The 72,089-nt window shown below is 43.9% G+C and overlaps 1 long non-coding RNA gene across 1 annotated transcript; it reads right to left on the reverse strand.

Annotated features, from left to right (window-relative positions):
* Nucleotides 1-8,338: 8,338 nt before the first annotated feature.
* On the reverse strand, nt 8,339-18,310 carry LOC138511004 (uncharacterized). Its single transcript, XR_011280529.1, has 3 exons — nt 18,267-18,310; nt 13,845-13,962; nt 8,339-9,901 (listed from the first exon to the last, which is right to left on the reverse strand). It is a non-coding gene; the product is annotated as an uncharacterized lncRNA (long non-coding RNA).
* Nucleotides 18,311-72,089: the final 53,779 nt, after the last annotated feature.

Consider the following 72,089-nt stretch of genomic DNA (forward strand, 5'->3'; position numbering starts at 1 on the left):
TGGCTAACCTTTGCCTACTTTGCCTAGGTAATGCTCTGGACACAACCATTGTTCATGCTTTCCCTTCTGCCCTGCAAGAAAAAAGAAAACGCTAAACCCATATATATATATATGTATGTATATATATATATATATATATATATATATATATATATATATATATATATATATATATGTATACATGTATGCAACACTTTATAGCCACATTCCATACCATGGTTTGTCTGACTTTGCCTCCTTGTGCTGCATCTTATAAACAAACACCTGCAAGACTCAATTTAATGTAAACTCAACAGGCATGAAATATTAATTAAAACAGGAACAAAACTGCAAAGCTATTACAAAGGTACGCAAAGTTCAAATATAATGGGCCTCATTACGAGCATGGAGGAAGCCATGCCGCTTTTAGCGGCATGGCTAACCCCATACTGGGTACCAGGTCTGGGTTGCTGTAATGGGGAAATACCAGGCCATTCCGACATTGGAGTGCCCGGTATTTCCCCATTCCAGGAAACCGGTCCTGGTACATCCGCATTCCCATTTGAGCCCCCATGGGGAGGATGCTAACAAAGGGCCCGTTAATTATGGGCCCGTTGTTAGCATCCTGGTCTTCTAGCGGGTCCCGCTAAGGACGCCTGGTTTTACCAGACGTCATTATCGGGACCCGCAAGCAGACCTCGTAATGTGGCGGTAGAGGGTTAAAGGCGCCGCAGCTCTACTGGCGCCGTTAACCCTCTACCGCCTTCCTCGTAATGAGGCCCAATGTCTTTCATCAAACATACATTTTGAAGATGCATGGAAATAAATCATATCACTATGAAGTCTAGGAACAGCAATACATTTTTAGAGTGGGGTCATATTTAAGGATATAACAATATGGGCCTGATTTACACTGTTTCTTTCAACAGGATTGTGCCATTGTAAAACGCTTTTGTAAATCAGGCCTTACGCGAGACCTGCATTTAATTAACACAATGTGAATGTGAAGTATTGCACAACATTATTTTGTGACGTACATAAAAGAGTGCCCAGGTCTTTTCTGACATTTGTATAAGTCACCTGATTGTCAAATAAAGTACATGTGAGCAACTGGATCCAGAAGAAGCAAACTAAAATATCCATATGTTTCTTTAATTAGCCTCTGCAGTCGCAACCGTTTCATCTGAAGTTATGGGACTCTTGTTTAAATTCCAATTGACTAGTTACAAATGGTTTCTATTACATCCATTTGCTCTTAAATGGGTGTCTGTGCATTTATAGAATTTCTATAAAGAAAGTTCCAATGTTTTCTTTTTTTATTTTCCTCACAGGAATTCAGTAAAACCTACATGTCACAAATGGATCAAGTAGAAATCATTTCTTAGATATCAAGTGGAAATTTCGCTGGTGTGTACTGACATGGAACCACTTACGCTATTCGACCCCTGCCGTGACCAGACACTTGCTCACTATTCTTAGAGAGGCACAGCTACACCCTACTGGTGAGGTTCAACCAGATCGAAACACGTGTCTGGGGTTGCTGTTGGTACTCTTGTTCAGAGGAGAATTGCCTAGCATTTCGGTGCTGGACTGGCCCAGGGCAGGACAAAGACTGATATGTTTAGGATATTTCTCCTCAGTGAAGATATTGAGCTAAAGACTCTGGGTAAGGCTCTTGTAACCAGAACTCATGTCTGGCAGAGAGTCTGCCAGGACCCCCCTTGTTATTTGTATATTTCTATTAACTTTGGGTCTCACCCTCAGTTACTAGGGGAATCCAGATGTGGACCCCTTGCTCACTATTCTTAGAGAGGCACAGCTACACCCTACTGATGAGGTTCAACCAGACCAAAACACATGTCTGGGGTTGCTGTTGGTACTCTTGTTCAGAGGAGAATTGCCTAGCATTTTGGTGCTGGACTGCTCCAGGGCAGGACAAAGACTGATATGTTTAGGATATTTCTCCCCTGTGAAAGATAGTGAGCTAAAGACTCTGGGTAAGGCTCTTGTAACCAGGACTCATGCCTGGCAGAGAGTCTCTCAGGACCCCCCTTTCTATTTGCATATTTCAAGTAACTTTGGGTCTCACCCTCAGTTACTAGAGGAATCCAGACGTGGACCCCTTGCTCACTATTCTTAGAGAGGCAGAGCTACACCCTACTGATAAGGTTCAACCAGAGAGTAAAACGTGTCTGGGGTTGCTGTTGGTACTCTTGTTCAGAGGAAAATTGCCTAGAATTTCAGTGCTGGACTGCCCCAGGGCAGGACAAAAACTGATATGTTTAGGATATTTCTCCTCTGTGAAAGTTAGTGAGCTAAAGACTCTGGGTAAGGCTCTTGTAACCAGGACTCATGTGTGGCAGAGAGTCTCCCAGGACCCCCCTTGTTATTTGTAGCCTCTTTTGTCACCTATTCTTCACTTGCTGGCAGGGTGTTCTGTTGGTACTTCATCTTTACAATTAACGGTGCGTAGCTATCAGGAGTATTGTATAACGGTGACAGAGGGGCAGCTAAAATGGAGCAGGTAACCCCACTGGAATACATGTGTAAAGCTCTTCCTTTGTACAAATAACACATTCTAAAATATCATAAAGAATGGCTAGCAGAGACCAAAGGTGATGAGAGATTTATAAACCATGGCTGGAACAAGGAAAAAACAATAAAGATATATTGAGTCATATGTGTACAATTTTGGAGGCAAAGCATAGAGTATAAAATTATAGAGGGAAAATGTTGAAAAACAGGAAGGAATTACTGGAATTGTGAAAAATGGGGGAAGATTCGGAAGATGTCCATATCGATTCCACTAAGATGGTGAATGTGCCACCCACAACCTGTGTCCCGATGCCTTCAAGCCTACTGCCCCGAATGCTCCAGTACACCCTGCCCCAGTCTTCCCTGTAGAAACAGACCCGGCTACTTCACCATTAGGGTGTTACCCGACCCACGCCGGGCCTGGAAACACAAATCCCACGTATGTCCCATTGCACGCTACTGCTCCACCACGCACTCACAGTGGCCCAGTATCATAACCTTCCCAACCCTGTAGCGACTGTGGCTTTGAGAGCTAGAGAGCAGGAGGAAACAGATAGGAAACCACAGGCAGAGTTGGAAGCAGCATTGAACAAGGCAGAAGTGGAATTAGCCAGGTTGAAGTTAGACATGAGAGACGGGCATCGAGCACCTGCAGTGACTGACGAATGGAGGACAGAAGATATTTTGTTTCAAATCGACTGTACTGCTATCAAGGATGTGCACAGAGAGAAGGAGAGGGAGGACAGAAGGAGAAGGCAGGCAGACAGCTCGGATTGTGGGACATACAATCTGATTATGAATATGAGTGCACATGAGCAGGGGAGGAGGATTGGGATACTGTGGATGAATTGGAAGAGGAGGAACAGCCGCTCGTGATTTTTCAGCAAGTTTAGAGTTTGTGGAGACCTAGGTTAAGGAATAGGTATGGGCGTATGGCAGTGACTTAAAGATCGCTGGCAGGGAAGAGGATGTGACTAAGACGGTGGGGGCACAGTTTACATTATTGGATAAAGGGCCGCTCAGGGCCCAGTATATACTATGGGCCCACATGGACAAAAAAAATTTAATAAAGACACTCCCATCCCTCACTGCTGGAGCAGGTAAGTGGATCTATTCCTTTGAGAAGAAGACGGCCGGTTCGACCCTGGCGGTAGGGAATCTGAAAAGTGTATTTGTTTCAATTTTGGGGGACCAGGCTATTGAGATTTGGATTAAGGCTGGGTATCCAGGAGTGAAGTTAGGGCATGATAGAAATGATGAAGGTAAATTACATTAGACCCCAAGTAAGGGCTGTGCTGCAGTGCACATTTTCAGATACGCCCGATCTTCATTCAATAATGCAGCAGACATTGGATGATGAGGACTCTGCACAGCATATTTTGCAAATACAGCAAATGTGGGGGGAAGAGCCAGGAGACTCTTGGGACTGAGTGATACTGTTCTTTTATGTTGTGGTGAAAAGGGGACTTCCAAAGGAAGTGCAGAAGACTTTTGGTAAGATAGTAGGGATTGAAGCCAAAGGATATACAGCCTATTGTTGTCGACCATTGCAAACGACTCAAAGACAAAGAGAACGAAACGGTTCAGGGAGTGCAGATAGAGGAAGCAAAACTGGTTCGGAAAAAGCAAGAAAACATTGCATTCAAAGTGGTAGGGACAGCAGTACAGGCAGAAGGACAAGTAGAGTTTAGAGTGGTCTAGGCAGTCGTATGAGGGGCACCTAGCTTGGGAGGCGAATATGACTGGAATGGTGGGCGCCCATCTCAATACTAAGGGGGATACCAGTGAGGAACAGGGGTGTTTCCTTGCCCAGGGAGGATGAGATTGGTTCAGAAGGATGGGGCCATGAAGAGGAGGACCAGGACAGTGTTGGACATGTGGGTGGATGGGCCACTTTTCGAGAGAATGTAGGAGTAGACAAGTAGTTGCGGACCCACAGCAGCAGCCATACCCTCAGGGAGGCCCAGCCTATACCACCAGTCTTATGTACAAGCACCCCCAGCAGTTTCATATAGTGCACCACTGCCCACCGCCCTGCCTGCTCCACTACCGTCATTTCCGTAGTACCCAATGGCACAGTGACGCATTATCAAACCCATTTGTGTTTCTGGAACAAACACATATCTAGACTAGGGCAGCCAACAGAGAGCTCAAGCGTGCCCAGTTCTATCGGTCACTGCCAACCCAGAAGAGGAACCCTTGGTTGGCGTGGAGATAGGCAACACAACATTCATTTTCATGGTGGATGAATGTGCTACGAAATTATGCATCACTGACAGAGCATTTCTTTTGTCAGGTGAGGTAATGGACCCATACGGCTTCTCTGGGGTAGTACAATTGGTTCCTTTCACAAATGAATTACCCGTTAAAATAGGCGACAGAGTGATACGGGCCCCATTGTTGTTCTCCACCGCGACCCCTATCAATTTTCCGGGTAGAAACCTCTTAAGTAAGCTCCTTTACTGAAAGGGGTGTAGTGTGTCTGACCCCTGGTATGTGTTACATGTTACATGCTTTCAGAAATGAAGCAGTGGTTAGAAGAATACCAGTGACCCTGATTTGTTTTTTTATGGGATCACAGTACATCTTAGTGCAGTACCGGAGGTGAACAATCAGTATTGTCAGGTGCCCTCCGAGTTTTTGTTCAGACCTGCGCAGCACAAAGAGCTTGTTGCAGAGACCATTTTCATGCTTTACATAGAGGGAGTGTTGGTGTCGAAGGAAAGGATTGTATTAATTAACACAGATATCTACAGGGAGTGGGATACAATTTTGTGTATTGACCCAACCCAGCCCCTGAGAAATTTAACTAATGAGGACTTCTTTGAGAACAAAGATCATGATGGGGAGATAATATTGCGAGTGTGTGTCCCTTGTGAAATAATGATACGGTATCAACACATTCCATTTCCAATGTTATTAAACGGGAGTGCCCCTTCTTTCGCCCAAAAGGATTAATCTCAGGTAACTGACAAATTGTTGACAAGTAACCCTCATGATGTAGGGCTCTTGCAGAGTGTCACACCAATCATTACATTGAACCCAGGCAAAGTGTTATCCAGAAGTAAACAGTAACCCTTATCCAAGGCAACCGAAGAGGGAATTTATCACACCATTATGGCCCTTTTACACAAGGGCATTATTGTTCCATTGAATTCTCTGTGCAATTTATCCTGTGAAGAGATCGAAGGGGCAAGTTGGAAGATGATCCAGGATTTACGCCCACTTAATGATGTGGTACAGGCAGAATTTCATGTGGTTCCTTATACTGCTACGATATGTCTAACATAGCCACGGCAGGCATACACTTCACTGTCGTCGACTTGAAGAATGCCTTCTTCTCGGTCCCATTACATCCTGATTCTCAATATCTCACCATGTTTACGTTCCCCAGAAGTTGGTTCCAACATACTAGGTTCCCACAAGAGTACTGTGAGTCCCCCAGTATTTTTTAACAGGGTCCTGCATGAAGATTTGGGCAATATTAAAGTGCCCACTACGACCATTCAATATGTGGATGACTTATTGGTGTGTAGCGACACCGAGCAACAGTATAGGGAGGACTCCATCATATCGCTGCAGTTGCTGACCAATAAAGTATACAAGGTGGATAGAGCAAAGTTGCAATATTGTCAGCAGGAGATGTTGTATTTAGGGCAATTGATCTCAGACAATGGTAAAAGAGGGTTCCATGTGATATTAACAAATTAAAAAATAACACATTTTTACTGAAACAATACCAAATTCTTTTTTTTTTATTTGGGGGGTCCGACCTAAGTCACCTGTTTCACTTTGTTTATAACCACAGCCCAACCCTCTCCCAAACATTGTAACCCCTTGCCCCACCGCCCATATATATATATATTTTTAAATATTGATATTATTCAGTAATAACGATTAATTAAAAATGTTTTTAGTTATTACCTATTCGGTAATATCACTGGATACCCTAAAAGAGTGACCCCAGAACACCCTGCAGTGGTGCACGGCACGCCCCAGCTAGTAACTGTTAAGGATATGCAAACATTTTTGTAATTATTGTAGGGCATGGCTTTTTGACTAGTCAACCTACACCTGACCACTGCTGCAGGCCCTTAAAGGAGCCCAACAAACAAAAAATACCATTATCTGGACCGATGAGATGCTCGCCAGTTTTCAGGAGTTAGACAAATGTCATTTCCACTGCCCCTGATTATACTAAAGAGTTTGACCTTTTTTCACACTCTGATGACCAAATTATGGCAGATGTCCTGACACAACACAGCTCCATGGAACATCAAGTTTTGGCATAATATATTGGTATGTTAAATTCTTTCATGCAAGCGCAGTTCCCCTGTGAACAAGTGCTAGCTGCAGCTGCTTTCACTATTGAGAAGTCCGCCACAAATGTGATCGGGTGCTCCGTGATTCTGTATGTGGTACATGCAATATTCACAATACTTTTCAGGTCCAAGTCCACATTAACTACACAGAAGGCTTCGGCATATGAAGTTATCGTGTCCAACCCATTTATTCATATTGTTCGCTGTTAGACAGTGAACCCAGCCACCTTTTTGACAGAACCCATTACTGAAGATGATGATATTCACGACTGTGTCCCAGATGAAGGACCGGACGATGACATTTCTAATGCACAAGACTATGCCTTAGATCACAGAGAGGTGTTTTCTGTTGACAAGTCATCAATTATTGATCAGGAGACTGGTCAATGTTTTACTGGGGCAGCAGTGGTCCGATTTGTTGATGGAGAGTATGAGGGTCATCAATTATTGATCAGCAAACTGGTCAATGTCTTACTAGGGCAGCAGTCATCCCATTTGTTGATGGAGAGTATGAGGCTTTTATTCAACAAAGACTGCTGGGACATTATTCTGTCAAGGCGGTGGAACTGATTACTCTTATTGAAGCATTAGAGTCAGCACAGAGATGCCAATTAACAATCTATTCAGAGTCAGCATACATATTGACAACCATGCATTTGGGATTGTTGAGGTGGATGAGAAGAGGGTTTTGGATAGCAGATGGATCCCCAGTACAGCATGCAGCCCTCTTAGACAGGTTAATTCATGCTTTCTCGCAGCCAACAGCTGGTCGCAATCACCAAGTGTACCACCCATACCAATGGCAGGGACTTTGTTTCTCTTGGCAAGGAAGCAGCAAATGCGGCTGCAAAATTGGCTGCATATTTAACAGTGTCAGATATCCCTGAACACCCAGCATTTGTTACTATGCAATTGGAAATGCAGGTTCCATACACTGTGTTACCCATTATTGAAGTTATTGAATAACAGGTATAGGGCCCTTAGAGTGAACAGTTGCTGTGGCAAAGTAGAGGGTGTGCACAGTCTACTACAGACATGATTTGGAGACAGGTTAGTATAGGGAAAGTAGTGATGCCATAGAATTGGTTCTAGTAGCATTTGACCAGTTGCACTACCCCTCACATGTGTCCAAACAGTATATCGCTGCTGATCTACAGAATAGATGCTATGTGCCAAACATACAGGAACTCTTAAATATGTTCACATCCAACTGTACGATTTGCCAGACATACAACACGGGACACACCCTAAGGACATTGAGGGGCACATTGACCCGTCCAATTGGTCCATTTTGACACCTCCATATTGATTTTGCAGATATAGGAGAGAGATGCAATACCTTTCGCTATCTCATAGTAGTGGTGTGTCCATTCTCCCATTGGATTGAGGCTGTTCCATGCGCACATCCTGATGCTCAGTCGGCAGCTAACATTTTGGTTAGAGAAGTGTTTACCCGATGGGGAGTGTGCGAAACTCTTAAACATGACAATGACACCCACATCTTCAATTAGCTTTTTAATTAAATTGCAACTCTTTTAGTGTTTAAACATGAGATTTGCTCAATTTACCATCCCCAGGCCAACCGTGATGTTGAAAGGATGAACAGCCCCTGTGCATAATGCATCCAATGCTTACAGGTCTGCATCAATTCTAGGAGACAAATTCAAACCATTCTTGACAGAGTAACATTGATAAAATGTCTTTATCGACAAATTGCGACATGATGAGCGGCACCAGATTTTGCAAGCTCGCCACCACTCCAGCTACACCCAGGGGACACAGTGTATGTTAGAAATATTGTCCGCAGGTAGAGTGAGCCATGCTATAATGGACCTTACACGATAGTTTATGCCATTCCACTTACGGTCAAGGTGAAGGAGTTGCAGTATTGGGGACATATTTCTGATGTCTGGAAGACTCCCTATATATCACCTCTTGCCTGAGTGTATATTGCCTGAGTGCTTTTTGTAAATACTGATATGAAAATGGAAACAACGTTTGTGGATACTTCTTCACTGTTGTAGTTGTTTTTTTACACTTATATATGTGTATGTGTATATATGTGTAAGCCACAACGCAAGCTAAAATTGGATGGAGTGGTGTTTGTGTCAAACAGATGGAAAAGCCGGTGGTGAGCTGCATGGCAGAGGGGTTAGCAGGGTTAGGAAAAGAAGTGATATGGAATATCAATAAAAAACTGTTTTACAATATGGGCCACGTATGTTTCGAATTTGACATGGATTGAGACACTGGACTTCCCAGTGAAGATTCAAGCAGTGGTAGAATATGAGTTTTGTTTTCGAGAGCACAGGACAGTTCACTTTGGCACCGACACCAAATGCAATAAAATGCTGCACATTCCAGGTCTCGCAATAGGAACAGCAGCCCCTATAGATCTCTACTGAGTGTGTGCAGCCAGCAAGCATATGTACATCGCCCACCATACTGGCAAGGTACCTATGCACTAGCAATACTGCACCCAGCTATTCATGTGGTACCCAAAGCTCATCTAACAATTGCATCCAAGCATGGTATACAACAACAGAACTACGTTTTGACCCACCCCCATGGGCGAAGAGGACAAAGCGCTCACTAAAGATATGGAAGAAGAGGACAAATTAGTTGAGATGATCCAGTTGGCAAATGACACTGAGCAATGCCTGAGTGCTATTAGAAGTGAATTGAGGGTGATCCAGCTAATGACACTTCAGAACCGGTACATTCTGGACCTTCTGATGGCAATGGAGTGGGGCATATGTAAAGAAATTGGACTGTCTTGCTGCACATAAACTCCGCAAATAATGCCAAAAATGGGTCCCTGACACATATCATAGGGGCCCTGCACAAGTTGAAGACCGGCATGGAAAGTGAGGCAGAAGTCCAGGTTGATGATTGGTTTGATACATTATTCTCGTGGCACCGACATGGCTTGGAGCAGTGATGAAGATATTGGTTCCGATCAAGGTGCTTCTGTTGGTGTTATTCTGCATGTGCCAAAAGATGCTTCGATTCTGTGCCAATACTTTCCCAAACAGTGCCATGATGGTCGAGGCAGGAATGGATCTCTAGGTACAAAGAATAGGCAAGTTCAGACATAAGACCAAATAAATCATGTATGGCCAGAATTGAATGGCCAGTGCATCCCCCAGGGACCTAGACTTCGCCCCCACCAGGCCCAGAAAACTACACAGAGCATTGGGTTGATAAAGTGGGTGATGGTGTGTATTAACCTCACATGCACTCCGGAGAAATATGTCTGGAGTGGGGAAAGCTTACGCCATGTTTGTACAGTGTGGGTTCCTAAGGATGAAGAGGATAGGGAGAAAAAGAAGGAGGGGTTAATTAATGGAGGATTAACTAAAGGGGGGAATGTTGAGATGCATGTTCAGATCCCAGTCCCTCCCACATGATTTTGACTGCGAAAAGTATACTAATATGTGGGAAATACACATGAACAGGTAAAGGGGGATGGGGAGATGTGTGTGTGTACATGAATGGCACATGGCATGCTTACTATAGGACTTTATAAGGCAAACAACCAAAAAGCTTCATAGAATGCTAGGGGAATACACTGCATGTGCATGATACATATATAGAATGGATATTTGACAACATATTCAAATGTAGGCCTGAATCTTTACAGGCAATGTTGGAAGCACAAAAGAACGAGGTCTCATTGTTGAATATTCCTCCCCCACCCCAGGCAAAGTAGGGAACACAAATGCAAACACAGATACGTCTTGTTTGAGCTTTGCGAAATTAGAAAGGAATGTGAGCGGCCCAACATGAGTAAGGGCTGTGGCTGAGTGTGAAGAACAAAACCATGGGAGCCAGGGCAGAGGTCTTGAGCTGCCAAAATGCAAGTAGAGATTAAGGACACTAGCGCCCTGCAGGATAATGGTCATCCCATTTGAACTACCAGATGCCCATGAGCAAAACTCTTAAATCATTCACAATTTACACTGATTAGTGGGACCTGCAGGAAATTCAGGCCTGCCCCTCTGAAGGGGTAGCTGGTAAGGGGGTCACAGAGGATAACAAAGCATGTTTATTATGTTTAATATTATTATTATTATTATTATTATTATTATTATTATTATATGATGTGAACTGGGGAGAGCAAAGAATGATGCCAACTCTTAAAAGATTATGACGGGTGGGCACAACGGGGGCATCTGTGTGTCTGGGATGAGAAAAAGGATACTTTATTTGCAAGGACCTGACTGACCTTGAAGTTATCCACTGAGCTCATGTTGATGGCTAGGTGCACATCACGTGATTAGGTCTTAGGGCAGGGCAGCGTTTTCAGAAACCTGACCAATCATTTTATAGTGATCCCAGGGGAAGATGTCGTCACCCACTTGTGAAGACATTGCAGACAGAGAAGTCGTGACCAATGAACTATGGGTCTATGTATTGATTAGTGTTATGTAAATTGGTGGCAGCCAATGAGGGCGGGGAATGAACAATGTATATTGTATACATCACAAATTACTTTTCCACAGTTATGACGTGCTGTTTGCTTTGAAGAAGGAGGAGAGAGAGCTATGTGGCAGTGGACATATAATATCCTGTCACTGTTTCCTTTTTGTATTCAAATAAAGCTCTTGTTCTTCTCACAAAAGGGTGCACCAAGCCTTTTTCCCTAGAGGGTTGTTATTTTTTCATCTGGTTGTTGAGAGGTTACTCAACAACAGCCGCTAGGGATTCTCCGGGAACCACCAAACTTTTAACTACAGTTAATATGTGTGCCTTGGAGGCAACATTTTGAGTGTATTATAACATTCATGTATATTAATAATTGTTGACGACCCTCACTTCCCCCAAAAACGGGATTCGGTTTTTAAATTTAAACATACTCTCAGGGTGGGGGAACAGTAGTTCAATTTCCGGGACTGTCCAGGCAAAACCGGGGCACTGAAGCCTTCTTCCCAAAGTGATGATCATTGTGTGAGAATGTCCCAGCAAGGGACCTAGCAGAAGGATTGTGGGGTGTTGAACAAATCAACAAATTAATTGGAGGCAGTTTGGAGAAAGTAGCACTCCACGCAGACTCTACCTCAGATTGGGCATCCCGGGAAGGTGCTGAAGTCACCCATGCCGAAGGACAGCCCGGCTGCGACATATGCATGTACATTAGCAAAATCAATGTTTTCCTTAGAGAAGCAGTAGAAAGAGTAACCTTATGCAACAGGCGTGACATAAGCTTGCCAAACTACATTGTTTCTGTGCCACTAGCTTCACATCAATAGGCAAGATATGCATGACTCTGGAGAACCCACACACATGATGGCTTTCTCATGCATGGAACTGGGAAACTTGAGAGCTCTCCCGTTGCCTCCTTCTTAACTTGCAACAACTACAGCCTACATGTGTTTACTGATTTAACTTTTAAATTAAAGAGACACTTTTTTCTACCCACCTGCCTGGTCCTGCCTCTGTTGCCTGATTGCTTGGATTATTTCAGACACCCACTGGATCCTCCGTGTTTTGAGTCTGACTCTAGATCTCAACTCAAGAACCCTCAGTCACTCAACATTCCACACCTCATCTGCAAGAATACTCAAGTTTATGAGTAGTGTTTTTGACATCATATTGACTGTCTTGTGGTGAGCAGCAAAAACTGTCAGCATGAGATTCTGATTCGTTGGTGGGTCATTATTGCATCACATGACTTAGAATTGTGTACGGCAGAGTTTCAGCTCTAGTGTGGGCCCTCATTTCAAATATACTGGTTGGCCAGTCAGTGGAGTGTATCTTCTAAAAGACATTCATACCCTGGACACACGCCAAATCCTCCAGTCAGGAGCAATATTGCATGCAACCACGTCTCTGCTTAGAGTTGGCGTGTTGGGGAGAGGTTGTTGAGAGGTTTACAAAATGGCATGTTGGTCCATGAATTGGTTTCATGTTTCTCTCGCTACCAACCCGCCCAAGAAAATAATAGGGGTAGGCCCCTTTGGATATCACTTCATATTCACGCACTTTGGGATCACGGCTTAAGGAAGAAATTATCCGGGGGGTTTATAGGGCAATTCTGGAATGGATTTGCCTTCAGTGCACAAAGAATGTAACGCTAATGAACCCAAAATGTTGATTTACAAGTGAATGGGAAACCTGGAAGTGCAGTGGGTTTGCAGCCACCCTTAGTGACTAAAAGGCGTGAGAGCACGGGCAGCAGGGATTGCCCAGTCCCCTACAGAGAGATGGGGTCGGATTTTACTTGAGGGAATTGATCTAGTAACTGCATTACTACCAACATTATTTGAAATAGCTTTTTTTGTATGGTGCTCTCACCTGCAACACCTTGTACTTGATAGACTGCCACGCTTTCTGGTAGTGTGGGCATTACATGACAGTGGATCACCAGAGAGAGAGGGCAGAGCTCTACTCTAGGCCCATCTCTCAGCCACTATCTTTATGTAGTAATGTAAATAGAAATTCGTGACAACTTTGAGATGCTTCAGAACATTTTGAGACACCCTGACAATGTCGAAATCCCCGAAACAATGTGCTTCTGTTGATAACAGCTAGCCCGCAAGAGATCTGATGCCTTAATTTTTCAACAGCAGAACCTTGAATTTTGGGTCTGAGTCTTGTAGTTTCCAATTTACCATTAAGTGTACAAGCCACATGATTAAAAGTGACTCGCTTAAGGGGTCACACCTGACAGCTGGCTAGTTGGCAGATAGGTATATTGATGATGTAAGTGGCAGAGAACAGAGGTCACTCATCACGGTGTAATCAAATATTGATTTCCAATGCATTTGTAATAGAAATTCATGATTCTATTAAAGATACAGAGGCGAAGGATTATGCTTAACTCAACTCTTTACTTCTCGAGCAGCCAGAAATAATTAAAACATTTTAAGCACACTGTCAAATACTACAACATCCATGAAAATATGCGAATTTGAAGTGTGTGTCTCATTGGTTAAAACATGTCACGAGATACAAACAGTCCAATCATGTTCCTCAAGTCCATTATAAACACCATGGCTTCCTTACTTCTTCCTCTTTCTGAAGCTGATCGACAACTTTAAACCTGCTTCCCAACCGGTAAAATGCTTGAACTCCCCAACTCATTCCATCATTCTTCAGGAACCCAAAGGTTTTGCATCTACACCTGTCAAAACAAAATAAACAGTATTACTGAACCAACTATCCCAAGATGAGTGGGCAATCACAGAAAATAATCACATATGAATTGTCATGAATCTTTACATAATCAACACAAAATTCTCAGTCACTTTAAACTATCTTTGCGATTAATATTGTGGGATAATTCTTTGCCTCCATGTCTTTAATAGAATCAGGACTTTCTATTATGAATGTATTGAAAATCTGTATTCTATGTCAAGACTCAGAGGCTCCGATTATGCTCATTTCAAGCTTACTTACTACTAACGCAGCTACCTGATTCACTGGTCTAAAGTAAAGATTCTTGCAAGTCGACTCATTAGACCAGTCTTCCGCTTTTCATAATGTCCTCTAAGTGAACTCCCATTCTGAATGCTGTGGACGCCATGGCCCCTCTAGTGGAATGACCTCATGCACCATTTCACCCATCTCGCTAATGTAGCTAATGATACTGCCCTGAATGGCTTCTTTACCACTATCAATAATTGAGATTCACCTTGTGGCCTATGCTGAGCTGCCACATTTTCATAAACCTTAAGGCATCGGATCGGACATAACCTGGGTTGGTCTGGAAATGCTGTGTATTCTACAGTCTTGATTCCTGTCTTAGTCCTTTCCTCTATATAAAATGTTACCCCCGTAGGAGAAAAACATTTCCTGTCCACTTTCAAAGCTTTGACGTCAGAAACCTTCTCGCAGGATTTAAACATAGCAATGTAGCTAGTTCTGCCGAAAGATCCTTTCTGGATAGGTCTTTGTTATCTGTCCATGACTCAAACACTCAAACATTCACAGAACTACAGTCACGTCCCAAAGACGAGAATATTTAGTAGTTGGAGGTCTCACACTCTTAATCCCTTTCATTAATCTACATATCAAAGGATGCTCACCTACTGTGCTACCCTCGACATATTCATACTTGGCTGAGATCGCCGACCTATAGGTGTTAATTGTTCTGTAAAACTTGCTCTGAGCCGCTTGATCAGCTAAAAAGTTCACCACATGACTATATCTGTTTGAACGGGATGCACTTCCCTTTACATGCACCAATTACACAATTTGTGCCATGCACCTCTGTATGCCTTCTTGGTTCCAGGGGCCCAGGATTCTATAATGAATTCTTGAACCTCTCCCAAAAGGCCAGGTTGGACCAGGCTCTCCCATAATCGCCCACGCTACCAGGCTCAGACTCCCTGTCTGAACTAAAGGATGTCTTTCTCCTGTTGGGTTCAGCAGTATGTCTTCTCTTTGTGGCAGCATAGCTGGTGAATCGTATGACATCTCCAACAGATCCAGAAACCAAGCCCGACCTCCCCAATCAGGTGTCACCAGCATCACTCTCGCTCCCTGTCTTCTGACTTGTGCGAGAGAGTGTTTGTGGTTTCATGGCGAATGGCGGAAACGCATACTCTGCCGTTGGTCCCCAGACCTGGAGGAAAGCATCCGATGTTGATGCTTCTGTGTCTGGCCTCCAACTGTAGAATCGAGAACATTTCCTGTTCAGCTTCGAGGGAAACAGGACAGACAACCTACTAGCCTGGCCAGACCTCTTAACAATATGTCCTCCTTTGACAACATGGTCTTTATCTCTCTCCTGATAGAGATAGAGTTGACTTTCTCTAGAGGTAAGCTGAGAGTGCCCTGTACAGTGTTTAACATAAATCCCAGAAATGTCATCGACTGGGCTGGGTTCATCTCTGATTTCTCCCAATTTACTAGAAATCCCAATTGTTGTAACAAGTCTGTCATGCTCTTCAGCTGCTCTGAAAGCAACTCTCTGTCCTGACCAATAATGGATATATCGTCCAGGTATATGATCAGTGTGAAACCTTGCTGCCTGGCTTCATCAGCTTTGTAAAGCACCACAGCGCTGATGCTAGGCCGAATGTGCGGCATGAAAACTCCCATCTCTGACCGTTCCAAAAGAATTGAAGAAATTTACATTGGCTCTGGTGTATGGGGGCCGTCAGGTATGCGCCTCTGAGGTCTATCCGAGGGAGCCATTGCCCTTTCTGGAGTATGTCCCTCAGTAGATGGATGCCCTCTATCTTGTAATGTCTGTATACTAGAAATGTATTCAGTGTTCTGAGGTTGATTACTGGCCTGATCTTGTGCTTGCCTTTCACCAAGAACATGTTGCTTACAATACCTCCTTGTTCTCTGACAACTGGTCTGATGGCTTTCTTTAGCCGCAACTTCTCTATCTCGCCATCTAGCAACAAATTGTCTTCCTTGTTGAGCCTGATTAGTCTTGGAATGTATTCCTGCACTGGTTCTTGCCAAAATCCTAATAGGAAATCTTCTATTGTCTGTAAAACCCAGGAATCTGAAGATATATCTCTCCACTTTTGTATATTCTGTGACACCTTCCCCCATACCAGAGGGATGAGCGTGTTTTGTGTGTACTTTAGTGATTTTTGATTTCTCAACTGTGGGGTTGTGTTGCTGAATCTTGGTATTGCCTCTTCAGCTCCTGACTCTGCCCCTTCCCCTGGATGGGAAGAATGGGTTGGCTCACCGGTCGTCCTGTTCTCACCAGTAAGTTCTTTCGCCAGATGGTCTGTAGTGAGAGTATCGGCTGTCTGAGCGGCCCCTGCAAGTCCTGTCGAAAACATTCCTCCCGAAGATCTTCTTTAGGGAAGCTGGAGCTTTATCTGGTGTGGCACATGTGCTACCAAACTTCGCCATGTCCTTGATGAATGTTTCCCTGAACAATTTACCCTTGGCAGCCGCTGCTGCTTCAGGTGGGGCTAATTCTCCTAACTTGGAGTTGATCTTCATGAGAATAGAGCGCCTTTGCTCCATTGTAATGGAACTATTCGCACAACCCAAAAGGCAAATTGCCCTCTGCGCCCAGCCTGAGACAACTACTGGGTCGATAGGTTCCTTTCTCTGCTTGGCTTAATCCACCAGCTGCCATATCTTTGTGATTGGCACTATTACATTGAGATGTTTATCCTGGCATGTCTACCAAGAGCGGTCAATGACTTTGTTTATGTCTTTACCATACCTTCCCATGAAGGTCAGCATGCAGTCATCAATCTCTGGGGTCTCAGCCTCCTGTTCCGACAACCTGGATCCGGGGCATAACGCCCTCATCTTGTGTCTCGCCTCTTTGCTCAGTGGTGCCCTTAGCCTTCTCTTTAAATATGCTGTGATATTGTCTGGGGGTTCCCATTCAGAGGACCTCGGATGAATTAATGCGGCTGGGTCAAATTCGGCCTTTTGAGGCTCGTCGTCCGTAGGCTTGCTATTTTTTACTTCAGAATTTTTCTGTATCCACCGACATTGTGCCTTCTGTCTCCTGTGTGCTCCTGTCCTCAGAATTGTTGCTGCTTATGCAGCTCATCTCAGAGCATTCTCCTGAGCTATCTCGGCTGTGTTTGGCCCATGACCTTGCCTTTTTCTTGCCACCCCTTCCCCTGTGTGGCGAACCCATGGGCGTCTGGGTGCTATGTACTCTGCGGGTCTTCTTTCTTCTCCCTTTTTCCCTGCATGCCTCTCTCCTCAACTCTGCCATGCCCTGAGAGAAGGCCACAAGGTCTTCCATAATGCCCCAGCTCTCCCGACTCGGGCCTCCACCGGCACTCATAACACTATGGACAGCCTGGCTCATTCTGATACCACTTATGTGAGAGCCATCAAAATCCTCTTCAGAGTAATCCCTGCTCATGCTGTTTGTCTGTGCCGTCTTTTGCTGCAGAATAGTTGGGCTGCCCCTGTCACTTTATTTTCCTTCGTAGCTATGCAGGTCTGGTAGCAAGTACTTCCCAGTTTAACTTGGAGCTGTGCTCGTCTATAGGGAGCTACTCCTTGGTCTTTGGCCTCTGCAGTGATTACAGTTTCTCCTGGGACTGTGCCCATCACACAACCCCTTTGCTTGCAGGATTAATAACCTGCAGTGTGCCCTGCTACCACCAGGTGGCGCGCCTTGAATGAGGCCTCATAGTTAACCTCTGCTGAGATTTCTCCCGTAGCGAATGCTTCCGCCGAGACAATAATTGCACCAATAATTATTACAATACACTTTTCTCCTTTGAGGAGTATTCTCCCGCATCTTTTCCCTCAGGAGGTTGTACGCGGAAGTAAGGCTCCAGCGCCGGAACCCCTTGGAGTCCCGTCGTGCTCTGAGCGAACATCCGTGTTGTACCGCCTCCTATTGCCTGCTGAGCACCGGAGCTGAGCCCCGTCATGCTCCTCCACTCTCACGGATAAGCTACACCAACGTCACATAGGCGCAGTATTCTAAATGGCTAACGTTCATAGTCATTCTTAACACAATAAACATACCAATCAAAATGTAAAGTACATTGGCTTATCTCAGCTGCTCGAGCAGCAAAGAAAGAGGGAGAAGGAAGGAAGCTAGGGTGTTTATAATGGACTTGAGGAACATGATTGGACTGTTTAGATCACATGAAATGTTTTCACCAACGAGACACACACCTCAAATGTGCATGTTCTCATGGATGTTGTAGTATTTGACAGTGTGCTTGAAATTATTTTAATTGTTTTTGGCTGCTCGACAAGAGTTGAGTTGAGCATAATCCGAGCCTCTGGGTCTTGACATAGAATTGTGTGCACGATCTACATGTAACGTGTGCATCGAAAAGCAATGTATTTAACTATCAGAAGGGAAAACCCACCCTTTCTCTCATACCACTGGCCTTTGATCAATAACCTCTATGAAAGTCACACGTTGTAGCAACACCGAAACTAAATAAAGCACTGCATAACAGCAAAGCCGGCAAGCAAAACCTGCTTCAGGCATTTGGCATTTGGCAAGAATGTGAAATGCATGTGTTGTTCTGTTACCCGGAACATCAGAGTGCTGAGTCTTGCCGGGCTGCCTACCAAAGGCTGCCTGTCAACAAGGCTGCCAGTGCCAACAAAGGCGCCTTCTGGAGTACAGCATATTTCGTTGCTTTGCCCTTTCTGTGCCCAGTCAGGCACTAACTGAGCTGATGGGTTAGTAGAGTTTGAAGTGCCTTCTCGGAAACGGTATGCTTGGGAATTGGATTCTTCTGCTTGTTTTCTTCACTTGCGCAAAGTGTCCCTTGCTTACACCCCCTCAGTGCCTCGAATCTGCCACACCGTCACAACTCCAGAAAAGAAATGGCAGTTCATTGTTTATTTTCTCATATGTGCTGAAGTTTTGTTCTTGGTTTCATACTTGCATGTATAGTTTCTAATCAAATAACAATCACAGTGGCAATGGAGCAAGTGATAGCAAGAGGATGCTGGGAACGTAGGCCTGTAGCAGTCAAAAATGCATGCATTTACTGCTCCCTGATTTGAGAAAACATTTCAGACGTGTGCTAAATTGACCAGTGCAGGCTGTTTCATTAACATAGGCAGTCAGGCATTGTTCACCCCCCACAACATGTCCAACAATGACACTTTAGCTTACTTTGCACAAATAACTGCGGCAAAACCAACTCGACGTATTGTGGTAAAATAAGGCTGCAGTATATTATTACATATTTACAACTATAAACTGCAAAAATACACATTCATGTTTAATAACACAGACGATGGGCAGCACATTTCGTTTGGTCTTCCTCCTCATCAGCACTCCCCTTTAACCTTTATTCTTCTTTGTTCATCTCCAGTCAGCTGTCTTTTTTTCTCATTGTCATCTCTTTACTTAGCATACTTGGGTCTCACTCCCCCAAACTCCCTGAGCCTCCCACTCAGGGCGAATCACATTGACAGGTGCCACTGTTGGGATGCGGGGAGCGCCATTATGCTTTTCTTCTGCTAAGGCTGGAAGCTGACAACCAAATGGGGGTAAACCTCTTTTTCCGACCTTGCCTCCCCATCCGTGTTAGGCTAACAGGGGGCTATTTAGACCTGGTCATTCTAGTCCTTTAGCAGGAGGTTAGTTTTGGAACTGCTGGATCGCCTGATTAACCACCTGCGGCAATACATAAAAACACATTAGACAACCTGAAATAGAAATTATCTTCAGGTGTGGTGGGTGGGAAAAAGTTCTTCAGCAGCAGGGGGTTGCTTGGTGAAAGAGACCTCTCCCCATCTCCCCCTTCTGTTTAAAGGCCCAACTGGCGTCTCTGATGTCTCCTGTTGGAGGTGGGAAGATACCTTCCCCATCCAATCAGATGCTTCCCCAGAAGGGGGGGGGTTCCTCCCTTTCCTGCTCCCAAGCCTCTTTTTACTCTCTTATTTCCACTTCCCCGGGTCACCATATCTGTGACCCCTGCTTCTTGTCTTCTCCACAGGAGAAGGAGGCGGGCGACGGGGGCTTGGCCCCTCTGCTATGTTAAGACTTGTCACCCTTAGCCACCCTCTTTCTGAGGACATGCCATATGCTACCATACGCAGTCGGGTACTGTTCCCCCCAAAAAAAAATCAAACATTTACACTTTAGCTTACTTTGCACAAATAGCTGGGGCTAAACCAACTTGTCTTATTGTGTCAAAACAACGCCACAGTTTATTATTACCTATTTCACAAGCAAAAAGTTCCAAAACACACAATCATTTTTAATAACACAGATGATCTGCAGCACCTTTCATTTGGTATTTCTCTAGCTCAGCACTCCACTTTAACCTTTAATCGCCTTTCTTTATCTCCAGTCATCTCTATCCCACTTAGGGTGAATCACACTGACAGCCACCGCTGTTGGGTTGCAGGGAGCACTAGTATGCTTTGCTTTCTACCAGGCAAGGCTGGAAGATGTCAACCAAATCGGGGGTGCACCACTTTATCCAACCTTGCCGCCCCCTCTGTGTTAGGATAACAGGTTCTATTTGCTCCTGGTCATTCTTGTCTTCCGCCAGGAGGTTATCTTTGGCACTGCTTGATTGCCTGATTATCTACCACAGAAAAAGGGGATTCCACCCCTCTGCGGCCCCCAAAAAAGCATACTTTTAAAATGGTCTCTTAGGGAATCTTCTAAATTCAACAAAAATAGGTCTAACCCAATTTCTGACAGGTGGACACCACCGTTCTCGAAGTAAGCAGGCAAACCTATGTTTATCAGCCCGTAACTAATTGTTGAAAAGCCAGCCCCCCTGCAAAATGTTGCCAGGTTCAATTTCTTTCTGGACCTTTCCTCTGCAGTATGCAATTTTGCCCCTCTTGGGTAGAACCTAGATATTATCTCGGACCGAATCAATTTGCAAGCCCCCCCAGTTCATTGCTCAAGGACCAAAATGTGAGGTGCAATTCCTTCAGCAGTTGACCCCTTCCCATATGAGCCAGGTAATTCTCAGCTAGATGAATAACCACCATGTTATCAGGGTTGTCCTTCTCAGTTAACCTCTTCATCATGCTTTTAAGTTCACCCCATCTCATCGCTCGCTTACCAAACAATCCAATGTAGGTCTTCTCGAAGGCCCACTTTCTTTCAATCTTCCTGAAGTTTACCCATTTGGCTGCTCTCACTACGAATGAGTGACCAATCACCCATACAATTGTCTTGAAACTCTTAGTGTCCTCTACCACAGGGGGAGAAAAATATATAACCATCATTGGCATTCCCTACATCCTTTCATTCCTAATGTACTTCTTGTAGGCACACGATCTCCACTGCCCAATATCCTTAATTCCTTGAGGGCTCGCCCCTGCTGCCATGGTGGTTGCCCCTATTCTGAGTGAGTGGATGCTGGAATGTTTTTGGTCCCTACCTAGCCTTCTCAATAATATGCCCATCACTGCCCTCTGAATTGGAAACCCATTAACGTTAACCAGTTCTCGTGGAGCAACACATTTTAGCACCCTTAGTTCGGATTACCATAAAAATCTGGGCAGCAGCTGCCATCTCTTATGGACTGCTGCTGGACCCATTGCCATTTACCTACCTGATCCGTCTTTGACCTTCTCAGCAATACCCTGACCTCCTTTCCTTGTGTCGCCATATCGGCCTCCCTCAAGATCCCTTGGACATCACCAGCCTTGTTGGATGCAGCAATTTCACTAACTCTGAAGGCCCCAAAGCATGTTAACGAACCTGTTCTGAAGAGTTTCATTTTGTATTCGCCTGCACATATATTTTCAATCTTGCCCAACATTTCTGTCAGGTCTTAGAATGTAATGGGGTGCCTGTGATCTGGCTCTCTGCATTCCAGCCTCCCCCAGCCTTTCATAGATGCCCTTATAACTTCCTTTTTTGTCGGGTCCTTGACTCCTCTACCTGCTGAAAAATGCTACTGCTGTCAAACTCGTTGCTGCCTATGCCCTTCTCTTCTTGGCAGTGTAGGCCTTTTCTATGGCACGACGTCCTTTCATCGACACCCATTTTTTCAACAGGTGTTTTTACAAAATGATTTTGCTGAAAAAACGAATTGAATTTGTTTTTGGGGGTGGGAAAGGGCATATAAATGGTTGGGGGTGTCGTAAATAACAAGAAATAGGTAGTGGAGGGGGGATTGAGGGGTATCAGGGTCGGATTGGCCCCTGGGCCTTTCGGCTTGGGGCCGGGCCGAAATCGTCCCTGGAGAGTGTGGCCGGTTTCTGGCCATGCCTGGACCGGTTTGAAAAAAGAAATTGATAAAAATATATCTTTTTTTCTACTTTATGTTTTTCAAAAAGCCTTTCATCTTTCTTAGGTCGATACATGAGTAGCAACACAGGTTGGGTAATATTGACTGCATATTTGTTCTATTATAAAAAATAGTTTAAGTGTAAGTGCTATACAATAAATGAAAGGTTGTGTTTCATCGCTTCCGGGGATGTCACTTCGGGGTGGGCTCAAATTACATCACTTCCGGTGGTGTCATCAGAGGTCAAGTGTCGTGAGGCGAGGGGTGGGCCACTTTTCTTTGGGAGACCGGGCCTATTTCTTGTCCCAGTCCGACCCTGAGGGGTATCCCCCCTAACGTAATGTTAAAAATAATTCTGATTAGTTTTTTCGACAAATTTTCTTTCTGTAAAAAACACCTGTAAAAATAAAATGGTGTCAATGAAATGACATAGAACCCTTTTCTATTAACTCTATAATGTCCAGTTCTTGAATTGCTCCCCTAGGCTTCATTATTGACATGATGTTGTCGTAATGACTCTTGTAATGTTGCAACATACCTGGGCCCAACGAGTTCTCCATGAGTGTCCCTGGAACACCTTCACTATCCCCCAGAGCCACTCCAGCATTACTGTCATCTCCTTCTCTACCCCTGGTGAGAGCTGCGGGAATCTCCGACACTGTAAATGAAACATGGCTTGTGCTATACTGTTCTGTACACCTGGTTTATTTATGGCCTTAACTTCTGTGTGCAGGCTCGGCCAGGTGTGGGTCAAAAAATGTATGAAAGCAAGTACAATCAGGCAATTCGCAGCACCATTATTCACAACCTGTACCACCGCTTGGTTATCACACCAAAGTGTGATGTTCTTGTTTGCCAACCTCTCTCACCAGATACAAAAACGAAATCCAATGGGAAACAGTTCTAAGAATGTTATGTTTCTCGTTAGGTTCTGTTCTTTCTATGCCACCAGCCACAAGCTAGCACACCTGCTTCCTGCTAAAAAGGCTCCAAATCCCAAACCTCCCGAGGCATCTGTGAAAAGCTCAAACATTTTGCTAGACTGCCATGGATCCCTCCATACTGAAACTCCATTAAAGGATTCAAGGAAGGTTTCCCAGCCCTGCAGATCTCTTTTCACTGCTGTCCCCAAACAGACGCAGTGATGCGCCTCCGTCAGCCCCATAGTTTTCCAGGCAAGCCTTCTAGCAAATACTCTCCCAGCTGCGATGACCCACCCTGCAAAGTTAAGTTGTCCCATCAATTCCTGCAGCTCTTCTCTTTTCTTCTCCTTTCCTGCCCTGCCTTCTTAAATTACTCCACTTTCTCTGCGGGGAGCCTTCAGTTACCTTCCATTCAGTCCATTTAAATTCAAGAAATGTCAATTTTGTTGTTGGCCTAACATTTTTTTCCTAAGCTAGTGGGGCCCCCAGCTACTTTGCCACTTTCTCGAATGTACTTTATTCTGCCTCGCATCCTTTCTCTCCTTCCTTTCGTTCAAAAAGAAAGTCATCTCTGTAGTGCGCCACTTTTGCCGCTGGATACCGTTTTTTCACAGCCCACTCTACGAAGATGCTAAATAGCTCAAAATAGCAGCAAGAGACTGCACAGCACATATGCATGTACTTATCAAAGTACAGATGTCCTTGAAAATGGAGACCCAGTAACCTGAGGTTCTCTGGATGGACTGGCAATAGGCGAAATGCGGATTCAAAGTCCACTTTTGCCAACAGAGCTCCTCTGCCCGCTTTCTTCACCAGGTGCAGTGCCTCGTAAAAGGATGTATATCCAAATGAACACTGCTGTGGTTCTATCCCACCATTACTAACGCTCCCCTGGGGTATGGCAAATGGTTGATCCACCTATATTGACCTTCTTCTTTCTTTGGTACCACCGCCAGGGGAGAAACCACAAATTCCTCAAATGGTGCTGCTTTAAATGGCCCCTCTATTCTGCCCAGCATTTTCGCTTTTTGAATCTTTTGTTCCACAATATCTGGTTTGTTGATTGCTGATTTCAAGTACCTGCGGATCAACCCGCTAAAAAGCTGTAGTTTGGTATGTTAAATCCATCTGAGAAGAAGCCCTTTATGAGTGTCTCAGATGTTGTTTTGTTATGATATGCAGTAAGATGTTGCCACAATATTTCTAGCTTGATCAGGGCTGGAGCTTTTTGAATTTCCCTAAGTTCCTCCATCTTTCTGTTTTGCTTGTTCTCTGTGCTTTGGGACATGCTTCTCTTTGTTACCACACCGGGCGGAGTATGGTCTCTGCCACATTTGCTGCACGTGTGCTTGAACTTGCAATTGACTCCCCAAGTGCATTTCCCTTTCCCGAACCTCCAGCCGGTGGTGCTTTTGCCTGATTCATAACTTCTGGACCAGCCACACCTTATATTAACTCCTACCCCACCAACTTGAGTACTGCCTCTGAAATGGCCGCTGCTCATAACCTTTGTTGCCCATGTGCCCATTCCTGTAAATCATTTTATGAATGCACCCTGAAACGTCTTTGTCATCCCAATTCGTGCTAGGATACATTTGCATCTTGAGCCTGAAGCGTATTTCATATTTAAGCCATGCATCTCCCCCATACTCTCCATAAGCTTTGCTAATGTGCAGCTCGTATGTTATCAATGCAGTGGAGTCCCCTGGATACTTTTCCACCATTATGGAGGTATACCTCCTGAATGCATGATGCCAATTCATTATGTTCCTCTCCATTCATACTCTCTCCTTGCCTTCCCACCTATCATCATCCTTCTTAGCTGTCTTTACTATATCTAACCCAATCTGCTCCAGCTCTAGCAAGGTGAATATTTCAATGAAACCTTTACTCCATACCTTCTATTTGATTTGACAGGCACATGCCATACTAGGCTTGCTGTTCTCATAGTCATTGGTGTACACCTTGGGTTCCTTCTGACCCCTACTGCTGAATCCAAATTGTCCCCTTGCTCGTCTGCTACCTGATTATCCCTCCTCTCAAGCCCGCAGCACACCTGCGGAATCCTACTTTTAATGGACAGATGCTTCCCTTCTTTCTTGGTCTAGACTGCTTGCTACCGGAGCTATGCTCTTAGCTTGCTGCAGACTACTTGCTGCTTTTATATCTTGTGCTTGCACGTACCTAGCAGGTGCTCCTGCATCATTGTTTTTGAAACCACCACTTTTTCACTCAGCATTATGTTGGTTTTCCTCCCCCTCTCCCCCGGTGCCTGCCTGTAAACCATAGATGTTTCTGCAGTAATTTATATTGCCAACATGCAATTTATCATGCAAACTTTGCAGCACTTTTTCAACATGTAGTTCAACCAATTTATTAATTCTGTCACCTAATTCATCAGTCTCTGCCGCCACCATTGAGGCCATTAGCAGATTCTTTCCTCTAGCCCTCATCTGCTGCCTCTGCTTCGGCATTTCCCTCTCACCATTTGCTTCTGACACCTTCACGAATTACTTCCTCACTCTTTGAGGCCGATTGGATTCTGAATGCTCTTCTAATTCAATGTATTTTTTTTTAAGAGCTGCCTCTAATCTGTCGGCGCCTCTGAAAATTCTCCCATGATCTCGCTCTTATTTTTCATTCATCGGCTGCGAACACCCTCTTGTCGATGGACTCACTTCATCTTTCTCTGCCCGCTGTGGCTCTGTATCTGGGATGCAATCTTCCTCTTCTGCATCTTGCAGCACCAATATTTCATCCTGCTCCATCTCTTCTTTCACTGTGACTTGGGTTATGAGCCAGTCAACACCTTTCTCTTTAGTGGCTGCTCTAATCTTCCTCAACAAATTGGCCATCTTGTCTGCTTTCTCCATGCTCATTGGCCCTGGGACCTCCTTGGGCCACTTTGCCCAACACAACTTCTCTTGTCCCCTTCTTTCTATGTGTTTTATAATGTTTATCAAATTCAACTTCTCCTGTCCCCTTCTTTCTTGGTATTTTATAATGTAAGCCCTCTTTAATTGTTTATTTAGATTGGTTGTCTTCAAGTTACTGATCAGGCCCACAACACGTCATCCCTTCTCCTGTTCATAAGCAGCATTGCACATTGCCCCAGCAGATTTACCTCGCTGCTGCTCACTTGCATATTGGCACACATAGGTTTGCATCTTGTCACTTCAAATTGTACTGAGATTAATGCCTTGAGTGCCCCCATTCTTGCTGCCAGGTGCCGCTTTCCAATCACCTCCAGATTATTGCCCCATGGCACCTTTCACATTCCCCAAAATATTAACTCTGGCCACTTTACATTGCCTTCATTGGCTCTTACTTATTACCCTGAGTAGATTATCCTGTCCTACTCTTGTCTTTAAGATTGCCCCCAGAAAATGGTCCCATGGCACATTGCCCAGAGAAGATTTATTAATTTCTGCCTCCAAAAGATTGCCCTTTGCACCTTCTTCTTTCCCATATGCATGTACGCATGGGATTTATAAATTGCAAACATAAATTATAGGCATCATAGTTCTCTCCATAGAGGAATGCCCAAGGGGTTACTCATAGGGAAAAGGGGTAGTAGAGGAGCTCTAATGGGTTGTGAGGTAAGGGTAGAGGACGACATCCAGAGGGTGAGAAATGAGAATGAAAAGAGTCATCATCAATCAGCAAGATGTTCTTTCAAGAGTCAGGTCTGCAGGTCCTTGGCGGTGTTTAAGATAGAGGGGCATGTCTTATCTGTACTGGGATCTTGCTTCCCAGAATATTTTCTCATTCCACTGACTCCTTTCAAATTGCCCGTGGAAGATTGCCATTTTCCTTGCCACATTTCCTCCACCACAAAAATGTTCACATTAAGCCCAACCTCAACGCAACACACACAACACACACACGTGCGTGAGAACACACACAAATGCTCTCTCTACCTGGCACGCATGGAGTTACCTGATCTTCATTACTTCCCATCCAAATGTTGTGTAATTTGTGTTCTCTTAAAACACATGCACAGACACACACATTCCATGCGCTTAGCCATCCACATGTGCTCATGCACAATAAGTCGCTCTCTCGAAATATTACACACACACGTACACACTCACACACCCACACACAAATAACTTCATACACACATATTTGCATGCAAAAACAATGAGGATTTCAGTCAATTTCCTTAACACAGATCCGTCGTTGTCCTCCCTGTGGCACTGCTTCTATGCCCTTTATATTTGCAGAGGTACGAGCAGGAATCTAAAGAAAGTAAGAGAACATGTCAATCACCTCACTGCCTGTCCTTGCCTCTGCACTGCGTCAACAGAGCCTCGTTGAGCATTCATAGAGCTCTTAAAACAAGGTGCTCTTGAGGAATCCTGTGACCATCCAGTCCAGCACCACCTTGTGTATGCAGAAAAGGACATTCTGCATTGCACCCATGGGTGCCCGATAAGCCTTTTTCCCACCACATATGTCCTAATTGGCACACACAGCCGTAGACTAGACATAGATTGTTAGGTGACCCGGTTGTTGGAAAGCAGAGTTTAGAGGCTCACCGACATTCACTACTGCTGTGAGGCATAACAGTGACCACAAAAGTGATGGGTGGAAAGTTTCGAATGAATCTGAACCACTGACAATTGCTCTGGGCAACCTTCTACACCACCGTTTTTTAGCCCGTCTGCGCCATTGTAAAAGGGGTCCAGCCATGTGCAAATCAGTAAGCTGCCGCCACCAATGGTAGCAGCCCAACCCGAACTGCTAGGCCAGGTCCGCTCTGCACAGACAACCAAGCAACCCCAGACATGTTTCGGCCTTGAGGCATAGCAGCCTATGTTGCTTTAGTGCTCTCATATTTCCCACTGAAGGTCATTTCATGGTCTTCCCCTATATTGACGGGCCATGTTAGCTACTCTTGTGTTGAGGTTACAACTTAAAATTGTCCAGTGTCATTTTAAATATGTGTGCCAAAAATCTTGCACTTCACTTGAACTGGCCAATTAAGAATACTATTTGAAAATGGACTCATATAAACCATTCATAGAGGACTCCAGATATCTGAGGATGCAACCACTCTGGTAAGCAAAGAACCAATGAAATGACGGGCCATGGTAGCTACTCTTGTGTTGAGGTTACAACTTAAAATTGTCCAGTGTCATTTTAAATATGTGTGCCAAAAATCTTGCACTTCACTTGAACTGGCCAATTAAGAATACTATTTGAAAATGGACTCATATAAACCATTCATAGAGGACTCCAGATATCTGAGGATGCAACCACTCTGGTAAGCAAAGAACCAATGAAACAGGATTGCTGCAGACATGCCTACTTTACATACAAATATTGCATTGCAGGAGACAAACATAATAATAATGAATTTGAAATCTGTCCACCGACTCCCACTTACCTTTTTGCTCCCGAAGCGGGGCTCGCGGCCGCAGCTGCTGCTGCTCCCGACCCCACTCCGCCTGCCATGGAAATGAAAGAGGGGTTCAATACGGTGCCCCACCTTCCTATTCGATGGCGGCCATGTTGGTAGAGTATTTTCTCTCTGTGAATACATGGAAAGAAAATGCTTTCCTTTTTTCTTTTTAACCTTTTAACACCATGAGCACCAGCGTAGCATGATACACGGGTGATAATGGCGATATGCCCCCTCACTGGTTGGGCCTATCCTGTGGGTAATGGCTGCCACCCTCGTTAAGGGACCATCTCTGCGCTTGGACCCTTAACTTGGGTGGCGGTCGTTAGTCACAGGGTGTGCCCGCCACCTCGGGGCATATCGCCTCAACAACATGCACTGTAAAATCTATCCTAAACAGATAAAACAAAATGCCCTCTTAGTTCCAATTCTCATCTTTTATGACACAAACTCTTTCATTACAGTATAATAATAATAATAATAATTATTATTATTATTATATTTATTGAGCTCGGACCTAGCTTCGAGAATCAACGTATCGCTTTACAGAGCTATACACCAATGCAGATACCGAACAGAGCGCTTTACAGAGGTGTACAATATTACAGATGCTTAACGGACCACTTTTCAGTGTTAACAACAGAAAAGATATACAGCTGGGGTAGGATACAGAGGGGCACAGAGGAGGGGTACAGCTGTACTGGGTAGCGGGGAGGTGAGGGGCGTGCGCCAACTAGCGACTTAGGTGTTGTGAGGGGAAGCATGATGGCCTAGGTGTTAAGGAGGAGAGACTTCTTGAAGAGGTGGGTCTTGAGTTGTTTTCTGAATTATAGGAGCATTTGGATGAGTCTGATGTCGATAGGGAGTAGATTCCATAGTCTTGGGGCATAGGCAGAGAAGGCTTCTCTACTGGTCCTTTCCTTTTTGCAGCTGTAAATTTCAAGCCTGCATGTGTCCTGGCTTCTGGTGGTATGCTGTCCGCCGTAGCTGCAGAGTTTCTCAGCGATGTAGCTGGGTGACTGGAGGGCGACTGTCTTATAGATGATGCAGCAAGATTTGAAGGTGATTCATATATTAATTAGCCGGTCAAGTGGCACAGTGAGTAGAGCGCTCGCTTTGACATCCGTGCAGAACTTGCGAACGCAGGTTCGAATCCTGGCAGGCCAAACTCAGCCTTTCATCCTTCCGAGGTCGATAAATGAGCACCACACACCGTGGGTAATAATAAGCAACGCTCGAGGGTTTGTAGCGCTATATAAATGCAAAATTATTATTTATTATTATTCATGCATGCCGTGGGAGCCAGTGAAAGTCGATGAGGGCCGGGGTGATGTGGTTATATCTGCGTAGACCCTTGATGAGGGTGCGGCCATGTGTAGGACACTTCTCAGGGCACAAGGGAGGGTGACGGGAGTCCTTCAAGGAGTTCATTGCTCCCGTCCAGGTAGGATAGGACCAGTTCTTGAACAGTGGTTTTCAAGCTGTCCAGAGGGAGGAAGGGCTTGGATTTCTGTAGGAGGGAGAGCTGATACCAAGTTGACTCGGTTTTCCTAACGGTGTGTGTCTTAAAGCAGAGGTGTTTATTAATGTAGAACCCAAGGGACATGGCACAGGAAGTGAGCTTGTCTGTGAAGCCCTCAGAGTTCATGGTTTATAGCCAGTTCTGTACGTATGGGTGTTTGATGTTGTTGGTGAGGAGTAGGAATTCAGTCTGGAGGGGTTGAGCTTCAAGCATGCACTGGACATCCAACACTGGATTAGCGAGAGGCAGGTTTGGCATATGGATGTCCTTGATGGAGACAAGCTTGAGGTATGTCTGTGTGTCGTCAGCGTATTGGTCGATGTGCATGTTATGTGTGGCTAGCAGGGTTCCCAGCGGCTCCATGAATAGACTGAAGATCACGGGGATCAGATATTTAAACAAATGCCTATCTTAATTGGCTTGGTGTATACGTTTCAGTCCCTTAAATGTTATGCTTCATACTTTATCAGTGAACAATAGGAACAGTGCTCTGACTGGCTTAGGGGAAGTCAATAGCATTTTCCATGTGCTAATAAGAATTATTTCAGAACAAACAATTGCCTCGAAATGTGATGCTTCTTTTCTTTTCATGATCATTTTGCCCTAAACGACCTGACTGCTTTGACGTTAGAAAATGTGTAACATTTCTGCGGAAAGCAATGTGCTAAATTGTTCAAAAGTGTGTGTTAGTCATGTTTAACTTTATTATTATTTCGATCCACATTTAACTCTACAGGAAAACTGAGCATTTGACACTTTTTTTTATTGAGCTAAAACCTCCTTTACCCTATAATGGCAGTCTATGGCTATTAAGCTTGAGTTATCAGAGCTGAAAAACGAACAGAAAATATTAAGCAGGTGCACTGTGTAATTGTTCATGTACCACCTGATGAAACCAACCCAATCACTTGAAACTATGCAGTTTCAAGTTTATCATGCTTACACATTTTGTGACATTTGTTTTGGTGAGGTCTAGAGTCAGATGGCAGACATTAAAATCACAAAAGGTAAAAAGCATAGTGTCTAAGCGCTTTTTCTGTCCAGTGGCTGCAGGACAGCACTTCCATAATAATTCATACATGAGAATAAACTGATGATTTTAAAGAATTGGCAGGACAGTGACACACTCTACGATTTGTCTTGTTCCACCAAAACAGCACTTGGTCACTAGAAATTTGATAGCAGAGCATTTGTAACCGTTCAAAACCAGCATACCCATTGGTCTGAGGCCTGACTGGTACTCAGCATCTGAGTGACCCTCTAGTCTTGGTGTTTCAAAAGATCCACTTGCACGATCATATCACATCTCGGGGTAGGCAACAATTGGTTACATCAGTTATGGACATTTCAATACCACATAAATGCATTGGTGCCAAATGCACACAATGCAAATGCACACAATTCGCCCGGATGCCTTTGGGATTGGCTCGCTATCTAAATACAATACAATACAAAAAAGCCAACAAAGGGGGCCAGCAAGAAACCCACGTGCTCCCATCACACTCTACATGACTCTTTCACATTGTGGTTCTTGATTTAGCCTTTTCTCGCCTTGAAATGAACATCCAAGAAGGATTTAACCACTGTTTGATCTTTCCAGATTAATGGCTAATTTAGTAACTCAAGGGTGGAAGTTGCTCACTTGAGTTTTTAATTGTAAAAGCCATTTTCACGGACCTAAAAATCACATTAATAGTATTGGTGGAAATGTTTTAAAAAGAAAATCTTTACTAATTGCATTAAAAGAAAAGAAACACATTTTTCATTGTATATGGGAAGCCTTTAAGACTTTAAAATGTATTCTCTTTAAAGATACTTCCAAAGGAATTAATTGCATAATGTAGGTCGATGTAGCAGTCTCAGGTAATATTATCCCCATATATATGGTCGCCGTATATAATATCGCCGGGAAAAGGTCATGGCAATATTATATGGGTGACCACATATATAGGAACAGGGGCAGCAAAAAAAACAAAAAAAAAATAAAAACCTAAGAAAAAAAGGTTTTAGGGGTTGCGGGGGTGTACCCCGCATGTTCCATGCAATAATGTCCCCACAAAAAACGGCCATTTTTCGGCGACATTTTTGCATGGCGATATTTTTGAGGGGACATTATTACAAGGAAACGATGTAGCTCGCTAAGCATTCACAAATCTGAACTTTGAGGTTGTTTTGGTATTTTGCCTTATTTTATGTTATGAGAAGAAACATACTTCTGAAAAAGATCACAAGGGCAATACCACATTAGGATTTTGAAATCATTATTATTATTATAATTATTATTAATATTATTAATATCATTATTATATTATTTATTGAGTATGGACTTAGCTCCAGGAAGCAACTGAGTGCTTTACAAGTCAGAGAGGGAAGCAGATCACAAGGGATCAATATCAGAGTGCAGGGAGCTAAGAATGGAGCCGGGTGAGGGCGTGATATTTGGTAGCAAAGGATCTACAAGACACCCGGAGAGCAAACCGCAGGGAAGAGCAGATCACCTAGTCTCGGGTTGGGTGGAAAGTGGAGTGGGTGTGGATATACTTGTGGATATACTTGCTAAACAGGAGCCATGCAATGGTATCGCCTTTCCTAATAAACTAATATGCAGTCCTATCTGGTGGGTGCAATTTGAATAAAATATAGTATACACACATAATCCAACACAGCGCTGAAAATGATAGATGGAAAGACCACCTTTAGCATGGATAGGAGTATGGCACATTTTGGACCAGTGCTAAATAGTAGCCATTTCACCCTCTGCTATGAGACTATTACTTTCACACAAACCAAACCGCTGATGTGCAAACATAGCTCCACACATTATAAGAAATGCTTAAAACCAACAACTTACACAATTCCTGTTGACTCTTTAAAATGGGCAAAATCAAAACCTTACACAAAAAATAATAATTCTTTGATAAAAAAAGGGTCACATGTGCGGTGCCCACTCAGCTCTGGTGAAAGATAACTTCAATATTCTGCTTCTCCTTACATCTGGGGTCGCCAGACTAAGGGCCTGCAGATTTCTACACGGTCTTTAGCTCCTGGCAGTTTACTTGCTAGATAAGAAGGTTGGTCGAAATCAAAGTCTTCCTAAACCATACCACTGTGTTAAAATGCCTGTCCCCTAATTTAGGAGCCAGTGGAGTGAATGAAAATGTGGTGTGATGTGTTCGAACTGTTCTATGCCATTTTCCCGTTTTCTGAAGTTCGCATATCAAAAAGATCGATTTATTTCGGTCGATTTTGTGCAGCCCTCAGAAAACAGGAAAGGGACGTCACTGCTGTTTTGGTTTAGTATTCGTGTGGGTTTCATACCCCACCCCCAAAAGCCCCCCTCTGCTCCCTGCTGCTCCCACAAACCCCTCCTCCACATACACACGTTTTGTCACAGTCACGTGCACACACAAGCACTCACACACACGCTCACACACACAGACACTTACCTCCGACTCCCACAGCTCGTCCTCTCAGTCTCGCCGTGCCTGTCAGCCCCTGCGTGCACTTGTATGCAGCGCAGGGGCTGACAGTTCTATTTAGAAAGTCTGCTCCGTGAAGTCACATAGCGGCCTTTCTAAATCGATCTTTTTCTGGTTCGTTTTTTTCACCTAATACCTTTTGACAGTGTGGACACATAACACAAGGTGTGCAATTGAGCATAGTACAACCTTTAGTAGGGACATTGAGAACCTGGGGACCCTCACCAATCGGATATCATGCTAATGAGATGCAATCTGACAAGATGCTGGACAACTGTTCTGAAATCATCACAAGAACGTGCTAGAACATCTTCCTCAACAAGATAGGCGGGAGAATGCCACAAAGGAAACAAGGCCCATATGCAGGCCTGCATATATTGGGGGGAGTCCAACATATATCCCAGAGTCTGTCATGTGGAATCAGCTCTGGGGCGCTGGGTGCCTAATGAGTGTTACTCACTTGACTCCGCCCTGCAGAGCACCTGTATGTTTCGCAGCTGGGGATCAATCACCCACATCCCTAGGTGGCAAGTACAGATGCCCTTGATGCCAATGCCAAACCTGATTGAGAGAACATGTGTTTGTGAAAAACGAAGCCAACATGCTAGAAGGTACAGGCACTTCCTTTAATAATTTGATGAATCGCAAATGGCTTTTAGAAATATCCGGCGTAAAACTCCTGGACATGGTTGACTTGTTGTAGAACTCGTCATTCTGTTGCAGGCACAAGTGTACACAAGTGTTCCAGAGCGCGACAAGGCAAGGGAGGGGAACAGGGGAGAACAAAACAGCGATCTTACTCGGCCCAGTGACATTGAGAACGCGCAAGTCCATGGGAGAGGGGGGAGGGGAAAAGTGCATGGAAGGGGGGAGAAGTGGAAAGGGCGAAGCAGAGGAGAAACAGATAACTAACAATACATAAATAAAAAAGGGAACAAACAGTGGTAGTGCAGCCAGCAATTTGGAAGTGCTAGGTTTAAGGCAGCAGACAGGGTAGGTCTGATAAGTGCAGGAATGAGGACCACATGAGGACCAGCTTTCAACAGACACTACTCTCTCTCTGCCTAATGCCTCTTCGCCATTCAAATGAAACCTCTAAGGGAAGCCACTTTATCGAGCCCTTGAGAATCCTGGCGTACAGTGCAATAACTCATAGAGGAACCATTTAAACATAGATCCTCTATGTCAGCATCATGTTAGTGTTCATCACAAGGTCAATTGCTGAAAACTAACATGTATGATTTAAGCCCTATGTGCAATAATCCATGCACACGATTTAGGGATTTGATTACTAATATGAGCATTTGAAGGTTTCTTTGGGTGTGGGGGGCATTACAATTCGTGAAAAAGCACATGGGTAAAGAAGTAGCCATCGACCTTACTTAAAATATAAATACTGCACATATTGGAAATGAACCAAATATGACAATCATCAACTTCATTTGTTGGAAGTTACTTACCAGGCTCTGGGGTCCCGAAGAGGGACAATAAGCATGACCCCAGCTGCACAGGAATCACATGCAGGGCATTGCAACCCTTCTTGCTGCTGACATAAGACCTGCTATAGATACATCCATCTTCTTGTCAACTAGCTTCCCAAATGGTGTCCCTTTCTGCTGCCAGGGCATTGTAGTCATTCCTCCAATCAGGCTCGAAGGGGAGGGCCGCAAGTGGGAGAGCCATATGGACGAGCCTCAATGAGAGATCTCCCCTCAAAACACTGTTATTGAATGGTCCAGAGAGAAAAATAAGTTTGTCTTCCCAAAGAAAGGTTTCTACCAGAAACCCTGCTTTCGGAGTTTGTGGACATATCATTTCACTCTGTAATTGGACTGCCGCCCACCATGGAGTGTAACAGATGTTTATTGGGCCTGAGGTGCTTGCCTTCAGTGCTGGTCATTGGGCCGGCTCTCGGCGGATCTGAGATCCGGCGCCAGATGTGTAGCCGGATCTTGGGATCCGGCCAGAGTCAGCCGAAGAAAGAAAACAGCCCGCCACGGCAGCATTGCCTTTTACCGCCGGCTTTGACACTGCTGTTTAATGCACAATGCTCGCTACATGTACAACCGATTCCTTTCATGTGTACATGTAGCGAGCATTGTGCATTACACACCAGTGCCAAAGCCGGTGGTAAAAGGCAATGCTGCCGTCACAGGCACCTTTTTATTTTTTATTTTAAGTATTGCTGGATGTCCACTACGAGCCCCGCCACTTCTAGACCACGCTCCCTGCGCACCGCCCACTACCCCAACTCCTCCCCCACCCCGGCCCTTGTGTTGTGGCATCCCCTGCCACATTTTTTCAATTTCCACCACCGCTTGCCCTCAATCATTTCTGTGATTTCTGTGGCTGCTGGCCGCTTAAGGAGTGATGATAATGAGTGACATGGCGGGCAGCATGAGTCTAGGCAGGAGATACAAATGAGTGCTGTTGGCCATACCCATAATAGCATTGTGGCGTGTCGGTGATAATTGGCTACAGGAGTGACACATGCACAGTGAACTGGCCCAACCATCTACCAGCAATAGGAAAACACCACCCACCACAGCACGGAGACAAATGGCCGACTTCGCAGGCACGTGTTTTATATACAGTGCAATCAAATACCAACATGTGTGCAACTATTTGCCACATTTAAAAAAAAAAAACATAGTTCAACACAGCTAATTCATCTGTTAGGTATATTGGTGTATCCCGTTACATCTCATTAGCATCTTAAACAGGGCTCTTGTGCAGTGCTGGTCATTGGGCCGGCTCTCGGCGGATCCGAGATCCGACACCAGATGTGTAGCCGGATCTCGGGATCCGGCCAGAGTCAACGCCCAAGCCCCTGAACCGCGCTGGAAAAAAGAAAGAAGAAAAAAAAAAGCGTCAGCGCCGGCAGCATTGCCGTTTACCGCAGCTCTGGCACTGATGTGTAATGCACAATGCTCACTACATGTACAACTGAAAGGAATCAGTTCTACATGTAGCGAGCATTGTGCTTTACATGCCAGAGCCGCGTAAAAGGCAATGCTGCCCTCGCGGGCGTTTTTTTTTTTGGCACAACAAAATGAGCCAGGGCTCATCAAGGGGGCCTGGCCTAACTGAGGGCGTCCTGCTGGCCCATTAGGCCACGCCCCCCTGAAGAGCCCCGGCTCAATGGGCTACTGGCACCCCTGTCAGGCAGCCTTTTGTAGTGATCAACACCCTCTCCCGAGGGGAGAGGGTGTTGATCTCTGCATTTATTTTCTATTGGGTTGCCTGGCAGGGGACAGCGCCTCGCCTATTCAGCCTTAATGGTGGTGCTTCCCCTCGGCAGCTGGGGAGGGGCAGCGTCGCCATTAAGGCTGAAGGGGTGAGGCTGCTGGAAGCTGAGGCCGTTTTCCTGAAGACTGAAACTCACGGTGTTGCCAGGTCCGCTTATTATAAGCGACTTTGGGCTTGTTTTTGCCCAAAGTCGCTTATAATATTTGGAGGTCGCTTGTCGCGGTTTTGGTCCGCTTGTTGGACCGTCTGTGCGCGTGTAATTGGGCTTGTTTATATTGCTGTTAAGCCCATTACACGTCGCACAGAGCGTCCTGCACTGGGCTGCTGGCAGCATTTGAAGGCAATTGCTGCTTTGTCTTGCTCTCGGGTGCGAACTGTATTTTGAATATGCTTAAGTGTTTGGCACTGATGGGATCGTTACTTGCCCACCAGGTGGCCCATCAATGCCAAATGCCTAAACATATGCAAAAAAAACGCACTTTAAAAGTTTTGTCATGCAGGCAGACACACTGACATGTAAAGATGTAAAGAAGGGGATTGGTTTAGTTTAGCAAGCGTCACTCTATAGCAATATTATCCTGGTGATATCCCCAGTGCTGACGCATTATCCACTAACATCCTTTATTTATTTATTTTTTAAAAACTTTTTTTTGCAAGACTGGGTTAGAGGATTATTCGAATCTATATACAACATTTTCTCAGAAAGATGTATTCAGGAAGGCCATGTTTCTTTTCAGCTTCCAATTGGCCATGTTACAATATTATATAGCGCCTTGGAATAAGGCGCTATATAAAACAATAAATACAAATATTTCAGGGCCGTATTATTTTGCAATCTGGGACTTCTAGTCACCATGCAATAAAATATTGTTGTTCTAACACACTATGGGCCTCATTACGACCCTGGCGGAGTGGGTTTACGCCAGCGTTATTCGCGGCGGACCCGTCCGCCCTACTACGAGTTTCCGTAGCGCCATGGAGCGTTTTCCGCCTGGTTTTTCCGGGCGGAGAAATCCATGGCGCTACGGGACCTTGTCGTTAATTACGCCACCGTATTTTGAGGTGGCGTAATTAACGCCTTCCCCACTCCCATTATACCCTATGGGGCAAAAATGGGAATGGGGAAGGGTAAAATGGGGAATGGGGATTTACCGCCCCGCCAAGGTCGGAATGGGGTGGAAAATCCGCCAACCCCCATGGCGCTATCGGCAGCTTTCCGCCGTGCTCCATGGTGCATTTTGCACCGCGATTTCCGCCAGGGTCGTAATGAGGGCCTATGTCAGTGTTCTGTCTATGTATGTTTTTCTTGTTGTGTTATGTTTCTTACTTTTGAGACCTTTCCACAACTTTTTAGGTGCACGCTTGTTTTTTCCGCTTATTTGGATGGGAGTCAGCTTGTTTTGGGCTTGTTTTTGAAGGGCATTCAGCTTATTTTTTGCTTCCGACCTGGCAACACTGGTTCAGGAAAACGGCCTCAGCTTCCAGCGGCTATCGTTTCTCTCCACAATGGTGGCACCGGCCCACGGGCATCTCCTGCTTAAAGGTATGCCTCGCAGGTGCGGCGCCACCATTATGGCTGAAAGGCATTTTTCTCTGGAGCCTGAAGCTTTCACACACGAGCGAGAGCTTCAGGCTTCGGAAAAAAATCATCTTGTAGTGGCCTGGGCTGGCAAGGGAGATTATTGGGCCCCACAGGGCCCCGCCTCAGATTGAAGCCCTGGCCCGTGGTAAAAGGTAATGTTGCCTTTGTGGGCTCTTTTTTTTTTTTTTTTTTTAAAGTATTTATCTGATCGGATGGCCACTACCGACCCCGCCCCCTCTAGACCACACCTCCTCTTCCCCCAACTCCTCCCCCACCCGCACTTGTGGTATCCCCCACCACATTTTTTCCATTTCCACCACTGCTCTTGTGTAAGTGCAACCTCATGGGAGGGAGCACGAGGCTTCTAGTTCTAACAGCTGTAAAGCAGAGTGGGTTGGGGACTTTGGGGCAGTCACGCAGCAGCACGCGGGGTGGCCATTCGGCGCCCTGGACGCGCTACTTTCCTAGCATTTAATTGCTGGAAAAACACGCCAGGGTGTGGGCTTTTCCCGCTGGCTTGACATTTCTGTTCTCCCTGACCCCTGAAGGCCGTGTGAACCAAAATGCAGGCTGGCATCTATAATTAACCAGGTGCTGCTTTCTCTTGTATCGATCCCGCAGAAGAAAAGCACAGTATTGGAAAACACTTGACAGATAACACATTATTAATAGTATCTCTTGACCTATTAGCCTAGGCCCTCCCCCTTCCGTCCACGAACGCCTAACCCCAGAATATAGTGCCCTTCTGTCAAACAAGCAGGCAGAGGACATGCAAAATGCAAATGTGCAGAGATGCGTGATTAGAAGCTATATGGGTTAATTAAAAAAAGAAGCACATATGCGTAGAGATAGTCTGTATTTAATCGCACGTCTTACTGTGTGTAATTGCCCACCCCACACAGCACTCCTGTGCGCCCGATGTATTAAACTCTATTCATGCATTAGTGCATACAGGGATTTAAGTGGGCCGTGGCGCTCTGGGAAGGTTTTAAATGTATCCTTGAAATTGGGTACGGCTGCTAGTGAAGCTTTCATAGGCAACCCACGACCCTTCCTCTCCGCAGATGCCAGGTCAGCAGCAGCAGGCACAACCCGCCAATGCACATAGAAGCCGGTAAAAGGAACCCCTTTGTTAAACTTCTCCGACCAAGTTTTTGTTGGGAAACACATTTCAGTTTAGACCTTTCCGTTTTCGGATGATCTACTGGCTGAAATACTGAGTGTGGGACCCCAAGTCTTCTGTTGTTTTGATGGGGGGTGCTGTGTCCTGCATGCTACACATACATGTCTTCAGCAGTCATATCAACCCCTTAAGGCATCTTACTAGGATGCTAACGTCTGACCTGTAGTTTACAAGAAAACATCCTCGGAATGCACTTTAGCACCCTGTGATATCTTGCATGGATTGTAACCCGCACTGACCTAGTTTGAATGCAATTCATTGTTTTAAATTTAAATAGTTTAGTCGATTGACTTCTGATTAAAGGTACTGTGCCGGATTCATGAAATTTTTTGCATGGTGCAAAGTGATTTTTCACTGGTGCAAAGTAACTTTGCACTGCCAACAAACACCCAGATTCATGGAACAGTGCAAAGTGTCTTTTGCCATACAAAGGCGCTTTGCACTGCAAGAATACACTTTGCACTACTCCATGAATCGGGGTGGAGCAGTGAAAAGTGTATTTGTGCAGTGCAAAAAGACACTTTCCACTGTGACATGAATCAGGGTGTTTGTTGGCAGTGCTTAGTCCCTTTGCACCTGTGAAAAATCATTTTGCACCATGCAAAAAATTCCATGAATGAGGCCCACTATATTTAACACATTTTGTATACACCAATTACAGATGCTTGCAGTCTGCAGGATGCGTACCCACAAGCCCAGGTCACAAAAGGTTGCGCACACAAGCGCCCCGGACTTCCGGGTATGTGCTCTGCTACACACTTAAGGAACCGGGAACTCTGCAGCTGGAGACCAGGTAAGTGGGAAAGGGAGCGGGGGTGGGGAGATTGAGGGTCATGCACAAAAGGTCGCACCCGCGCGATTGCAACCTTTTGTGCTGCAATCAGAGTGCAGCCTTTTGTGGACAGCCTATAGATATAGGACCATTACAGTGGTCCACTTAAATAGTTAAGTTTCTTATGCCGTGCCCTCAAATACACACTTCACGCTACTAAGACAACTTCATGCAACAGCACCTCGATGCCCCTGGGCTGTTAGTGCACTTTACAAATCCAAAGAAATAATTTTGCTGCATGATATGTTCAATCGCCCTCCAATTTTCTTCCCACTAAAGCCCTGCATGCATGCAAGCACACTAAAGCACGTTTAAGCAGTGTTGTGATTGCTATTCACTTGCCTGAAGATGGCATTCACCATTCTCTGGCCAATATGGCTTATGCAAGGCACGTATCACTCGCTTCACTGTTCTGCTTTTGCTCTCTGTCCATCTCGTCACCCTGTCTACCAGCCTTAGTACCCCATCAGCTTATCTGGGGAAACTTCACTTGCTAGGCTTAGGATAGCACTCTTGCAGTGCCTTTCAGGGTTGGTTATGAAACAGTAGGAGGCAGGCCTTTACTCCTATTCTGCTTCAGCCTACTGCTTACATCACACTAAGTCCTGATATAGCAGATCCCCCGGGCCATGGCTCTCTCTCTGCCACGGCTGTGGGCATCTCTTTGGAGATTTATTCCGGCATCTAAGACCACTTCAGCCACCCAGCCCATGCTGGCCTACCAGCAATTTTGTTGAGGGAGTCATCTTACAGCTTGCTTTTTAGTGGTGCTTTCTCCTCAGGAGCCCCACCCTCCAGTGAGTTTTTTCACCTTCCTAAATCAGAGCTGATCCAACAACCAAGGGGAGTTGGTAGTGGACTTCCCCATCATGTAAGGAATACAGCAGACGGCCATTTTGAATGTACCAGCCTATCCACCCTCAATCCTTCAAAAGGGACTTGCTCTATGGCATGTTTTGGAGGGTGAAAGAGACTGACTTGATTCAATAAAAAGTAAAAAGGTTCACTCTGCATGAAGCATTTGGGGCAACGTGCATGGAGACACTTCTTACCACTCAGAAGGCCTTTTAGAGTCAGTCTTTCAATGTCACATTACATTTGTGCTGATCACAGATGTACAGTCCTTCTGCTCTTAGCAACTGTGCATCAATAACTTCTAAACCTCAATGTATCTTATCCTAGAAACCGTTTGTCCAACGGTTTGCCTGGAAAGTGGCTTCCATGCAGCCTCCTTTGGGATTCCTCTTGGAATTTGGAAGCCTTGTTTAAGTCTTCTCTCTAGAAATAACACTCCTTTCCACAGGAGTCTCTCAGACATAATCACTTATCTAATCTCACTTTACATTATCATTTAAAGTGTATGATTTACTCAGAAAGACTGATATCCTTGTCCTTCACGTTACAATTCCTCAGCAGTCACACATAGTGGAGTTCCACAATCGTCATCTGATCAAACCTCAGGACTACAATTTCTAAAGCAACAATTACTCTTCCTCAATCAAATGTGGCATCATCAATACCAGGTCTGCCAGAATCCATGCTAATGACCTTTGGAACCTCATCCTGGAGGTAGCCTTCATGTCCTTATGATCACTGAAACCTGGTTCACAGAATTATCTCACCCATACAGACCCCATCTCATTCCTCCTGCTGCCTGACTTATCAACTAGAACATATCAGAAGTCAGAGGAGTTGGTGTATAAGTTATACATATAAAAACTGTACATGTCTCACAGGCCACCAAAGCTTCTCCTTTGTGGAAACTGCTGGTAATCCAACTGGCTGTAAATCATTCATCCAGTTTAGGTATCCTAATCTGCTACCAGCCACCTATTACTCATCAGGCTTTTTGGGATTATGAATCTCAGTCTGAGAAGGTTCGTCCAGGGCTCCCTCCAAAATTTGGTTTACCAATTCTCTCAAATCACTCCAATAGAACGGTCACAAATTAGAGACTATTCAGAAAAAATGGAAAGACCATCACCAGTGAACACTCACCGACAGATGGGCTCATTGCTTAACATAAAGCCATCATTTCTGCTAGACATGTGTTCCATTCCACTAAAGTGGGAGGAGCATTTACTCTTCCTTCATCTTACCCCCTTGCACCACCTCTACGATCTGCAGGCTCGGAATCTCTGTGACACCTTCTCCTCATTCATCCAAATGGTAGAGAAAGTCAAAGAGACCATTACATTACCTTGCCATCAGCAGACCTCTTGCCTCTGTCACTCTAACCACTGCTCCATTGTGAACAACCACACCGACTCACCGGCCCAGTTGGCATCCAAATTCATTAGTTGCCCCTTGTCAACAGGTTCAACAGTTCAGTTCCCAGAGCATTGTCATTTTCTATGTTTCATGTTCACCCCTTTACTAAAAATAACTTTTGCTGGACCCATGTGTCCCTGGAAACCTCCAGTCCCAAAGGCATGTTGAACGCAACTCTCTTCTTGACCATATCTAGTCAGGATTCCAACTCTACCACATAACAGAATCATCCCCCATTTCAGTGTTGGGCGACATATTACATCTGACTGATTCACAAAGCTTGACCATGCAGACCCTTCTTGAACTCTCTGCGAGATTGGAAAATATCAACCAACCAATTCTGATGCAGAGACTGCAATCCATTGCTGAGGTCCCAAACAATGCAATTAAGTTGTTAACATCCTTGGCAAAAGAATTTAGAGTATCAAACTGGATCATTATCTCCCCACCCAGTGGTGTTCCACTGCAGTGTTCCCAAGACTCCCCCTCCCAGGACACATTATCACCTCTTCTATTCATAAGAGGGCAACATGTAGATTTACCTGCATGTCTCGGGGAAAAAGTACCAATTTGATGCCTTTTGCCGAGGACTGCTATATATTTTCTTTGTTTGTTTGTCATTGATTAATAAATAACCCTTAACAAATATCATCTCGTCAGAATGAAAAGTCAAACAATAAAGAAAATCAAACAAACCTAATGCAAATTCATCACCATTTCTTCGCACATTATACCATTAATCATCATCAAACATTATTCAGCAACATATTTGGAATTTCCACATAAACTTTATTTTCCACTAATACATGTCTCTAAATACTAAAAATGCATACTCAATTAAAACATGCATTTAATATCATTATAACTGATCGAACTGCAAACATTTCATAAAACCAACCATCGCTAAAACTGAGGAGATGGTACATTCACTAAGACCAGAAAGCTATGCAAGCAATACAATTCAATGTGTTTGCAAAGTTTTAAAAATAAAATACACATTTAATTTGCAAGGCTGGGCAGTAAATCATTAAGTGCTTTAGCATGTCAAGTTTACCAGAAGTATTACAGAACCTGCATGTAGCCTCGTCAACAGACATAGCTTTATATCTCACTAAAACTTCTCTCGTTGGGTGTAGGTTCCATCTAAATTTTAGAAAAGAAGTGCAAACAAATCTGTTTGCATAAATAGACAAAAAGGAGCCAATACTCCACTTTATGATCAAAACTAAGATGGCTTAGTGACATGTAATTGTGTAGATCTTCAATTAATGAGGACCAATTCCAGCGGTACAACAGTATATTTACGTTTCCAGGATTGACCATGACGTCCATCTTGGTCAGATCAAGCTGACACAATACATTGACGCAAAGATCGAAAACAAATTCAAAGATTGATCATCATTCCATCCTCTTATAACATTCAGAGCTTAAAACACTGAGTCCCTAATTGGGTACAGAATGTTGTAATAAAACAATTACAACCTCTATCTAGCTTCAGTGGCAAGTGATATAATACCCAACTCATACCTAATTACTGCTAGTGGTGTAGATATAGGCACTCACAAGGCTCTACACCAAATCATTCTTTCGATGCTTGGGATAAAATTAAAAATTCACAACTGTAAATCATCAACACTGTATAAAACCTTTGGAACTATTTTACCCTCATAACATTTTAAAAATGGAATCGAGAACTTCACATCGACTTTACTAAATTGTTTTTTTAAGGCCACTGCCCTTGCCCTCATCCACTCCTTCAATAGTGTCTTTTGGGGTTTACATGTCATAGGAAACCCTAAAAAACAAAATTGCCTACCCTTTTCGAGTTTATCTGAGGATGCCCACCACTGATGTGTATGCATGTTTTTCTTAATAATGTACTGCATAATGTATGTTTACCTTGTATTGATCTTCAAGGAATTCATTTTTGCGAAATCCAGAAATCCCTTCTGGGTACAGTTAAATAACAAAAAATCATTGGTGTATGCCAGCCACCTGATCGTAAGAAAATCCATTATAGGAGGTGCAAAAGCTGCATTTGCAAGAAAATCCTTCACATTAGAGAGATACAGATTTAAGAGGTAGGGAGCCAAGATGCATCCCTGCCTCACTTCAGTAGGTGTGGACATTTTCTGCGATAACCCCCCACCCCGATCCAACCTCACTTGGGTGTTCAAATGCTTGTGAAGTCGAACAATTAATCAAAGTCGACCAGAAGGAATCTCCCAACAGTAAAGTTTTGACCACAAGTGTTCTCTTTTAGCCATGTCAAATGCCGCCGACAAATCAATTGTTGCAATTGATACTGAGTCATACATTTTTCTCCATGGTAAGTCTTGAATATATTTGAGGATGAAGCCATTAAGATTGGTACCATAATATATCGCCTAATTTTACAAATTTCAAATTTAAAAGTGAAGTGAAGAGCTTACTATCTGCATCGAGGATCGAGATGGGTCGATAGTTTTTGCATCGACCATCGACTCCCTCTTATAAATGGGGACAATAAATGCAGTTCTGCAGGCTGTTGGAAATTTGTCTGTGTCAACAACCTGTTTGAACAGAATTGTCAATATGGTAGCACATACAGCCAGGTCACCCTTGAATAAAACGTTCAACAGTTTATTTGGCGCTGAGGCCCTACAATTGCACATTTTTCATATGATGTCCTGAATGCATTCCTGATCAAAAGCTAGCTTCCAGTCTTCCCCCAGTTTGGACATTGTTATTATGTAACAAGTTAGTATTATCTACATCAGAAAACATTTTCCCAAAGTGATCCAGGCTTGCTCAGATACCACATTTAACTATGTGATCGGCTGACAAGCTCCAATATCACTTATCGCTCTCCAAAAAGCAGTATTCTTGTTACGTAAGATCAGTAACATCTGCTTACCCTTTGCAGTCTTAATGCCCGATTTGATCTCAGCCAATTTTTTTGTAAGTTTCTTTATGACTTGTTATGGAGGAGGGATCATGTACAATTCTCCTAATACATCGTATCTGAAATCTCATTACCCTCTTTTTCTCCACTGCCAAAGCATCATGAGCATGCACATTGTTTGTGTTCCTGTCTTAGGCCTACCCCTCCCCCCGTCCTTGACATCTTATATCTTTCAGGAGGTCTACCATAAATACATCATAATTGTCAACACTGAATGTTTCATATTTCCATTCCAAAGAGGTTTCCTTAAGGCAAGTGGCGAGCTTACTGTTATTATGCACAACTGATCTACCATTCCAGGAAATCCTATTTGCCCCAGGATTAACATTGAAATCAGTAGGATCATCGGCATTGCCCATATTAATATCTAATTCAAACTCTGTCATGAGTATGGTATGGTCACTCTGAGTAGTATGCCTGATCCTTAAAATCTTGCATCTACTAAATAACAGATTATCCACAAATATATAATCAAGACTGGACGAGGACACCCCACTTGTGCCAAGTGTTTTTACAGGGACTTTACCCATAGATTCCTCCATTCAACATCTTGAGACCAAGACCTGAAAGATAATTAAGCCAGCACAGATCTTGTTGGTATTTAAGGGTCGAACTGTTAAAAGCTAGTAGCAAATCAACACAATTACTTTCATTCACACCCGTGGAGTTTAAAACACCTGCAACAAGCACACACCCCCTTGCTCATTAGCAAACCACTCATTTACAAAAGTAGTAAGAACTGCCAAAAAGTTATCAGGATTGCAGACTCCAGAATGCCAATACACATTGATGATGAGCAGTCTCTTTACACTGCATGCTGTATCCACTTTAACTCAAGTGGAAAGAGCCCCTCTAAAGACACTGGTAACATTCAATAACTCAAGCCACCCAGCAAGATTTAAAAAGTGTCAAAGACCTCCGGACGGACGGCCACCCACATAAACCCTTAGTGGCCAGATGAAAGGCAGTAACATAACCATCTAGAGTCAGCCAGGTTTCTTGCAGTAGGATCACTTTAAATGATTTCATAATTCCCTCACAGTTGCATTAGTAAATAAATTGCAGTTCCCCTAGGTATTCCATGAAAGGATAGTTATTCAGTTCCTATCACTAAAGAGTAATCAAAGACGGCTCAGGTCTCCCAACACATGTTCTTGCTTGAGCCCCTGCCAACCATGACCAGTCCTCAGAAGTGCCTGCCTGGCCAGGTCTGCTACTCATCAACTGGTATTCTCTTGGAGCAAGAGCCCCAGCCTCCACCTATATTATAATATCTTTTAACACATTAAGATTTGGCACTCCGTCCCCAATATTATCCCAAATTCTGTTCCTGGGTACAAAGGGCGTGATGAAGTATCCGAGTTGCCTCAATGGCTGCGACTCCTTCAAGAGGGTTTCAAAAACAAGTTTAGAACCAATTTCCATAACAGCTTTATTTTTCCTATGTAGGCCAATAAAGTCCACCCGATCAATATCTGTGGTGGAAACATCTATTAAGTTAGTCACCTAAGCCAAAAGCGCAAGCGTATTTGATCTGTTAGCTACCAGATTTTTATTTTCCGGATGAAGACTCTCCACCAGGACCTTGTTAATTGTGCTAAATGTATGTACTTAAGTTCCATATCCACAACCACATCATGTGCCCCTCAAAGGACCTTTGGGCATCTATCATCTGGAAAATGTTGTGGTTCTGCCGTAACATCATTACAATTAATGCCTTTCAAAACACTGTGAACTGGGGTTTTCGCTCATACACCCCTCCACCCAATTCTTTCCCAATGGAAATATTAGAGCCCCCTTCCTATAGAGGGTATAGACCTGTGGTTGACCCATTGTGCTGTGAGCCGTTGCTCAAAACGTCCTCAAAGAAACGGCCAGCATTCTCCGAAGGAGCCACATTGTTGGCAGTCACAGAGTTAGCAATGAAGGATATGCAGTCACATACATCAGATACAAGATCTGTCTGGTGGTATTTCAAAATACATTACCATTCCACAAGTTATGTGTTATTCAATCCACATGTGCTAAAAACTGCCTGCTTGTAAGTGGAGGTATTACCTTCATTTAAAATGACAGTATTGTCCCATGCAGGAAAACCACATGTCCAATGGAGTCCAATGGTACTCAAAAGTGGGGAATAACTAGAACTCTAAATAACCCACACAATCAATATTACCACAGCAATAGTAATCGAGTTTTGCAGTATTACCAAAGATTATAACACTAAACATGTAATGTAGGAATTTGTGTATGAGCACGTATTTTATACTGGCTACTGTGCAGCAACTCTGCAATAGCTTGATGTTATTTCTGTCTTTACCCCTACCACCTGCTCTCTTCGTCTCTTGGTTAAGATCTCCAATTACATGTTGTGCTACCGTTTATATTATTGATGTTTTGTTTGTATTGTAACCATCATAGCATTTCACATGTATAAAAAGAGCACTGATGGAGAGGTTCAAACTCAGCTGACAAAGCTGATCCATTTTTTGAAAGTCAAATGTTTGATCCTATATATTGCAAATGCTCTAGTTATGAAGCCCATGCAAGATCATATAAGCGGGAGCACAGCCCACTCTTGATTGCATCCTTAGTGGGTGATGTGGGGAGGGGCAGATGAGCAGAATCTGGACATGTTGCTTGCGGTGGGGTATATTTAACTAGTTTGATGAGAATATCTAAAGCAAAAGTGATTATATTTTTCAAGGATAGTAAACTGAAGACTCAATTTAATTGAGTAAATATCACCATCATCAACATCAATCAATTTATTTCGATAACAAGTTTTACCATAAAGGCCAAGCATGTACATTATAAAAAAATACAACCAGGATGCAGAAGTATATACGTTACACATAGCATAATTTACACAAATGACAGTACCTATTAAACACTAGTAAAACCCACATCGAACAAAAGTGCTTGAGTGCATGCAGTAGGTATATTTTACATGTTCCTTGGGCAATAGAACATCCAACAAAGGAAAATATTATAGCACTACACCAGATTTTGATTCTTTAGCCCAACAATAGCCATAGGTGGTTTAGGGGCACCATTTGGCACAAAATAATGTTTTTTACAGGGGACGATTGCTCATCTTTGATCTCCTGAACCAAGCCTGAATCAAAAACCAATCCATCGTGAACGTGGACAGAAAACCTTAGCACTTAAACAAAATGCAAGGGAGCCAATGACTGCTGAGACATGTAATTGAATAAAGAGGCGCCTTAATGACATGTTTCGAATATCCTTATACATAAGAAAAAGGAATAGGAAGTGAATTCGATCTTCCTTCTACTCTGGTCATAAAGGACAAATGGAGCTTACACTTGCATTCCATTTTGATTTGTTGATGCTAGAGGTAGAATGTCAAAGCGAACTTTAAGGAAGAGAGAACACATTAACTTGGGACTCATAGGGGGTCATTACGACCCTGCTGGTCCGGTAACAACGGTGCTGGTAGGTTTACCAGCACCGTTGTTACCGGACCGGCAGAGTACAAGTTTGCAGGTCTTATCAGGCAGGCAGGAAGGCACCGGCTTGCAGACTTTGATGCTAGCACCGGCACCATTCTGAATGGTGCCAGTGCTACCGTCTTCCCCATTCCCATTGAGTCGAATAGGACTCAATGGGAATGGAGAATACCATTTTTCCAGTACCTGACTTCCTGGAACGCTGGGGTCGTAATACCCTGGTAATTCCAGGAAGCCAGGCGCTGGAAAATTCCCAACTCCGGCGGCAGCCTGCCATTTTTACCGGCACAGCTACTGCCGGAGTTATAATGAGGCCCATAGTATCGAGATAGCCATTATAACCCTGGACCTGTTCAAGGGCCCAGCAGTTGCTAAACTGCAATGACATAGCTGTTCTCTCTGCTATCGCCTTCGTTCTTTTCCTCTTAATGGGATACAAAATTTTAGCTTTTGAGGATGCATTAATGTTCATGGGATTAGTCCAGAGCTCCGCTAGGTTCAGTAGTGTCAGCTCAGATTTTACATGCTGCACCCACGAGAGTGTTAATCCCCCTCCTGATCAATTACATCTTTATTTCTACACTTTGTTTTTCCACTTCCCGGGATGAAAATTATTGTTTCAGCAAATTAGCATGCTTAAATAGAGTTTTCCATATATTTTATGATAACAATTCCTATTAAAAATTAATTTTTGGAGTTTTTGTTCTGAGCAAAATGTTTGTGGGATTGAAATATTCAAAGAATATTGAGGCTTAATACCACATACTAGAAATACTCCAGTCACGAGTACTAAGGTACAAGTATACTTTATTTGAGCAGAACAGCTGTCTGGCTTTCAACAGCCCGCAATGTGTGCAAGCGGACACCGTGAGATGAAAAAATGCTACCAATTTAAAAAACATGAGTATTTATCCATTTTTCTCACAATCCTGGACACATCGTCCAGTCCCTCTTCGTGTAACACCTTTACCCGGGGTACATAGCCTTTCCACATAACTAATACAAGATAAAACATTCTTGAATAGCTGGTTGTTTTCTATTAAACACTTCATATGTTTTTCAAACATTGGACACAAAGGTAAGAGTCCTTATTTCATTTACTTATATTTGTCTACCATTTGTTCTTAAGTTTAAAGTCAGCTTAGTTTCAAGGAGCGAAAACAAAGAATTCTGCAAAAGCACATTTTCAGCTATTCATCATTCTGTTTCGCTATTTGAATGAGGAAGACATTGTTGGTACAGATGGCATCTAAATTACTGATTAGCATGGCTCTTGTTTAGCTCCAAGGTTTCCTTAGTGCAGGACAAACAATCCACCGTAGCAGCTTCAGCATGTTTATCTATGTTGACACAGTACAAAGTTCATTTTGCTCGGCTGGAGCCGAAAACACAAATTCTAACATGGGACAGAAAGCAGGGGTTTATCAAAATGGTGGATAGCTTAAAATGGCGGTGTAGTCAGCCTATTTCAGGTTCATTCCAATGCGATTTAAAGTGCAATGGGAATGTGCTTAGGCCAATGTTTACTATTAGGCTGGATTCATGCAAAATATACTTTTACAGGATTTTTCCCTGCAACTCCACCAGAGATCGTGGAACATAGCAATATTAATTGGATCAGCATAATGTTCTAACTCAGCTCAATTAAGCAGTGTAATGGGTATGTCCAAGTCTTTATTTGATGATGTATACTCTGAACGTGGTTTAGAGCTTTGAATTTTTTCAACTTCCGCTGTGCATTCACCAGCCAAGAAAACCTATGTGAATTATTTCAATTTTAGACCACATTATTTTGCTAGGAAGGGCCAAGAAATAGGAATTTTATGGATGGAATGTGTGGTAGAATTGAATGTTTGAAAAATAAATGTCCATCTCCAGAGATACAAAAAAGACAGCAGAGATTATGGGTTAGTAAATGAGTTTCAGAACTCCAGCTGTCAAGGTGAAGCAGCAGGGAATGTGTTTGGGGTTTGGCAGGGGACTTTAGAGACATATGGAACAGCAAACCCCAGGTGTTAGATTTAGGAATAAAAATGTGGACACTGGGGTGCTGCAGCAACATACAATTGTCCCCATTGCGCTGAGAAAAGAACTTTCTTACTGGACCTTTAGGAACAACCTGAAAACCTGGCTTTTCACTTAAAATGCCCTGCTCTAAGACACATTGCTCCTGCAACTCTCCCAAACGGACAAACTGCCACCTGTACTTGTATCCATGTTTGTTGGTACTCCATGGTACCTGACAACCTGTCCCCCATTGTACTTTGCATGTCTCCTCGCCCAATATGACTGAATACCCGAGGGTTAAGTTTGCTAAAACAAATGCAAACATACATAAAAAATAAGATGAGAACTGAGGGAAGCCTGGCGACCAGTAAAACATATCCAGTAATGGGAGTGATGAAAGTAAAACTAAGGCACAATGTTTGAAATATTCATAAAAACATGCGTATACACATGTTTGAGAGCATATGACATAAAATCATCTCATTGAGCTAAGTGCTCAAATTAGATCGTTGTTTCTAATATATGGCCACATGCTTGAGATTGGCTCAGACCTTGCTCCATTTAAAGTTGGTAAAGGAGCACTGTTACCCTGGCTACCCATACATTGGGTACTAAGATCACCTGATATGCTTCTCCAGGATGAAAGATGGACCGGACTGATTAAGGCTAGCAATCAAACTAGATACATTTGTGTGATAACTATTATTGCTACTTTGAGATCCTGGTGTTCACTTGGGCAATAGCATATATCCAATTTAATAATGAAAAATAACAAGCATGGTGAACACTTTAATTGTCCATCAAATGAAGAAAGTGGATGACTCTGCATATATAACTTCATTTACCAAAATGGTGAGCAATCTGCCCCCAACCAATTATTGTTCAGTATTGCTCTTTAGTGTACATAAACATCATTTTCTAAAGTAGAAACCTATAGATAGTCGGTTGGGTAGCAGGAATGTACTGCCAATATTTCAAACTAGCTTCCAACAGACAGGTGTACGGCAGGCAGCTGGTCAGATCCCCTCCACGTTTCCTGCCAAATTCCTGTTTCACACAGTCATCCTTCAAAGGTGGGCTTGGTGGTCGTTACATTTTGTAATCTTCAGTCCACTCGAGGGCCCCTTTAGTCGATCAGGCACTCACTTGCTATTATTAGCACTACCTACTGAGTGTATGGAAAGCCGTCATGGAATTCTGCTTACTTTTGCAGAAACGAGAGAATTGACTCAAAATCTACATTGCTTCTCGAAACTACAAGATCCAAGCGATCACAAAAAAAATCCATCTCTTTTATTTGTTCTTCCCTTCATTTGCCTACACCTTATGTTTATTTAATCTATGTCCACTTTCCCCTTTCCTCTACCATCTTCCCTTTTTGCTCTGCTACGGAGGCCAAACACATTTAAAAACAGGTTTGCTCCCATCACCTTCCAATGTGCCGACCACAACCCTTCCATAAAACCTCCTACAGTTCTTTACAATGGGTCTCTTGCTTTGGCTCCCTTCAGTGGGATTCACTCACACATAGTGGATCTACCTACATGTCCTTCCAATTGGGAATGGTGTCTCCTTAGTCTTAGTCTCAGGAATCGTCTCTCTCATTGAGCAAGGGCTGTTTACCTGGCAAATTCAATATCTGCTTATGTCTCACATATTTTGTTGAATAGTTATTTACAATTTGTGTCTCTCAAAATGCATCAAACTGCAAGCTTCAGCTTCTACAAAGTGAAGAGTAAACCACCAAATGCATGCATGTTGCCCCATCCACTTATTCCTCTTTACCCCTTACCAACACCGTAGGCACTCTGGTATGTTTTGCAAATATGCCTCGATGCTGTCTTGTCTGTCAACTTTCTCCCAAGTGAAAGTTCCTCCCTTTCCCTTATTGTTAAACAGCTCATGAGGCCATTGTTCAAATATCCCTAAATTAAGACATCTGTTGCAGGATTGACCTCACCATTGCATTCACCTCTGTAAGTTCTTATCAAAGCACCATCTATGAATAAAAAGTAATAAAAAAATACAAATACAACCGCAGTCGATCTATATTATTAGTGCATAGTGGTTCTTATGTTTTAAAACTTAAACTAGATATATGTTCTAAAATTATCTCTTAGTCTATATCCTCTACAATTGATCTCTTTAAATTACTTTTCTGAAAATGTTACAATTTTGCACAAAAGTATTATTGACCTGTCAGATTTCCTCCAAACGTTTTCTCTCGAAATGCACCCCCCATGATGCCATGGATCTTCCTTCCTGAGGTCATAGCCGTAGAAGAGTTCACCCGAACACCCAAAATAAGTGCCATGCTGGCCACAGCACTTCTAAACTCATGAATCGACTATGGTAATAGTCTTCTCGCGGGCACCTCCAAATGCAACAGCTTTACAGGTGGCTCAGAATGGAGCTGTGAGAGCTCTGTGTGGACTGGCCAGAACCGATCACCCTTCTCAGGCTAGGAGATCCTTGCACTGGTTGCCTGTCCACCACCGCATCTCCCACAAGATCTTATCTCTTACACATAAATGTCTTGCAGTAAAATCGCCTGTTTATTTGATGCAGAGGCTACAGAAGGCCCTGACTACATGTCTTCTCCGTTCTAATGGACTTCATAAACGACTTCCGTCCAGATACAAGTTAAAGAACTTTGGGGGCAACAGTTTTGATACCTGCACGCCTGATCTTTGGAATTCCATTTCGCCTGACTTGAGAAATATCTAAAGAAAGCCTTTAGAGGGACCATTAAGCCCTTTCTCTTAAACCCCAAGGACTCGTTAGCTATGGCCTCACGTTCCCCTGATTCTGGCTTCTGACGTTTTGTGTATTGTGTGTATTGTCTCTTGTTATAGGTGTGCACTGAAGCCCATGGGCTGCATATGATAATAACGTTTAATAATAAGAAGAAGAACTACCATCCATCCAACCATCTTCCTGAATGTGTGCCCAGCCTAGAGAGAAATGCAGTAGCAGGATTCATGATACACTGGCAAAAGGTGTGCCCGACCTTGGTCACTGTGGGACGGTTAGCAACTCTAAGTCATGAGTCCACTCATATGATTACGAGTTTGCGTGCATGTATTTGCCCTGAAATACTAAAAAAAAACTATAAAAAACACTCCAAAATTATTTGAACATTCTGCACATCAGCAGCGGTATAAAACCTATGAAAAAACACCAGAAATACTGCACATGAAAAGTATTGAGTCACTATTGGGACAATATAAGTGTATTATACAGCTCTATCAGAAAGTTCGGGGATGTTGCTCGGGTTATGGGCATACTGCCGCTAAAATGGTAAAGTAATTTGCAACCTGCAGTGTTACGAAAAAACACAGACTGAATTTCGGAAAAACATCATGTTTTTACAAAATATTAAGATTGTATTTCCGTCCTTTTTTGTGAATGGGAATGCCTTTGGAGATTTATCAGTTTACACCACTGCTGTCCCTTGAAGGAAAATGCATAGACATGTCTATAATGCCAGGGTAAGGGTGTGGGCATCTCAAGTCCACAGTATGTATTATTATTTTGTAAATTGAAGTAATGTGGCAGCACAACCCTTCACTGGAAGTACAAAAGCTACTAAACATGATGTGGCAGAAGGTTTTTACCAAAACCTCTTTGGTGGAGGTAATCATATGTGGTGTTATAATGCAGAGCACAGTGTGCCAGCAATAAATCATGGATGCGCTAAACACAATCAATGCGCGCACACATCAGAGGAGCACCATGCAAGCATTTGTGGCTGCAAAAGTAGGGACTAAAAGATACCAAAGACCACAAGGGGCCCAAACGCTCACATACTGCATGCAACACATAGGGCCTCATTACGAGGCTTGCGCTCCCGTAATGAAGGGTGCCGGTACGGGACCGGCACTGTTCATTACGGGATGCCTGATTACGAGGTCCCCTAGCAAGACCCAGAACAGACATCTGGTAAAACCAGACATCCTTTCCGGGTCCCGCGAGGGGACCAAGGAGCTAATAACGGACCCGTTATTAGCTCCTTCCCCATTCCCATTGAGCCCAATGGGGGCTCAAATGAGAATGGGGAATGGTTTTGTGCATGAGGAATTACCGGGTCCTCCAAGGTCGGAATGATCCGGTAATTCCTTATTCACAGAACCCGATACTGGAACGCGGTATGGAGGCAGCTATGCCCTTATTAAGGGGATGGCTGCCTCCATACTTGTAATGAGGCCCATAGTGTTTGCACATGTGTGGCAAACACAAAAAGTGGTAGTGGATATTTGGAAAACGAGAATCACAATTTAGTCTGAATCCCGGAAATAGATAGGTAGTTAGAAACCATGACTTCATCTGAGAAGGCACCATGTGAATTCGGTGAGCTAGAGCTGTACCTCTGACCACATGCCAAGTACAGAGAAATGTAATCATACAAATGTAGACCAAATGATAGATTAACCAAAATGGCCATACCCTCACATCATAGGTAAATGTGCCAATAATGCTTGATATATGAAACTCTAAACCAGTTACCACCATCGGCCATGTAAGTTTTAGCAAATAATCCCAAAGCCTGAAATTGTTAAGCTGACCCCTGCCATGCATGGAAATCAAAACACAAGGGGTGATGGCGGGAAGCTTTAGAATTAATCTTAACCTCTGGCATTGCTCTGGGCAACCCTCCAGACCACCATTCTTCGCCTGCCAAGCCATTACAAAAGGGGAAAAAACATATACACATCAGGATTGGTCCTACCCCAAAATGGCCAGTCCAGCCTGACTGCTAGCTCAAATCCCTTCTGCACGAGACCACAAGCATCCCCAGACATGTTTTGGCCTTGTTGGGCTTGAGTCTCTAAGCCCAGCAGGCATGGGGCCCACCACTCGGCATATCCGTCCCTCTCCGGGTGACTATAGCAAAACAAATGTATCCACAGATTTGTTTCTTTGCCGTTTCTATTTCCCATTTTGTGTTCAGGAACCTGGCAGCTCAGTGCACAGGTGGCTGATCTAATGGGGTGCAGTATAATGGAACAGCAGCCATGTGTAGATATTGATCCTCATTCCGAGTCTGGCGGTAGCCGTGCCGGTAAAACTGGCAGGCTGTCGCTGGACCCGTAGTGAATTACCGGCACCGGACTTGCCTGATCTACTGGGGCATTACAACCCCCGGTGGTCCGGTAAATCCAGTGCCGGCATTCTGTTAATCTCCATTCCTATGTTGTAATGGTGCCGGTGTTTCCGCATCCGTCTGCGGGTAGTGCAGTTCCACCCATCAGGTCAGACCCGGCGGGCAGGACGGCACCAGCCCGCAGAACTTGTAGTTTTCCACTCCGAAAAACGGTGCCGGTATGGTTTTACAGGCACCGTCGATTCCAGACTGGCAAACCTGTAATGAGGCCCAATAACTGTTTACAAACTTGTCTCCTCAAATGATCTGATAAAGACCCTGGTAAAAACACTGATGACTTCCAGCAGGAGGCTGGAACCAACTCTGCCGCCTCCACCTGCGGCACCATTTTCCCAGCTGCAACTTACCACCCACTTCCCTTCAGCATCTGCTACCAGCACTGCCACGTCCACCAATCTCTGCTCCAGCAGCGACCAGCTTTGCTGCCATTGCCACCAGTTCCACTCATACTGTCAGCTCCTCTGCTGCCATTGCCACCACCACCCCAGTATTAGCTGCAAGACAGTGTTGATACAGCCACCCACTGATCATGCCACCCAAGGCCAGTGAAGACAGCTACAGAGCCTGCTGACCTACCATAAGAAAGCACTTCCACCCTAGTCTGCACTCAGCCCACCTCAAGACTGTGCCAGACTAGGGTAGGAGAATGATAGAGCAGACATCTCCTGCCAAACCAGATGGGCCATAAAACACATACTCCCCATAATAACAGGTGTGATTGGTGGCGATCTACAATATCAGCCAAACAAGGACTCAAACTACAGTGATAAAACCAGGAAATAGCAATTTTGTTGTATGTTTTTCTTTTATTATACAAAGAATTGTGTATTCCTATTATGTTTTCTGTTTATTTAAAACATCGATATTATGTTTTCAAAATGCCACCTGTGGGAACAAAACCTTTACATTGAAAAATATTGTGGCATAGAAAGTTCTGTGGAATTAAAAAGGGGTGCCCTTGCCACATGCCACGCATGTGTCCGAGGGATGTCGGGGAACACAGCACAGGAGGCTTACTACGATATGCACACTCCCGCTTCACCCGCTGGCTCTAAAGCTACTCAGGTTAAACAGGAGTTCAAACAGGTGCTATGGGAGGGCGGGGTCCAGAAGCAGGAGGCAGCCAGCCATGGGGGGCGTGGCTTTTGCAATCAACCAGCCAAGCAACAGATGGGGCACAGGATTCACTGAACTGTGAACAGGACGTCCTGGGTGATTGCGACAGAGCAAAGCTGAACCAGCGAGGCAACAGGGAGATTGGACGGACCTACAGGGCACATTAGAGAAGTTGGTCATTGTTCTTACACACATGGCGCAGTAGCAGGCAGGGTGTTTCCGGGGCCTCTTCAACCGCCCGATTCTCATCCATATTTCTCAAGGACCATCCATCACGAGCTGCCACAGAAGGCCTTCTCCAAGGGAATAGTACTACCGCCTCCAAATACCTCAAATTTAGGAAAGCATGCGTGTGATGGGTGATAGATATTATTTTGGAAAAAGGGGCGTTTGTGATGGGTGATGGATCAGGGAGGATGGGGGCATGCTGTTGTGTCACACAAACAAAAAAATCACAATCATCAAATACTGCTAGGGTATTATAGCTCAGTGGCAACACGCTCGTCTTGGAAGCAAAACAACGCAGAGCAACACAGGTTTGAATCCTGGGTTCGCGCTTAGAAACCACTATGGTATTAAGCAATTAAGCACGATATAAATAACTGATGATAAATTATACATGCATGTCATTTTCTATGAGTATTTATTGAATTAAATAGGGTGTGGCATTGCTTCGATCCAAAAATAATAGATCACATGGTAGCAAAATATGATCACAAATGATGAAAACAATGCACTCAGAAGAAATGTCTACACAAATCCTGGTAGCAATCCTTCACATCCAGCTGGCCAGGTGAGTGGAGCACTTCCTCCTCATCCTTATTACTCTCCCAGTCCTCATAGTTCCGGCCAGTCTTTGGTACGCGTAGGATGTCGATGTTCTCAAATGCCCCTGCAGTGTATCCCCGTTGCCATCACAATGCCAAGTGCTTGGGCACCATGTGTGCAGCATAGTAGGGTTCCCTGATGCACACGTCTTGAGTCCCCTGAAACATGCTGGTGGGGAGAAACTGTCAGGGGAGGAATGCACGGTGTAGGACCCATCTGTAACCATGCGTACCCCTGGGCCGAGTGTGTGTACGGGTAACTGGGATTGAGGCTGCCCAACTGGGGAGGAGAGATGTTTTAGTGAGAAGGATGAAGGGAGCAGAAGTGGTCATGTCACATGTCTAGGAGTCAGGACCACATGGACATATGTGTCTCCAAATGCCTGGTCATTGTGCTATTCGGCAGGAACACGGAGAAACCGGAAAAGCGTGCACAGTAGCGTGTGACTACAGACCGAACATCACATGTTACCTGCACACTCATGCCTTTGCTGCTTCTTTGCCAAGCAGGGCTTCTGTTCCCTTGCTAGTGGACCAGGAGTATAAGGACAGTTTTGTGCGTTAACCCCAATATGTTAGGTAACCCAGTGAAAATGTCAGCGGGGCATGTTATGTTGAATGTGGTGTGTCGGAATGCCTCTTTGGCATAGGAATGCAGCACAGTCACAAGCTTGAGGAAGGGGACTCGATTGGCTGATAAGAATGCCTTTCAGATTGCCCCTGTATAAGCTATACTATGGGGCTGATTATTGTTCTCTCCAGACTATACAGAGTGAATGGATTTGGGGCAATAGGCTTACCCTCTGCCTGGTGGATAACCTCACCCATCTCTTCTCCAGCTGCCACGTCACCATCCTCCTGTTTCTGCTTGAAGCTATCCACTGGCATGATGTAGAGTCCAAGATCCGACCCACAGTATGTGGAGAAGGGCATGCTTCCATTTTGTGTGAATCTTTCATACCATTTGTAGGTGAAATGGGTCATCTATGCATCTGTTGGCCTCACATGGCGGGCTTGTTTGCCATCTATTTGCTGCATGTACTTATTTTCAGTATTTGACAAGTTAGTGCATTACTTCTAACCCTAATTCCACAGCATTTTGTGTGTGCTGTACTTGAGAATGCAACTGTGACGGATTAATATTGCAGGCAGCACTGTCTATGTGTGGTAGCTACTAACGTTATACCATGTGCAGTGCCAACTCATAAACATGAAATCAGTCAAAATTTAAAAAGTGGCATTTGTAATACTGCATTTTTTTTTTATCATAACAGACAAACTTGTAGTGGTGACCAAATACATCCTCAAGAAATATTTACGATATATGGTAGTCCTGGAATATCTCATCAAAAAAATGATTCATGATCTCACAATTAGAAAGTAAGTACACACATGCAGTATTGCAAACATTTATGCTTTCACTGTTACCACCAAACTACCTATAAGGGCCCGTTCAAGTGAGGAAAGACAGCATGGCGGAGACATGTGGCAATATTCACTAATCCAGCATTCCTGATAGGCTCAACAGTTCAACTGTCAACAAATCACATCGACGTAGCTGCACCCATCAGATTAGAGGAAAATCAATATCAAACACGTGCACCGAAAATGGCTAGTTATGCCCAAGAAGAAGAGAGCAGTACTTCTCACCCATTTTCCACAATCCAAGCAACAGCCCAACATGTCCTTGCCGGCTCAAGCAAAAATGACTATTGAATGTTTGTGAGTAAGAGGAGTTTTCTATATCATAATTGGCAGCTCACTGTTGCTCTTGCTGTCATTCACAGATCGAATTCTTTAGCAACTTGCTACTGGGCGGCTGTGACAATTTTCATGCCACAATTGTATCATTACTACTTGTGATGAAGAGAAAAGGGGTGGGAAGAATGCAAAGGCCAGTGGCAGGGAGCCACCAAACGTCCTGCCAAAGACTTTGCATTAATAAAGGAAAATCTCAAATGCCAAAGACAATCCATCGAGGCCTTTAGATTGCATCAAAATCAACCTTGGGCAGGTAAGCTGTGTGATGTCACTGACAGTTGGTTACTTATTATTTGATCAGTGATTGCATTATTTTAACCTTGCCAGTAGCTCCAACATTACAATGTGATCGTTTAATGGCTTAAAATAAAAGAAATGTGATTTAGTCTTTATAATAAAATCAGATATAATAAATAATATAATAAAATTAGATACACCTAATAATTGGCCATGTGTTTTGCCTCATCCGAGGCCAAAACTATGTGACTGTAGGAAACCTGGGAGTTTGAGAGAGACAAAATGTGTCCCAATATTGCAGTGTCTAGATGCAAGTAGACATTCATTCATTCATTCATTCACGCATGTTGACACTTACCTTTCCAATGTTTTTGGCTATATCAATCCTTCTCTACTTTATTTTTCTTTTACTCATCTATCTGTCATCATTTCCTTTCATCTGCCCTTTCACGTCAAATTCTCATTTCATTTGATGATTTAATTTTCATAGAAGACTTGTCTCATCTCTTTCTTTGCTTCCTGTAGTTACTTCTCTTTCAGGGAACACTGTGTAGAGGAGCAGGTAGCATCTTTCTCAACAGTTCCCGCCCCCTCACCACCATCATACTGGAATGGTCAGAGAAGAGCAGTAAATGGGACCCCCTGTATAATTCTTATACCAGATCGAGTGAACGAGAGATGTTATGCACTCAGACAGCCATACAGAATATACCCTCACGTTGAGCCATTCAAAGTATGCTGCATGGAAGGATTGCAGCACACATCTATGGACTTCATGGAGCGTTAAGTGAAATCTAATGAGGGCAAGTTGATGTCATAAAGAAGATATATGAACCTATCTTGAAACAACATGAAAATACTTAAGAGTAACAATGTAACTAAAGCACAAAGAGAAACATGTAACTAAAAGCTAAAGTAATCATGACTACAAAGAAAATGAAGTTACTTATTGATCAATAACTGTAAATACGCTGTTACGCAAGGTAGAAAGGAAACATATAGACGCTTGCTACATGGGTATGTACAATGTGGCTAGGACGCCCATGATAGGAAAATGGACGCCGATTTATGTCTGATACAACCAAGCTACCTCAGAGACAGACTAAGGGCCTCATTACACGGTAGGCGATAAGGGTTTACCGGTACCGGTATTTTACCGGTACCGGTAAATCCTTACCGCCTTACTACGAGGTCCCTTTGCGGGTTGGGGAATTTAACGCCTGCTTTTTGCAGGCGTTAAAAACCAACCCGCAAAGGGATCCAGGGAGCTAATTACGGTACCGCAATTTGCGGTGCCGTAATTAGCGCCTTCCCCATTCCCATTATGCCCTATGAGCCAAAAATGGGAATGGGGAAGGGCAATGGTGGAAGGTGGAATTACCGCCCCGCCAACCTTGGAATGGGGCGGTAATTCTTCTTTCCACCAAGGCGGTGCCGGTATTTTACCGGCATGAACCATGGCGCTAATTGCGCCATGGTTCTCCGCCTACCATGTAATGAGGCCCTAAGGCTGCAAGATCAAGAGACACGGATGAATTGTTCCATGTGCAGAAACGACGATGAGTCAAGGTTGGCACAGAATAAAGGATGCTATTTTAAAGAAAAAACATAGAGCACAAAGGGAGTTACATGGATAATATCTGAAAATGGGACATTCCTCATAGATAGAAGAATAAGTAAACATCTGCAAAAGCCAACTGTTGGTCAATTAAAAGTGCACAAAGTTCATATAAAATGGAGTGAGCAAGTCTCTAGAGGTCGAGTGGAGCAAGTGCATCCAGCATAATTAAATCAAATAGCAGAAAAAGAAGGCTGAAATGCACAAACTTGTGGTCTGCTAACACGCGATTTCAAAGAAGAGAACAAGGGCTATTCATTCAGCCTCAGGCAAATATAATTGTGTGCTTACACTCTCCTGAATGTCCAGGCCAGTGAGCAGTCAATAAGGTCAACTACAAAAGGACGACTTTGGCTTATGGCCTACTGATGAGAGGTGATGGACTAATTGGGAAAACGGGAGTAATCTGACGGGAATCAAACACCTACGTTTTATTTCACTTACGTGCTGCTAAGAGAGTCGAAAGTCCAAGATTAAATAGAATACCAACCAATCAGTGGGTTTGAGGGAATATCTAACATATAATGTTGCAAAGACCAATCCACTGACAGTTTGTCCATTATAATCAGTACTGTGTTGATGTAGAGGTAGTTCAAGGCGTGCCGTACAGATAAGGGGTAGCCAATGATGCACTAATCCTTATATATTCTATAGGTAGATATGATCCCTTAACCAATCCTTCCACTCTATTGCTCACTCTCATCCAAATTCCAATATTCTTAGCACACTTTTATGTGAACTGGGTTGGTAATATAGGCAGAGAGTCAAATTAAAGTTCTGCTTCCAGCAGTTTGCACCATACTGTGTCTTCATGCAACTTATCTAGCTGCCAGACCAAGCTCCGCTATCCCATTTCCACAAATACTATTCACAAGAAAGGCTGCCCTTGCCATGAAAATGTGCTCTTTAAAAATACATTCTTTTTAGATTTTGAATTATAAATGCAAATGAGCTCTGAATCGATACTGGTCACGTTCTTGACTCCTTGATGCTGTAACCGTAGTGAATCTATCAATTAGCTGTATATCCAGCTATTGTACACAATGATGCCTAAAGATCAAAAAGAAGGCAGACCTCTGGTAACAGGGTCCAAGGACAGTGGGCCTCATTACACGGATGGCGGTAAGGATTTACCGGTACCGGTAAAATACTGGTACCGGTAAATCCTTACCGCCTTACCACGAGGTCCCTTTGCGGGTTGGGGGATTTAACGCCTGCTTTTTGCAGGCGTTAAAAACCAACCCGCAAAGGGACCCAGGGAGCTAAATACGGTACCGCAATTTGCGGTACCGTAATTAGCGCCTTCCCCATTCCCATTGTGCCCTATGAGCCAAAAATGGGAAGGGGGAAGGGCAATGGGGGAAGGGGGAATTACCGCCCCGCCAACCTTGGAATGGGGCGGTAATTCCCGTTTCCGCCAAGGCAGTGCCAGTATTTTACCGGCAGGAACCATGGCGCTAATAGCACCATGGTTCTCCACCATCCGTGTAATGAGGCCCAGTGTCTAGATAACCTAGTACCCAGGGAAAACACTTATGCTCCCATGTACTGCACCCCCGACCCCGCTTCAACATTACAAAACCATTGCAATATAAATGAAGGTTGGTTGTATTAAAAGATGAGTAGCTAGCTCGACAAATATTGTGCATGTCCTAAAAACTGAAATCTCTAGTATGCAGCACTGTGTGCTATAAAGCACAATCATTATTAACTTGCAATTAAAGAACTTAAAAGTTAAACATAGACACAGAAAACTAAACGATGTTTAACAAAATAATTTACTTTCATTATAACATGCATACGTTCATTCTCCTAGATTCTGCTGCTGCATAATCTGTTTACTAGCATTCTGCTCTCAATTGAATGAATAATTACAGCCATAAACCCATGTTCAGCCATTACATAGTACGTTTTGTGTATTAGATGTACTGAAACTCAACTAAACAAAGACACAATGTCACTAACTCCTAGTTGGTGGCTTTGCCGATATATATAATCTATTAAACCATGAGAGAGACGTCTTTGTAAAGCATACAATGCGTCCTGAATCACTTCTGTGGACTCCCAACGTTGGCAGCTAAGGCACAGTGAGATCAAATGATTTGCCTAGAATCATACACTTTGGCTAAGTGTTGAAGCCGAGATCTGATATTTAGGCACTTGAACACATGTCTCCCCGGTTCTAGTAAAAGCCCAAACAATTCTTCACTGGGTTTTTCAACTGTACTAAAGAGACGTAGTCATTATCTTTCTCATCCTCTCATCCTCCTGCTCTTTCCTTCCCTTCCTCATGTGTCTCCTTTTGTCCTCGTGCCTGTAACCATGGCGTTATCTTTGACCTTCCTCTCTCTTTCTCACTTCACATTTCCAATAGGTCTGGTCTTTGTCACTCAAAGGTTCAATATGTTTGCTCTTCCTTCCTCTCCTTTTATGTTCTATTTCTTCTGTACTATTGGCCTATGCGCCCTACTAGGCTGCTCCTCTTTGTTCATAGTTTAAACCTGCTATTTATTTACTCTGCTGTCTTTCCTTTCACACTTCCATTTCGTCCTCACTAATCGTCTCTTTCACTTTCTTTGCACTGCCTTCAAATGTATTCCTGGTTTTACTCCTTCCAAACATTCCTCTCTTGTTTATATTTTTCTTCCACGCACTTTATGTTCTCCATTTCAGTTCATCGCAGTTCTGCCTAAACCCCCTTGTGCACAGGCTCGTTTACTTCTCTGTTCTTTACTTCTTCCCAAGCATTGGACTTCTCTACCATGTTCAAATCATTCCTCTCCCACGTATTCTCTCTTCTGCCTGAAAATATACCTACTATCTTCTCCAGATTACTGTAATGAACTCTAATCTATTTGTATTTTTCACATCATTTGTACTGCTTCTTTTTGCTATCTGCAGTGCTTTGGCGAAAGTGCTATAAAAATAAATATATAATAAATAAACAAAAATAAATAAACACAAATACAAATGAATATTTCAGAATAGCCATGATGCAGTAGTCACGGAGTCCAGCATTCGGCCTTTCTGGGAACTTGCACTGCATGAAAATGATAATTTACAAATGTTCTCAGATTAGTAAACCATTGCGTAACCTCAACTTTGTAACAATTTACACAGCTATTGTAAACAATTTGCAAACATAATGTCTACTTGCAGTTTACACAACATTTGAATAAGTGTACACTATGTTTGCAAACAATTTACAATAATGTAAACTATGTGCAAAACCTTGTGTTTACAATAGTTTGCTTGTTTGTAAACCATACTGAACCTACGGTTTGAAAGGTTTACAGATGTTTTGCAAACCATTAACACAAGATTTACAGCAGTTTACAACAATGTTGCATACCTTTTGGTGTAATGGTTCACTAAAATGGGTATTCCTTTCAAACCATACATTTGGTTAGGTTTACAAAAGAGCAAACATTGTAAATGCAAGGTATTGCATTCAGTTTACATTTTTGTAAGGAATTGGCAAACAAGGTACACACTCACATAAATATCATGTTAACTTAAGAAACCACTAAGTTTGTGCAATGTTTAAAGGAGCATTGTAAACAGTTGCAAAGCGGAGGTTATTCAATGGTTTACAAATCTGACAACATTGGATAACTGAGGTTTTTATTGAAACGCAATGTCCTTTTGTTGGTTTTAAATTAAATCAACTGACAAAGAGTGGCATAATTCACATGCTAACAATGTGCTGAAGTAGCCGGTGGCAGACCTCTCGTTGGTGTACTTCACAGTACTCATAAGCCTTAAAAAAACTTAGAGGGAATTCTATTGATATGAGGAAAAAAGTATTGAGTACAAAGGTTATGTGTTTATGGGGCTGCAGAATTCTCAGGTGTTACCAGATTTGACGATTCACAGCATCTTGTCACTTTTCCCCAGAAGGTAGCCCTTCTCCGTGAGGCCAGGGAGGTGAACCCGCTACACAATATTCTGCTAGGTTTGGCGGTAGGTGGGACCTCACAAGAGAGACTCCCCTCTTGGGGACAAGGACTCCTGTTCCCCCTCTCTCAAAATGATTGCCCTCACTGAAACCTGTGTATCTCCCTCCAATTCTGCTACACTTGCTGCCCTCCACAACCCCCTATATACCTTCTGCCACTCTCCCTGCCCTCACGGTATTGGTGGTGGAGTGGCTCTATTTTCATCTTCAAAACTCCCTATGTCTACTTCATCCCAATCCCCTACCAATTCTCCCTCATTCGAACAGACTACCGCTACTATCACTGCACTTTACAATTTTAACACCATCTCTCTTTACCGGCATACTGGTCCGTTAGGCCAGTTCTTTGACCATCTCTCGCAACTAATCAACTCACTCTCTCGAGATCAGCATCTCATAGTCTTCAATTACTTTAACCTTTCCTCTCACTCCACGGCCACATCCATTGACGTTACCTCCATTTTCCATCATCATTCTTTCTCTTCCATCCACTCCCGGCCCACCCACGCTAATGGGAACTATCTCAATCTTTTCGCGCCTTGAAACACTTGTGTATAGGCGCGTTACAAATGCCATATCATATCATATCATATCTTATTCTCATCTCATCTCTAGTATCAGCCAGCAGAATCTCTACTGCCCCCTCTCCATATGGCCACTCAATAGTCTTTGCCTCTATCCTGACACCCTCCTTCTCCTCCCTTCCTCCACCCTCTATGACTGTTACTAAGTGCAAATGTCCTACCTCTGAACTCCTCATCTACATCTTCGACCTACAACACTTGCTTTCCTCATTTGCTGAACTTACATTCCCAACCCCCGATGACGCTTTCTCCAAATTCAACACTGCTCTTCAGGCTCCCCTCTGCACTTATTTCCCTCTATCCACTTTCAGCCGTAAACCCTCCCTGCCGTGACCATGGATCACACCTCTCATCCGCACCCTGAAAACAGCCATGTGAAGAGAATGTTGACCTGGCAAATATCTAGACTCACCCCTTATCTCTAAATCTACCTCTCCACTCTTTCTTACTACTCCTTGGCTCTTGACACTGCCAAACATGAATTCTACCGTCTTATTTCCTCTCAATCCTCCTAACCCAGACGCCTCCAAAAATCTCTAAACTCTATTTTCTATCCCCTTAAATCCTCCTCCATCTCTTGATCTCTCTCTGTTAATGTTCTTGCTGTCTACTTTGCTTTTAACATATCTACCATTCGAGATACCCTCATAAATTACCCTCTAGCCCCCTCCTGCCCACTCCACTCCACCACCCATATCCTCCACTCTCGCCACCATGTCCACCTTCGATCCCACTGACACTGAAGAAATGTATGCCCTTCTCTATAAAGCCAACACTTCTTGTCCCCCCACTGACCTGCTTGCCCCTCAAATAGTGAAATTTATAGCACCTACTGTTTTCCTGTATCTTACGTCCCTCTTCAATGCCTCCCTTGACACTGCCACTTTCCCTTCATCTTACAAATCAGCCACTGTTATCCCCATTCTAAGGAAACCCAGCCTTGACCCTAGCAATCCTGTAAATATTCCTCTTGTCTCCCTTCTACCTCAATACTCCAAAATCCTCAACAGAATTGTATTTAACCGATTCTCCAAATTTCTGGATACACAGAACATTCGGGACCCAGTGCAATCTGACTTCAGACCCATCTACTCTACCGAAACAGACCATCTCAATGTAAACAACTTAATATCCTCCACTTGCCATGCCAACCTGTCTTCTATTATTCTTCTTGACCTCTCAGGCACCTTTGATACTGTAGACCATTCTGACCTCCTAGCCACACTGTCTGTCCTTGGCATCAAAGATAAATCCCTCGATTGGATACCCCTCTACCTTGCCCTTAGGCACTTCCAAGTGTCCTGGAACAACCTTTACTCCACACCCACAGCTTTCGCTGTTGGGTTTCCCAATGGTCAGCCCTAGGTCCTCTTCTCTTCACCCTCTATACCTCTGCTCTCAGTGCCCTCAACTCCTCCTACTGCTTCTCATATCAGCTTTTGTTGATGACACCCAGATATTCTTTGATTTTCCGTCCCTATCTGACAAACTGATAGACATCTCTCACTGTCTCACCACCATTCAATATTGGATGGCATCTCACTCACTCATGCTCAACTCGACGAAAACCAAAGTTTTCTACTTCCCTACTTCGCTACCAAACACACAATCCCCCGCTCTCCCCCCCATATATTTCTCCCCTAACTACCATCCTTACTCTCCTTCTGCTCGCAACCATGGTGGTGTAGCGTCCCACCTCACAACTCTTTGCTCTTTATCTTGAAATCTGCTAGCCAAACCAAAACACTTAAATATCCACAAACTACACCATCTCCTTCACTCCTCAATAAAACTGAATACTGCAGCACACTTTTCAACCTTCTTTGATTTACCTCCACCTCCTTGTCCCACCACTAAACTGGTTGGTGGAATTTAGAGCTAAATATAAACATCTTCTCATCATCTTCACAACGATACATGACCATGCCCCTACTTACCTGCCTGCCCACCTCACCCTCTTCTCTCCCCCTCGCACTTTAAGATTATCCTCAGCCCTCCTCCTGGCCACCACTCAAGCCTCCTGTCCTCCTTCTCATTTCTGATCTCTCTTCTTTTCATTACCATAAGGATAACGTGACAACCTTCTGCTTTTCCACCATTGATCTGACACACCAGGGCTGAAAACTGCCATTCTACAGAAGGTTGGATTATGACTCATCATCCCTCACCATTTAACTTGCTTGTTAATGCTCATGGGAGTTGTAGTCCAAAACATCTAAAGACCCAAACGTTCCAAACCACTGTCATTAATGGATGTGCAGGGACACTGTCACCGAGTTTTGTTGATGAAGTTGCAGTAAGGGACAACAACTTTAGGCAAATTGTAAAACATCATAGTGAAATGTTTACGTGTTGTCTTTTTCGAAGACATGGTCTAATATTATGGATAAAAGCCAGTGCGTTTGTGCCCAGAACAGCCACAACCCATTCAAAACAGATGCATTTCCATTAGTATAGAAAGTGTTGGTGGGTGCGGGACTGGTTCAGTACAGCTATTGGTATTGGTGGCAGCTGCAACAGAATCACAGAACCAGTCTTTCCACCCACCCCCACCTTACCACCACCAAAGGAAGGGGGTGATATAGGCTGATGGCTGACTTGCATCTAGAGCTGGGCAAGCCTGTTGCGGTACGGACCGGTCAAGGTAAAAAATGGGTCTCTGCTCTGATCCTCCTTTTTGGGTCAGTGCCTGTATGAAGCAGGGGCCAACCATGAGCTCCACCTGCTGCCCAAAGCACTAGTGACCCATTAAAAGTGCTTCCCTGGCCTGACTTCACATACAGGAGCGCTGAAGCACTAGCTAAGGGCTACACTGTTTGCACTCTTACTCCCACACCAGTGCTACAGTCCATCTTTCTCTTTCCCATCCCCTGTGCCCAATCTCCACTTCTGTCTCCCCTTATCCACACCAGAATCAACAAATCCACCCCACACCTCGCCCAGAATGAAGTCATCACTATTTCCCTGCCCATTATTTATGCCTCTAGTCCCCTTACCAGTGCCACTAACAACAAATGTCCCCCACCTCGCCCCAATGGCCATCCGCTGCCACCTTCATGCCATCATCCACAAAAAATACAGACTAATATCCACCCTAGCCCATTTTCTATGTGCTCCCCACCAGCTCCTTTTCTTTTCACCCCCCCCCCAGTAGCTTTTCTCTGCGCCCACCCCACCAGTCCATTTTCTTTGTGCGACTCAGATAAACACCTTTTCTTTTCTTGGCTTCCAGTCAGCCCCCTTTCTTTGCACCCCCAGCCAGTTCCTTTTTTCTGCAACCCCCAGCTGGCCACTTATCTGTGGCCCCTAGCCAGCACCTTATATATTCCCCCTCCAGCCAGACACGTACCTTTGGGCCTGACTGCCAGCTCCTTATCTTTGAGCCCCCCCAGAGCCATTTTCACAGTTTCTGGGGCCCAGGGCACAGGCTGTCTTGGGCGCCCCGAAACACATGCCTTCCACCACCTCTGAAACCCATGTCAACCTCCACTGATCCACAAAATGAAGAGATTACATATCTGGATTCAAATTCAACCTAAACTTGCCTAGGCTTTAAATGGATTATCTAGTTTTTAATCAAATGTAAACATTACACATCTATGCTACCTGTTTCCCCAAGTGGGTGCTATACTGAGACATTTTCACTTTGTTTTTTGAATCATATATTAATTTTGAAAGACAATAAAGGAACATTATGTTTAAACAAGTGTCTATCGATATAAATGAAATGCTTATGTATGTTTCCGTACTCAGCTTATGAAATTCATCAGTGTTTGGTCACCCTCTGCTGTCCAAATGGCACAGTGCAACTCTATGTGCCTGTCCACATCAACAACAGCTATAATTTTAACAAATAGAATGAGCATTGTTCTACGCGGTCACTTTCACCTTCCACTATTACAAACATTCAGAATAATTTCAAGTTTCTTCTTTAAAACCCCACTTCTCTTCACACAGGGCATGACAGTTCCAGTATCAATGAACAGTTAATTACTGGCTTAATGTTGAAGATGCTAAAGAGCGATATGCTGTAGGATGAATGCCTCCTCACGAGCTAAAACTGAAAGTAGGTGCTGCAATTATGCTAATACGCAATCTTATGCCATCATCGGAATTCTGCAATGGAACATGGTTGACAGTTTCACGTCTACAAAGACACATCATTCACAGAGGCCAGTGTAATCAGTGGAACTTAAATAGTGTTCTTATACTGTCTATACCTCTCATTTCATCTGATACAAATATGTCTTTCAAATTCAAAAGAAGACACTTTCCTATACATTTAGCCTGTTCAATGTCCATTAACAAGTGACAGAGACCTACCTCCTCTTTCTGGAAGTGATCAGTTTTAATTACGATATTTAAGAAGGGGGACTGAAGTGACGCTATGAATTACCAACCAATATTGACCTTTACAATTTGCAAAAATGACATATGTTACCCCCGGAATGGCAAGTTTATTCAATAAAATTATAACATAATAGTTCAACCTGACCATTTATTTTCTGTATGAATGTGTCCATAGTACATGCCCTTGGAAAGACATTGCATGACTAGGCAGCAGAGAAAACAAAAAGGCATGTAACAAGCATCAAAACCCACTTAGCATTTCAGCTCATGCCAACACATCAGACAAAGGGCCTCATCACGAGTTTGGCGGTAACCCTTAAATCCGGCGGTCGTGCTATTACCGCCGGATTTAAGGGTCCACCAAAGAAGAGCGTGAAAATTCCCCATTGAGCCCAATGGGGAATGGGGCATTCCCGAATGGGCTCAGTGGGGAATGGGGAATTCCATTACCGGCAAACCCGTGATCCGGCGCTAATAGCGCCGGGGGGTTTGGCGGTAGGGCTTATCCTGCCGGCAGTAATACTGCCGGCGTTGCCGCCCAACTCGTGATGAGGCCCTAAATTCAAGTCATCATAGAAAGAATGAACTGAGAAGCAACCAGTGAGTACATGCTTTCTACTCTGGTTCGGATGGGGGTTCGGTTGGCGTTGCTGGATCTCCAGGATACCTGTTTCTGTGTGGCGCTTCCCCCTTTCCAGAGACTTCCAATTTACTGCGGGGGGCCAGTGTTTCAGTTCCTGGGTCCCCTAGTGCGCACATTCACATGCACAGGCTTCAGTGTTTTCCCTATCTGGTCGACTGGCTGGTCTCAGTGGATCTATGTGGGGAAGGTCCTGTCACATCTTTGGGGCCACTCTGGGATTATGGTTGGCTCAGGAGTTGTGGGCCCCGGATGGACATCTCTGTTCTTCCTTCTAGAAGGAGTTATCTGCCAATCCTCAGGCACTGTTTGCTTTACGGGTCCTTGGTGGGCCTGTCTGTGGTGGTCTGGATGAACGACTCACCTGCCTGGGTGTCTGTGACCTGTCAGGGGGATTTTGGGGGTCTCAGCCCCTCATTGCTTTGGCCTCTCGATTAGCTACCTGGGGATAGGGGTGTCTTATCTCTCTGGAAGCCACACATATT

Source organism: Ambystoma mexicanum, chromosome 6p (genome assembly GCF_040938575.1).
Source record: "Ambystoma mexicanum isolate Mex_15411 chromosome 6p, UKY_AmexF1_1, whole genome shotgun sequence".
Taxonomy (NCBI): domain Eukaryota; kingdom Metazoa; phylum Chordata; class Amphibia; order Caudata; family Ambystomatidae; genus Ambystoma; species Ambystoma mexicanum.